Genomic DNA, 60,160 nt, shown 5'->3' with positions numbered 1-60,160 from the left:
TTTTCTCTAAAATTGCTTTTTAGGAGTGCGTAGGACTTAGGCCTAGTAAAAATGTTCTGTTCTGGTAAACCAAAGCGCTAAGTGCAAAGTAATGAGTCACAGTCAGCCTCAATAAAATTGCCTACTCAAAATACTAATAAGAAATTCTAAACTTCTGATTCAGCCTGAAATATCAAACTGGCAAACGGTGCAAGATTTTAGATTTTAGCTCATCATGTGCTCTAAAAAAGACAAAAATAAGTAAATGGGCTATATGATACCTCAAAATAAACACTTTTTAATTTACTTTTTAAAGACTTATTTACACCAAAAACTACAAAGGACTACAAAACACATGACACAGACAGGAAGTTACAGAAAAGTTCACAACCACAGGGAAACACAGACTGGGATTTTGACAATATGACTCCTTCTGTGAAATGTAAAAGAAGAGATTTTGAGAAATTTCTCGGTTGTTTTATTTCCATACAATGCATTGAAGTCAATTGGGGCCAATGATATTTGGTCATCAACATACCTCAACATGTCATCTAAAAGAAACAAATTCATACAGGTTTGAAATGAAAAGTTTTTTATCATATCTGCTTAAAAATGTGGAAGGTATGGAAGAAGTTCTTCTGGTCATAATCATTCAGACGTTGAATTGGTTGGTGTTCCTTAAGATGCTGTGTGACCACTTCTCAAAACCACACTATTTGTTCTTGACCACACTCTGAATCCAATTTGTTTTTAATTGCATTGTAATGATGCATAGTAATGATGCTAGCATGATATCAATGTAGTTGTTTAAATGCCTGCGTTCCCAGGATAGAAGTTAAGGCGGAGCTTCTAGTCCATAAATCCACCTCCGGACTAGCCCAAACATCATTAAGCATCTAAGCTCCTCCCTAACGTCTGCGCTGAGACTGCTGTGACGATTGCATATACACTTCATCAAGTTTATGGGCTGCCAGAAGTGTGCTATACAAGCCAGTTTCACAAGTAAGTGCATGTTGCTCTACTAAACGGCAAATAAACATTCCGTCTGTTTTGTTCTTAAAGCCTTTTGCACCTTTTATGTTGTCTAGATTGCCTTTTTAGTTGCTTTATTATGAGCCCTTCAACGACAGTAAGCTCAGATATTACACAAGCCCTTTCTGGACTAATGCCGTCAACCCCTGGTCCAGTTCTTCACCTTCTATCAGTATGCCATCAGGATTCTCTGATTTACACATTAAAGAGTTCCTTACCCCGGGTAGGTAGCAATATTCGGTTTTATGAGCACCACCCCATGTCGGCACTCATAAGCACACTTCAAAGTATCTACTTATGTGCCGGCGAGGAGCCAACAGACCACAGCATCGACTATATCATTATTATTAATAACAACTCAGAAAGTCAATGAGAGCAGAATAATGACAAGCAGATCTTAACTTGTTAGGGCACCACATCAATATTTGTATTTCAATTCGCATCCTACGAGTCTGTATCAGTTACACTTCATTATCTTTGTTTATCCTGAGGAACGCATCTACAGTATGCGTCTATGAAAACAAAATCAGATCAATGAACATCCAGCTGATCATTTATTTGTAACAACAGGCTGCAGAGCAGCCGCTGAGCCGAAATGACGATTTTATGGGATTGGTGAGGAGGGGGTTCGAAGCCTCTCCCAGAGTTCCTTCTTTAATTTGGAAAGGGCCTCCGGCAATCGCAATAACTGCAGATTAGCAACAGGGGAATTTCTCTAGGGAGGAGAGCTATACACAGAGACACCCTTCCATCACATGCCTCCGTTAATGTTTTCCTTTCTATATGCCAGATTTCAACTGCTGCCTTTTCCCGTGTTGTCTAACGCGCACACCAACCGACTGCCTCTCTCTTCCTCCCTCTCTCTCTCACCCACCTTCACTGTTTATCTCTCTTTTTTACAGCTCTTTTGAGAGATCATTTGCACGCTCTAGCTGGGAGTTTTATTTGTTGGTACTTGGTGGAGGCAAGAGAAGAACATCAAATGAAAAACATTAATCACACGGGTGTCAGACAGAAAGGGGGATAAGCAGAAGAAAGGAGAACAGTTTTTTTGCTATTCTAAAGAAAGAGGTGAAGTATATAACAGGGAGAGGGAAAACATTATAAATTAAATTGTTGTGGTGTTTTATTGAGGAGCTGTATAACACCCATCACTCAGGTTTCTACCCGACCCGTTGTCAGTGCTGACCACGGATTTGCACATCACAATGGCCCAGGGCCCAGAATCTAGACTCTGAGACCGTATCAGATGGCCGTGCATCTCCTTCAGCTTGCGTGTTATCCACTTCAGCCAGATCACCTGCTCAGACACAGACAAGAGTTCAGAGGCATCTAACTGGTGCTTTGGATTTCTGTAACATTTTGGGCTTTTGTGATAACAGCATCAAATCATGACCGGAAAGAAACACTCTTTTAATGTGTTTTTAAGTGTGCCCGCTGTCCTTCCCAAAGGAAAACTTTATTGCTCCGGGTTTGCTCTTTCATAACTTTGGAAATGTTCTAATTTGTGTTTCGTTTAACTTTTGACTTATGTCTTGAAAAAAATTAGATACAACTGATACTTTTGTCATCATTCTGCACTTCAAGAGTTCATATGTAGCAGATCTTAAAAGTTTGACTTCATTGCAAGTGATATCTTGACATATCTGAGTGCAACTCTCGTTGAGACACAAGACATCATTGGTCAATTTCTGATGAGAACACTCTGTAAAGCCTTCATTGGTGTGCCATTTATTCTCATTGATGTCTATTTTATGTCCTGGTTGTATTTAATAAGGATTGGGGGGAGAATTGTCACAGGTGGGAGAAGCAGCTGTTGATAGCATTAGCATTTTGAATTACACGATTTATGACATGATCCTTCCTAGCAATATAATGGATGTTGAACATGTTTTTATAATTACATTACTGTTCTCATCAAGACTTTATGAAGTCTTAATGTATGGCTCATTTGTGCTTCAACTCAAATAATAGGAAGGGCAGGAGTTAAATTGTGCTGAAACAATCGAGCGTTCTATCACCTTTTATTTAAAAAATAAAAGGCATAGACAGTTTGTCCATTCTATTTTCTATAATCTCTATTCTTTGAAACCTTAAAGATCATTAAACTATACAGTATTCATGACTTGTATTTTATAGAGACATATTAAAGGCTTAAGGAATATAATTGTTCTTGGTTTAATTTGAGCTTTATTCATTTTTTTAGCTTTTTATTTTAAGCAAATATATAACATTCATTGACAGAAGTGTTCAACTTTGGAAAATGTACATCCAAGCTCTGTTCACATTATATGATTTAATGTAAATTAAAGGGATACTTCAACCAAAATGAAAGTTCTGTCATCATTTACTGACATCATTCTGCCGAACACAAAGGAAGATATCTGGAAGACTGTCAAATCTCTCCCCCATCGACTCCCATAGTATTTATTTGCACATTATTTACTATGGCAGTAAATGGTGGGTGAGATCTGGCATTCTTCCAAACTTCTTCCTGTGTGTTCAGCAAAACAAAGACATTTATACAGGTTTGGAACAATCTAAGGGTGAGTAAATAGAATAAACAATGACACACAACAAATGCATAAAGCTTACTGATTCGGGGTCCGTGCGGAGTATTAGAAAGGAAATATCAAATGTTTTATGAAATTCTTGTTTTTCTTTGCATTTTTGTTTATTCGATTAAAACCCATATAGTATTTTTTTCACACAAATATTTTTAAGTTAACAGTTAAGTGTTTTGTCCATCATATACCACGCACCTCATATTGTGATTTAATTTTGTACGGGGGCATTCAAAAGCATATATTATACAAATTTGCCCTCCGTACAACAATTTTGTCCACTATTGTATATATGCTACTATCACAAAGGGCTGTCAGCAAGATAATTCTTTTGTGGTCATGTCTTACTGGGACCAGAATTACCAGCAGAATCTATAAAATCCAAGTGTAACTCCATTCGTGTCTGTGCACTGGATTGTTACGGCTGAATGTCACAGCATGTAATAGGGATCAATCTCGCAATAAGAGTCTTGCACACTCCTGACTCGATAATGCCAGATCACAGATCATTAATCCCAGAAGTCGTGTCTCTTTCTGAGTCAGTGTGCAACCTAATTTCGCTTTATATTGTTTCTTTTGAAAGAGTAAAGGATTAAATCAGAGAGATGGAAAAAGTTTGAAATAAAATAGAATAAAAGTAAAGAGAGGAATAAAAACAAACAAAAAAAGACAGTCTGGTTTATTGCACTCATTTGAAATGTGTGGGTTGTGTGTGAGATCCAGGCAGAAGCTTTGAGTAATGTGTGTGATAGCACTGGATACAAATGCCGGATATAAATGCCAAAATCCAGCTTTTCACCCAGGCAAACATCAAACCCAATAGAGCTCAATTCAGGGCAGAAAAAGCATCACTGTTACTCTCTACCAATAAAACATTCCTCTTGTGACATTCTCACCTCCGCTTATTCGGTCAAAGCCTCTGCAAACTTCAGATATTAAAACCTGTTTGAATGGTACACAAAAGTGGGTACAAACACAATATATTTTACCTTTTTGTATTTGGCAGATGCTGATATCCTAAGTGACATATAGTGCTTTTAAAGTTCTACGGTATACATTTAATCATTTCTGGTGTTCCCTGGGATACCCACAATCTTGGCATTACTAGCCCCAGCGCCCGTCCAGGTACAGACCTAGTTTTATCTTTTTATATTATACATATACTGTACTTGTAAAATTAGATTAGAAATGGAATCCACCAAAACAAGTTTAATAAGGCTCCAGAGTGAAATTTAATTATAGTGGAAGAGTGGCAGTTTTATGGTGCAGGATAATATATACTAGAGAGCCGTTTCTTGTGAGGGTGCGTTGGCCCAATCACATCATCGAGATGACCAATATGACTATGAATGATACTGTAAGCTCCATCGATCTCTCTCACTCTTTTTTTCTTTTATCTCATTCTCTATTAATTTATTTTGAGGGACTTGTGTGTATGCAATGGTTGATCAAAGTTAAAGGGGTAATACACCAAAGAATGAAAACTCTGTACACCATCTTGACATTTTAAACCTGTATGACTTTCTTTCTTCTGCAGAATACAAAATAAGATGTTTTGAAGAATGTTGGTAACCGAACAATGGCGGTACCCATTGACTTGCATTGGTTTTGTATCGATACAATAGAAGTAAATGGGTACCGCCATTGTTCGGATACCAGTATTCTTCAAAATATCTTCTTTTGTAGTCTGTAGAAGAAAGTAAGTCATTGAGGTTTGAAATGACAAGAGGATGAGTAAATCATGACAGAATGATCATTGTGGGGTATTTTTTAGGCCTGTCCTATTGATTCTAAGACAACGATTTTATGATCTAGACCATATTACGTACTTGTTAATGTTCATTTTACACAAATATCACATCATTCCTGAACTCATCTCCCCTTTAAAAATAAATTTGACCTTTAAAAACATTGCACTTTTGACTTGTTAAACCATTATCATCACACTTCAGTCTTGTGTAAGATCAGAGGCAATGTCTGAGATCAGGTGTTATGTTTAAATTGCTCTGAGACCACAAGCATAAAGCAAAACTCCAGTTGGTGTGCCAATTTCCAAGCCCCTTCGGTAATTTCATAGTGCAGTGAGCTGTGCCGCACAGATTGGCCCTCATTAGGAAGTTGTGTTAATTGCAGATATACAGCTCCTGTGTAAATCTATACTGTAATCTGCAGTTCTTCATCCGCTGCACTTTCTCAGCGCACGGATGTATCGATACCAACACCGGCCTCCCACAACACAATGCTAACGTTCCTCTAATGCTCCTCTAATGCTCTCTTCCTATAGATCAATAGAGCTTGTCAGTGTTATTGCAGGCAGTATTCAGCTTGATTGACCCTTTTGAGAAATTGAGTTTTTCCATCTGAGCCGCCGCTAGCTGAGAGTCTAATCACACCCGCACTTGCTTCGCTTAATGGCTCAAAATGGCCTTAATGTAGCTCTGGTACTTGACTTCCAGGGTTCATATATTAAAGGTTTTATGGGGATTTATTTTGCAACCTTTAATTTAGCAATTGCTGAGGATGTGATCAACATGTCATTCAGTTTGAGTTCTTTATTTATAATCTTAATAATTCTAGTTTAATATGACTTATTAGGTCCTGTGTGTAATTTTTTGGAGGATCTTCTGACAGAAAAGCTTTAATACACATAACTATGTTGTCAGAGGTGTTTAAAGACCTTACATAATGAAGTGTTATGTTTTTATTATCTTTGAATGAGCTATTTCTATCTATATACCCAGCGGCTCACCTTAAATGGAATTCACCATGATGTTTCTACAGTAGCCATAAACAGATAAACTGCTAAACATATAAAAAATATGTTATCTTCCTGTGTCAGCCACCAAGGTGCTTCTAAATGGAGGGGAGGGTGAGCCATTGGTTGAAATTCGCAACCTCCCCGCTAGATGTCGCTAAATTTCATACATCATTACACTTAGAGAGAATTAATATTTCCTCTCTTTACTGCTATATTGAGTTATCAGTGCACATATATTAATACGTATCTTTTCATAAACATTCATTCAAACATTCAGACGATGTAACCGGTGCTGAAACAACATTAACTCATGATATCGTTGCCATCCATCCAATAGCAATCCAATAAATTCCAACCAAGTGTCAACCTGTAGTATATTCCATTAAATATTAAAACATCAAATTACATAAGTCAAATTAATTTTTAAATTGAACTCCGTAGAGACGCACATGCCGCACAAGTCAGTGATGCATAAAGTTCACGTTTGTTGATGGATGTCCATAGCTGGACCCACACAATGGCCGTAGGTGATTCACTAAAGACCACCCTGACAGGCCGGTACAGAGAGTTTGATTTAATGTCCAATTAGCAGAAGAGCGCATGACCTGAAAGATACTATCTCAGCTGAATACGCATACACACACAAACATACACACACCGCTTCAGCTCATCAGTGTTATGTGTGTGGGACCTTTTCTAAAGCACTGAAAACCCTTTCCTATAATTGACGTCAGTAAAATACTATATTAAAACCACAAACAATTCATGTTGTGACGAACCTCTAGGGTCACAACACTAACATCACAACTGAGATTGTCTGTTAACTATTCTTTCAGGTCACAGTTGATTGGATTGGATTTGGTTAGCATTTCAGTATAGACTAAATAACTGTGGGGGTGTGGCGTGTTATTATGCTCATAAACCTGACTGATGAATATTAATTAGCTGATATAATATTTGCCCAGTAGTTGTACTATATTAGAATCAACTTCTTCAGGTTAGGTTAGGGGTTTTAATTTACTCTGCTGTGAGATTCTACACATGTTCTGGTATTGTACTTGTCCTAAGGAGCAAACAGCTTTTTTTAAATGCATGGAGATTGAATTCTGATAGATACGGATATAATACAGAGACATTCCTGTCAGAGGCTACAAGATTTCTTTGCTTAGGAAAAGCCATACGGTAATTATACAGTATTCAAAACGCAAACACTCTCAAGGAATTCTTCAAAAACGGGATTGAATCATTTGTTTATGAATTGGACAGATCCCCGTTCTTGAGTTCAAGTCAGTGACTCAATGATCCGGCCCCAATGGTTAACAGCTCATTGGAGGGGAAGATTATTTGAGACTTCTTTAAGGACTTCAGTTTTGAAATAGGACATCAGTCTAGTGGCTTGGACTATTTCGATAATTCAATTCCATTTGCATGGAAGAACTGACCAATTCACTTGGCCGGAGATGAACAATATAAGGATGAGTTAACAGAAAAGTTTACAGAATATTTATTTTTGGGTGATCTCTTCCTTTAGGAGTTGGGTTTTTATAGACGAGCAGAGATTCAGTTATTTATTTACTTTCTGGCATCAAATCATTTCTTTTTTAAGATTCATGAACTCAATTCTGCCATAGGGGACTCAGTTTCTCGCAACATTTTCTTTGTGCTCTGTCTTCTCATGATTATCAAGTCAAAGAGCTGGATGTTCTTGTGTCTGCCACTTGTGTGCGTGTACCTGAGTACCCGTCGAGAGATTCGACTGATTCTCTGGGAAGTCTGACACAGCGCAGGCTCTTCGGAAAGGAGTTGAAACGAGGCGCGATATCGCAGTTTGGCTGTTAAACTTCTCACCACGGCAAATTTGATTTGCCAACCATGTTGAAAAAATTAAATTACAAAATGTGAAAGCAATGATGACGTGAATGGAATTCAACATGCACGCAAAAAATGAACTGTCGCTGTTTTACTAAACCAATCTTTGTTCACAGTACATAAGCAATGCAAGTAACTACTTAAATTAACTATGTTATTTATACTAAAAATGCAGAACTGTCGGCTTTACTTAACAAGTGTTTGACTGGTCAACTTAACATTGTTGAGTAAAACACAAAATCCTATAATATTGGACCTATTGTTGAGTTTACTTAATAAAAACCAGTTACTTCAACACGACTGGTTGAGGGGGATTTTCAGTTCCCAGCATGCCTTGCATAATTTCGAAGTATTGTGTTATTTTAAGTGATTCTCAGTAAAGATAAAGACTTGTTTGTGTATAATGTTCATCTATCTTTAAGGTATGAAAGAGTTTCTTGTATTTTCATTGTTTTTTAGTTTTAGGGTTACCATTGTTTAAAGGCTGTGAGGTTAAAGCGCGCCCATGATCTCTATTGCATCGTTCAGTGAGCATTAACTGTGCTAATGCCAGTACTGCCATGCCTGTCATCTTATTTGCTCATTGTGTTTTGACTTACATTAAATGCAGTAAGTCTGTATATAATTTATGTATGACAACATAAAGTACCATTGAAACAGAGAAATATTGAGTTTAATTACACAAAATTGCTGAGACAATCTGAATGGTTTGGATTTACTCCAAAAAAAATTGTCAACTGTACTTAATTTCTTTTGTTCATGCAACTAGATTGTGTATTATGGAAAATCCTCAACATATTTGTGTGGAACCAGTTGACCATTTTTTTTAGTGTGGGCAACAGAACACTCTGGTTATAAATGAAAACTGTATATAGTAACCAAAGCTAATAAGTCATTTCCATGGACAGCCCTTTGGGCAACCTGATTCCCTTCATGATAAAAACAATAAATCACACATTGAAAGCCAAATACAGTGTGTTGTTAAAATAGGACTAAGATTGTTTTTTGCCTGTAAAACCTCACAGATATTAAAAAAATGTTTACTTCTAACAATCACTGTGGTTTCTTATTGTACATCTGCCCATACTAAGCTGTCAAAAATATTTATGTACCTCGGGACTACTAGCTGACAAACTTTTATTACCACCAGTATTATTTATTTACAGTTAAATAAGCATGTCATGTTTTCCTCCCTAGACTTGAACTTCAATCTCATTTAAAACACACATGCCAGCATTTATTATTTAGATTTCCTCCCATGATCTGTCATATCAGTGTGCGGCAGTCACTCCCTGAGCTTATCGGCACACACCCCCATTTATTGATTTGGACGGTATTTTCCCTTCCATCCATCATAGTGAGGCGATAAATTATTTGATAGGGATCAGACAGAGTCAGGGTTGGGCTGGAGGTGTTTTAATGGAGGCCTTCCTTCATCTCCCCACCCCCTGACCCTCCAGGGCTCGAGAATAAGCGCTCCACGCAGCCTCTCCCAGAGGAAGTGCAAGGTAGATGCGTGATGATCGACTGCTGCATTTTGAAGGCTGTGTAATCGCTGTTATAATCCCTATTGATCAAAACACAATCCTTCTCGTCGGTCTTTTCCTTTTTGCTCAGTCTGGTATTGAATGGTATGTTTTCTTGTTCCATTGATTCGTGGTTTTAGAATTGGTGAGTTCATGAACAACTCATTGAGGGGAGCTTCTCTGTCCCATGGAGAGCATGTGAAATATTAATGAAGTGAAGGGTGAAGGATTCTTTTGTTTTCTTTACAATTTTGTTTACTAAACATGAAAATACTGGACAGCAGTCACCCTTTATTTAGGTTTGGTTTTACAGCATAAAATGACTTTTCACAGCATAAAATATCAAAGCTTGTCAGACTGCATGTATAGTTCTATGCTTTGTATGCAGGTTTTGCATGCAAGGCCATAAAACCTAAAATCAACTTCATTGTAGGGACCAGTCAACTGTCCCCATGAGGAGAATGGTTTAATAAACACAGTAGATCATGAATTGATATAAAACAGCTTCTGTGAGGGAGACTGTCTGTGGTTGTGCATGAGGTGTAGAATTAGGGGAAAATGTTGCTCCAGCTTGTGTTATTTTATGTATGCATGTATATTTATTGTGCTAGTTTGAAAAGAAAGATAGAAAGTAAGAAGGTGTTAGGTCTACTTACTGTATATGGGGCAGGGTTGGCCTTTGAGCGCAAAGCATGCTGGGAAATAAACATGATAAAGTTCTGTCTCTATCCCTGCAGGCCAGGCAAACACAGTAGTGTCTGAGCAGTAGGTGTGTTTTAAACACCAGGCTCAGATACAGCCTCTAGTCCCACAAAACATTTTAATAGGTCATCTGACAAATGACTGTCATATTTTTGCATATTTTTGTCATATTATACTATATGTTTTATGCTGCTGGAGTATGAAAAGAGTTGTTGTCTAATGTTCCAGCCTTCATCATGTTAGTCATATGTTTACCTTTATCCAAATATGTTTCTTGTTCCAATGAGTTTTTTATTTATATTGTAATATACAACCACGAAAAGTATTGAGAGAGGTCATCCAACAGCAGTGTGAAAGACTTGACAACATGATAAGACACATGAAAAAATGTTTTTGAACTTTTCCTAAATACATGTACAAATACTATTGTATTCCTTAAAAGTGAAAATGAATTTGTATGAACTTTGCAGTATTTGAGGTCTGAAAATATGCAGAGCATCCAATTTTGACCTGTTTTTTCTCAGTTTGAATTTTCTGCAGATAAATGCAAATAAAAATAGAATTGGGGAGAAATATTAATCGTAGTCCACAGAGTGAAACAAAACAGATAATTTTACCTGAACAGTGAATTAATTAAGAAGATAATTTTGTAATGGTCTCTTTTTCAACGGCTGAATATTATAGAATTATTATAGAGACCTTTGCTTTAGTTCTGCTGCTCACATTTCATTCAGAGAGAAAAATTGCAGATCTCCTCTAAAATTTTATCGAGATCTTGATGTCTTTCTCAGAATTGCAAAACATCATATTTGCTATCAAAAGTTGAAAAAGTTCCTTATTTTTATTTCATGGAGGAATCTTACACCATGTCTACACAGGACGCTACGCATTCGGACGCTACAAAAGACATTAGAACGCATTAGTAGAACCTATTATAAAAGTACATTAAGTCCACACTGGATGCCACACGCCTTAGACACAGTGTTAGATGATACATCTGAGACAAAGTTTAATGAAACATAACTGTGATGAAAGAGCAACCTTGGGTGCTGGACAGCACTGGCTAAACCAGTGTCAACCTCCCTACAGCTAAAGGTTCTCATAGGAAATAAAAGAACAATAGAGACTTTAAACATGTTTGAACTGAAGTGTTTTTGAGGGGGTGTCTGATGTTCACTGTAAAGCACTTATGCTGAATCCTTTCACAGATAAATGGCAATATGCTATTACATAGATGTCAAGCAGAAAACAGTGCTTTCAAAATGAGGTCACGTACGTGTGGGGAAACTGTTGCGAAATGTATACTTTTAAAATGTCTCTGTCACAACAAATGCGTGTAAATGGGTTCAAACATATAAGTCTCAATATAAGGAAATGGTAAACATGTTGTGTACATTAAGGGCGCAATATGGGGGTCTTAGCGACATCTAGGGGTGGAGGTTGCGAATTGCAACCAATGGCTCACTCCACCCATCCCTTTCGAAGCACTACTGCGGCTCTCACAGGACAAATATGTTGTCGCATTTTTGCTTCTTTGCCGAAGGAGATAACGTATTAACAAAACACGCTCTGTAGAAGAACATGGCACATTCCATGCAAGGGGACCTGCGGTGTATGTAGATTGTGTAAATTATATTGCATTTCTGTCAATAGATCCTCCCAAAAATTATAAAATGCACCTTTAACAGTGATGGTTAGAGAATTTTTACTTTTGGATGTAAGTTTCAGTGATAAAATGAAGTTAAATGCTACTACGTGTGAACCAGTGTCATGGTTAGACCTTTCTATGGACCAAAAAATGTAGAAAAATGGTATTTTCACCAACAGCAAGGGGATACTGACACCGTAATGAATCCATTAATAAACTCCCTGTGTGAGTAGTCCTGCAATTTTTATGGAGGCGGCTTCTCATTAAATTGATATTATTAAACATAGGAGAGAGCTTGTGTCACCACCATCATGTTTTGTTACACATATTTTCATTCTTCTCATATTGTGCTCGCCTGGCATCCTCACAATCACCAGAAATAAGTCACGACAAAACAAAACGTGGACTTCATATTTTTACGTTTTAATTTAAAGAGATAGTTCAATCATATATTAATATTCTGTCGTCATTTATAATATCACAGTCATTTAATAATTGATTACGGTACTCACCCTAATGTCACTCCCAGCCAGCATTACTTTTTTCCTATTAAAGATGAACAGTAAGATGTTAAAGAATGTAACTGGTTCTTCTGTTCCATCCATTTGCTGTACAGTGAAGGGGACTGGAGCTAAGAAAGCAACATGACAAAGGTATAATAAAAGTAGCTCGTAAGACTTTTATGTATAACTAAGTTCATCATACTAAATCATAGTTTTTTATCACAGTATGCTATTGCTGTATTTAGAGTTGACATGTTAAAATCACATTCATCATAGAATCTTATGAAGCCTTATTTTCAAATATTTATTTATTACTTTCATTATTGTTATAATAGTCCCTTGCGTTGAATTTCCTCATCGCTATGAATGTATTCCAAATGAATATGAAGATGTTTCTGCCAATTAATTCTCATTAGGATTGAACTCGTCTGTCTGTTGTGGTTGGGCTGCTCCGCGTACACAAGGGCTTCATCGTGAGCAGTAAACATGTTCTTGCAGATATATTCAAATCTAAATATGCTCATTAACAGCATTCACAAAGCACTAATCATTCTTACCAGAGCAAGAGAGCGAGAGACAGAGTATCATATTATGAGTTATAACTTTAGTGTAGGAGGAGAGAGGGGAGTTCGACTATCGACTGAGGGTTGTAATCTCTTTTCCATCGATGTTTAGTCACTAATATAATAACTACCATTTATGTTTATCTGCCCGCAATAATGACATCCTAAACGTGTAAACTATAAACGGGGACAAATTGTTTTGGTCGCCCGGCCCATTCGTTGCTGGTATTAAGGATAATAAAGCTGCAAAAGAGAACCTCTAAAGTCAATGAGGCGCACGCGCACAGTGTGATAGAGGAAATGGTGTCGACTCTTTAAGCATCTGCCTTCTGTTTACGTTCATTCGGCTTCCAATAGACCACAGCAACGTCTGCATACTCAGAACAGGGGAGAATTAAAAGAGACAGAACTCTCCTACCTTTATACAATCGATATAACAGAGACATTACATGAGACATGTATTTAAATGATGAAAGCTATATGTATACACACTGAATATATGTTGTGTGTTTGTTTTATGGAGAGTGTGAGACTGCAATATATTTCATCATTACTTAATGAGTCCCTCAGTGCTGTTGTTCAACATTTCAGCCTACACCAACAGCTATAAACACAGACTAATTTAGCATCTCTATCCTCCATAGCCACTTTAATTGCAGACAGACAGTCAGAACTACTATACTGGCTGGCTTTACTGAAGACATTCTGTGTTGAGAGGAAGGGGGAGGGATTCAGTCAGTGGCCCAAACGGTCCCTCTGGAGCACTTAAGTGTAATATGAAGTACAGATATTTGGAACAGGAGAACAAAAGACAATTAAGCGGGAAATGAAGACAGTCTGCCTTTCAAACAAATCTTCTCCTGTCAGCATCACAAAAAGAATTGGGCCATTTATCGGGTGGGGTGGGGGCGCTGGGTTTTAAAGAAATGGGCCACCAACCACAATTCTGCCTCTCACAATTTGGTTTAGGACCAAATGCTGGTGGCCACAAAAATTATGCTATTGTCATGTGGTAGCACCATGTGCATGTTAGGTCCAAAACAGCCATCAGTTATTCAAAACCCTTTTTGTTTTCTTGTGGTTTTTCAGAAACGGCTGTTAGAAAAAATTAAAACAAATCACAAATTGTGAGGTTTATGCTTAAATGTGTCTTTAAACATCAGATGTTGAATATTCATGAAACTATTTGACTTCCCACATACAGTGTAAAGATGATTTCGTGTTGAATCAAGGTTGTGAATAACCAAAATCGATGTCTTTCCGAGTTTGGAGATGTCCAAATTTAGCTGTTTTTCAAGAAAGAAAAAAACATTTAAATAATTAAATACTTTGTTTTCAAAGTTGACAAGCATTCTTTACTACTTTTTACTGGTTATATATTTATTATTACAAGCTTTCCTGTAGCTCAGTGGTATTAGCATTGCGTTAACAACGCAAGGTTGTGGGTTCGACCCCAGGGTATTGCAAATACCTATGTAAAATGTATAAGATAAAGCAATGTAAATCGCTTTGGGTAAAAGCATCTGCCAAATGCATAAATGTTAATGTAAATAGATTTGCATAACCCAGTGACAACACAAAGGGTGACTAATAATAAGGATTTTTGGCTAGCAAATAAAAATTTAATATGGAAATAAGCAGTTTCAGAAGGACAAAAGCGATATAAGTTTCACATTTTTCCAGTTCGTAACAGTTTTATAATGAATATGCTCAAAGCTCCTATACTCTGAAGACAGACTAGACCATCCTCTGAAGGGCCATCAGTGCAAACAACACCTGACATGATTTTAAGAATTCCCCTGCCCCTGGATGCTGCTTTCAAACTATGCCACCTAAATTAATAGCAGTATAAAACTTTATTGAGGACAGAGCAGTGGCACATTCGTTTTAGGCCACGGTACAAATATAGTTGACAGTTGAAATGAATGATGAAATCTGTATGCAAAACCTTATTACTTAAATCATCCAAACTTAATGCAGGTATACGGTCTCACCTGATTTAATACCCAGTCTCTTACAAGGAGGATTTAGCCCATGCTAGCCTCACAGTTTGCTAGAACAGATAGAGAGATCTGTAGCCGTCCTGTAGTTTACTGTGACGACAACAAGAGAAAAGTTTTTACTTAATGAAAACTTAATAGAACTAGATCTGTGTCTCTGGAACGTTCCCGATTAAATTGTGCCATTGTCTTCATTGACACAGTCTTGGCGATGATAGCTTTTGCCCAGAGACAATTTGCAGTTTCACAAATTAATTCTTTGTACTCGAGCTGTCACGATTTAATTGAACTGAAATACTCTATCAGAGCAAAACCTGAGAGCACCTTTAAAATACATTTGTCCTCATTTATTTCCTCCATTAACTTGAAAGGCTCTGAGGGTCTAATAAAGGTGCTGGGCTGTTAAACTAGACCTTATCTATATAAAAAATGAAGATCATTGGTTGTAAGAGCAGATATTTGAAGACGAGTTCATAAAATACATGTTAAGTACTTTATACAAATAGTATTTTCTTTTAAAAATTGACTTTATCTGACCCCTGACGTAAAAACGATATTTTCATTCAGCTTGAATAACTTTTCTGGTTTGCTTCACTGGTTAGTGCTGATATACGTGGTGATCATGACACTTGTTAACCAAGGAAGGCTATCAGTTTCTTAACATGTTCCAAATGTTGTATTTCTATAAAAGCAACAAATATCTATTTGCAGCTTTTGCTGTTCTGTAGTAATACATTTTCCATCCGTCTCTCACCAAAGCTGATCTGTCTGCAGAACTAAAGTCTCTCTGTGTGCAGATGACAAGTCTTTCTCTTCCTGCTGTCACATCACTCACACATGTAGGATAACCTCCACAGTCTCTGGCTAAAACAAAAAATACTTTATCTGTCTTACAAAGAAACGAAAAATCACCTATGAAAAACCCAGCATTTTAATGCGTATGTACGAAAATCTGGCAGCTCCAAGCATAGAAAAAGAGAGAACTCCCACACACGCCCACATATACACCGCAGAGAGTGAATGTACACGCACCAGCCTGTAAGGTCTCTCTCTCTCTTGCACAAACACATCATGTACGCTGTAAGGAAACTCAGGGACAGGGCAACAGTTGGAAATACAAAGATATAATACAGCCCACTAACATGATCGTGCATTTATTATATCGGCTTGTGCTTTCTATAGCAGCACTGTCTTGTGAATGCTAATGACCTTCCCGAAGCAGAAATTTCACCTTTGCATTTATTTGTCTCTGTTTATGCAGCCTGTGGTTTTGTTATGGTGATGCTGAATCCTTGTTAATAGCTGGAAGTCAAACTGATGCTACTGAACTCTGATCAAGAGAGATGTGAGATACAGTCAAAAGCTATTTTTATACCATTGAGAATCTGAAATCTCAATTTCAAGACTCTGCTCTTGGCCTACAAGGCCACCACTGGTTTGGCACCCCCTTATCTTCACTCGATACTGCAGACGTGTGTACCCGCCAAATCCCTAAACCATACAAACAAACAATGTCTTGTGGTGCCTTCACATAAAGGTAAAAAATCTCTCTCACGTACCCTCTCTGGATCGGTTCCACTTTCGTGGAATTATATGCCTGCTGCTAAAGATCTGCAGATTCTGTAGCCATCTTTAAGAATCATCTCTTCCGTCAACACCTGACCGATCAGTTCTGACTTCTATTTCTTTTCTACTCTTTAAAAAATAAAAAAAATCTAACTTACTGTGGTAGGCTAAATGAGACCGATCTTTTTAATGCACTTATGCTGTCCCAATTGCTTTCAATGTTTACTCCATCTGTAAGTCACTTTGGATAAAAGCGTCTGCTAAATGAATAAATGTAAATGGTCTTTTTCACAAAAAGATTTTCATGTACAATTGATGTATACTACATTTAAATGCCAATGCAATTTTTTAAATGATTAACAACTACGGTTATAGATATGTCTACTGTATATTTCCATATAACTGTTTTAAATGAGCTGTTTAAGAGGGTCATTTATAAGATTTTAAAGAGCCACTATAAATAAAAAACCAATAAACATGTTATTCATCAAAAAAAAAATCTGCCCTCAAAACACATGGGCATGCAAGAGGCAGTGAGACAGAAGCTGTTCTAATAAGAACATAATAAATAAAAAATCAGGCTGAATATCTCCTGAACATTTCACTGTTTGTTTTAAAGAGTAATTTCAAGATTTTAAAAATGATCTCGTTCTTGTGCCCGAAAGTCTGCTTTGGATTTCACAATGATTTCACAGGGTCAGTGAAGATACAGTAGGGCAATTCCAGCGTTATGGATGTGACATTTTGCATTACGGATGTTACATAAAAATGCTCAGAGAATGAAATTGTTACGATTATTTTGAATCATCTGTTTATATTTTACTGAATCCTAGTTGATAGAGTCTTAACAATAAAAAATGCTGGACTATGAAAAAAGTCTATTAAAAAAAGGGAAATAAACATTCAACAAAAATGGACGTGTTTTTGGGAGACCATAAACTTTGTTGTATTTTTGTGAAATGAAATGCCCAATCCTTAAGCAATAATACCCAATGAATGTAGAAGTGATGCCTCTATCTAGCGGAATTAGTTACTAAATACATTTTCATGTGTCCATTTATGAGGAATATGTAGCGTTATGGATGTGACAATCCTGAAAATGGCACTTAACTGACTAGGAAAAATCATGCACTAAAAATAAAACAAATGCTTTACAAATTTGAAGAGAGAACTCACATTGGTATTTGAACCGCCAAATGTTAATATCTGTGCTGTTACCATAAAAAAAAACTGGTAAAATCTAATTTTGTTCATGGTAAGGTGACATTCTCACGGAATTGCCCAATACTCAAATAAAAACATAGATTAAAACCCAGGGGGAAAGATCCAAACCACCTGGAGTTACAGAGGAAAGATGGACTCTAGGAAATAAAACTACCTTTTTAGTTTACGCTATATTCCCTGTGTCTGCCTCATAAAAACACAGCTGAAGGGTCCCATCTGACATTTATGAGACTGGCTTAATGGTCCCACTACACACATACCGCTTTGCTCGATGTGTTAGTGATGACTTTAATTCTCTGTCCTGAAACTCGAAAGTACTAAAGAAAATTCTTCAAAACCTTCAAAACAAATGACTAAAACAGTCTATAACAGTATGCAAGTGCAGCTGTGTCTCAATTTAAATATACTGTTTAAAAAGATAAGTGGCCTTTAAAATAATGTTTTACTTTTTTGTGTTGTGATTGGGGCGTCTTACGTCAGTAGTCTAATTCTGTAGATTCCCTTATGGAGGTGTTTGTCTGATAATGTTGACAGACTAAATAGACCGTCATGTGTAATTTATGCCGCATGCATCCGTTTGCTTGCGAAAACTCACTTTATTCATCTGAGATGAGGGAGGAGGGTTGAATAATTTCATAATCCGTGCCCTGAATCTACCAGAACATCACACGCTCTTTGTGTTAAGAGGTTTGGTATTGCACTCTTGCGTCTTGGTTTCACATTCAGCTTTTGCTTTGTTTTCCGTTGGTCTCGGTTACATCTTCTTTCCAACAACTTCATTAAAAGTGAATTATCTATGTTCATTTTTAAGGTTTGTTAGGATAGAAGAAGAAATGTCAAACCGATGTTTCTTTTTCTGCCTCCATTAAAAGTTATTCTATAGAGTATGAATGATCTATTTTTACTGTAATATACTGTAATATGCAGTATACACTATTTTTAAGTTTATTTCACATGTACTGCTATATATAGGGTATTTCTAGTTCCCTTTACTGATGATCCACTCTTGTAAACTTCATTTGTGTATGGAAATAAAAAAGGATACTCATAATATCTGATTGGTGTAAATAGCAGAGGTTCTTTTATATGTTTTAGGTGGAGTGATCCATTTTAAGGGGCTTGTTTTCATTTTTTAAGGGGCTTCTTGTTTTTTCCTTCCTGTGGCAAAACACTTTGTTCACCTCAATCATTGTGTTTTGCTGAGATAAAAAGATCTCTATTATTCTTAAAGGACAACAGTCACTATGAATTAAAAGAGATTTGAGGAGACTGTAATGACAGAGCTTGACAAAAAATCTGACTTAAAAAGAGAAGTACAGAAGCCAGAGCACTCTGGGGAAGAACTGAGTTTTTCATCCTAAAAACAAGTACAAATGTTTGTCATCTCTGTTGTCATGGTCTTCAACCAGTCTAGAAATTCACCAGGAGATGAGGATAATTGAACGAAGTTCTGAAAGTTTGAGTGAGGAAGTTCACTCCTCATCGAATGACCTTATCATCTTTGCACCTTTGAACTACACTAAGTGAAGGCACTGGAAAAGATAAATAGAGCAAAGGTGTATGTGAATGAGAGCGAGAGCGAGAGAAAGTGAGAGAGAGGTGGGCTGGGGTGGTGGTGGTGAGGTGGTAAGGAGAGAGAGAGAGCGAATGGAGTGGGTGGGCAAGAATTACCATGAAATAAATAACAGGGCTGCCAGCAGATAACAGACCAATTCAATCTCTCTTTCTCACCCGCCAGCGAAAAGCAAAACAGAACATGGGATGCTTTCCAGCGTCACCTCGGTAAATGCTCTCAGTTTCCTCTCTCTGCCTCTCGTTGACAAGCCTCATCTTTTCACATTGGCTTTACATATTAACAAAGTCGTCTTTGTGAGAGTGTCATGATTTCCCATTTACATACATAGACGCTCGCCTGGCTGCGATTCCTCAACAGTTGGGCAGCATTTCAGAAACCTCAACAAAAGCATCTAAAAAACTGTTACAAATTCCCAGATTTTGACTGTTCACTTACACATACACAGAGAAACATCCTGAGATACTGCATAAATACATCTTTTTCCTTCACTCTGTTGCCTAAAAATATATAATACAGCTTCAAATTTCAGTTTATTTCATTTATTCAATAAAGTTTATAACATCCTGGAATTGATATCACATGGTTAATAGGTTGATGGAGCAGATGCAGCATGTAAGGTGCATTGTGGGAAAAGACAGCACTCAAGTAAAAAGCTATTTATCCTTTTTACCAATCCACCCCATAATTTATGACTGCTGCATATGAAACCTGTGCAGTTCAAGTGGCCACTGTTTTTTCTGAGTGCATGCACTAAAGCACCTGGTAAATCAACATGACTGCGAACAGAGGACACTGTGTACAATTGAGAATAAGTTCACGTCGCCTTATTCCCCTTCAGGGAATCTTAGCAGAACAAAATGTCATAAAAATCAGCTAGCTGTATGTACATTTTGGGAAACACTGGTGGTTTATAGTCCTTTAAATAACATGCACCTGAATGTATGAATTATGGTATAAATGGTTCTGATGTAACAGCCTAAATGATGTCTTTAAATCCATGTCCGATGACAGGCTCCTTTTTTAATGACTGCAGATGCATTGTGATTGACTGTGATTGACTGTGATAATGAGAAGGTGTGTCGGTCTAAGTGTCATCGTGAGAAAGAATAATGCAGATCGTGAGACAGGAGCGAAGCGGAAATGAGACCTTTACCGTGAATGGGCAAGGTCCGCGCAAATAGAAAGATACATCCAACTCAAGAAGCCTGTCTCATTCCGCCTGAGAGCTTTTGACTCACCGGCCCATGTCGAATGAGAGGTGCGATCAGCAACACGTGTGCTTCTCATGTCGGTTTTTCACACCTCACCCTTTCTTTCTTGTGTTTTCTTGAGCCTTCTATGTGTTTTTTTAGTCTGTGAACTGTGATGAGGGGCATCTCCAAGCTTACTGACCCTCGGCACACAAGACCTGAAGAATTACGAGAAAAGAAGTTTCAAGCTTTCCACTTCATGACCAATCTCCTGCCGTGAGTCCACTGGGGGAAGTGCTGGAGCGACCGCACTTTAAAGACCGAAGCAAGAAGAGACTGCTGACCCGTGTTCTTTCAGGTCTCTGAAAATGCTAGAGTCACAATGGGATTTATATTTAACTAAAAGCTTAATAACATGTTAGGGCTTGTTTAGATGACTGATGTACTGTCAGAAACATTTTTTCTTATTCTTTTTCTTATTTGTACTTATTCTTTATTATTACCGTCCAAATAAAAGACTAGATTAAGTTATATCTTCTGAAGAACACAAATGGAGATTTGTGCAGTGACCACAAATCACATGTAGTTTTCATTACACTCAATGTATTGCATTAAAGCTTCAAAGTATGTTGTTGGCTGCTTTTCCCTCACTAACTAGTCCAACTAATCCATTTAAAACTTTTATTCATTTTGTAAAAACACTTGATGTTTTTACAAAAATTGCTTGAAAAAACAAACTTTAGTCATTTAATCAAACACCTTAAAATCATAAGGATTTATTATAATTTAGGACATACATTTATTGTGTCCAAACATTTGACTGGTAGTGGAAGTGACTGGTATCTTCATTATGTTTTATGACACTATGACCACGAAATAAGTCATTTTAATAAGATTCTATCAATACATATTTTGGGATCTCTTTTCTATATGGATCTTTTATCTCACCTGCTTTTGCTTTTAGTTAGTTTGTTATTTTCTCATTTATAGCATACAAACACTTTACTGCAACTTCACTTCCTGTCTATTACCTGCTTTATTTATTGTTGCTTTACTGAACTGTCACTATACTGCACTCACACAGTCAGTGTCTGTTGTCTATATTGAAGACGTTGCATCTTGAACCTCATAAGCATTTATATTCCCAGAAAAACTTGTGTATACTATGCATACGATATAACAACTTTAGTTTGTCTCACATTTTCTCTCTAACACACTTTCCCTCAATTCACCTAGTTTATAACACGCATGCTTTTTAATGAGTGGAGCGGAGAATACCGCCAAAAATTCAATCAGATTAGAAATTATTCAAACCTTTCAGCAAAACTGTATGTTTTCAGCATACAGACATTCTTGAATTACTCTTTCTTCATATAAAAAAACACGTCTAATTAGCCAAATAGGAATCTATAGGCCTTCAATTGTAGCAGTTTGTGTATTGTTTTGTTCATGATCCGATACTGTAGATGTCCGACCAGTAAGTACACATTAAGTGCACTTACCCCCTAAAGATGCTGAAAGTTACAGAATCAAGACACTTTTCTTTGGTGAACCTGTTCCCAAATTTTATTTTTCAAAACACTGGAGGCGGTGATGAAAACTTTAGTAACCCAGATAATGATGAGTAATATTATCAGGGGTTGTAAAGCCCTGCATGTGTGGAAATAGCCTCAGGTTGTTACCAGATTGCAGTCGAAAAGTTCAAGATGTAATTGATCATACAACAAATTTTGTATATCAGACAATGTTGGTGCACTGTGGATGTTGTGAGAGATTTCACAATGTTGAACTGAATTGAAATTAAAAAATTTTACAGTGGAAGCACATGCTATTCACGCAAATATGGATTGAAAATATCATGTTTTATGTATTTAAATTCACTCAAGAAAGCAACTATCGATGCCTGAGAGATGATGCTGCCACTCTGTGGAGGTATTTAGGTTTTTTTAATGCTTCTCATGCAGTGACCCATTAGCACTATACACGGTTTCAAAGCAACAAAACACACATGCACACTTTTGTGAACCAAACATAATTTCCAGCACACATCCGCAAAGGAATAGTAGATTAATAGTAGAAATCCCTGTAGATTATTTCTGAAAACAAGCAAAAGTAATAACAAGTAAATTACATTATTAATTATAATATTATAATTATGAATTAATTAGCTAGCGAGTTTAATGTATGTCCAGGATTATTTTGGGTTACCAGTAGACGAACCGTTACTTGGCTAAACTTAAATCTTTTTAAATGACACAATCCAGTCAACAAATTGATTATTTAATTAAATTAAACATTTTTGTTATTTATTACAATTGTCATACAAAATATGAATATAAATTAAATTATTTTTATTATTATATTATTAACCATGAGGTCGACAGATAAACAAACACAGACCGAAACTTCGGGCCAGGTGGGTGTGTCAGATGATCTATACCGGTTATTTTATTTATTTATTAATAAACCATGAATCATCTCAAATTTTGCAGCACCATTTTCTAAGATGCAAACTCACTCAGTACATTTGGAACAAAGCAGATGATATATTAAACTTTGAGACTTTAGATTTACAGCTGAAAGTAAACTTGATTCTGCAAGACACAAGCAGATATAGCTCTATCTGCGGCCTGCCAAATGAAGGGTGTATTCAATTTGACTGTGTTGTGTGTCTCTTGTTGACAATCACGACTATATTCTTCATTTGAAATGGCACTAAGCTTCCTCTCCATTCTGCTTCTTGCAAATGCTAGTTGCCTAGCAATGAAATCGCTGGTTTTATGGTCCGTGAAGTTCGCAAGAGCCACAGAGACAGAGAGAGATAGTATGAGATAGGAAGAGAGAGAAAAGGGAGAAAGAAAGACCCACAAAACGGGGGTGTGGAGACCTTTAAATAATACTAGAAATTCATTACAATGTATTTGACTTCAAATCTAATCCTGTCAAGTTTAGAGAATGCCGGATGATGAAAAAAACATGAAATGTGTGTAGTATATTGTGTTTATCTTGATTCAGCATGTCAGGAAAAGTTTCTGCACTGGAGCTCTTCAGGTAGTTTACAGTGGATGATGATGTCTAGGATGCACAGCTGAGCACACGTTACTTCCCATGGTGTAAAAATACAGAATTGTAACTGTTAGAGACGGTCAGGACTAGATTCTGATCTCCCAAGTCTCGCCTTCACGTGGAAGTTCTATTTAACCACCCTGCCGTTTTACTCTCTTATCATTTGAACCTCCCTGTAGCTCCTCACAGATGAGCCAGGTTCAAAGCTTTATTCAAAAGCTGCCGCTGGATAAGAAGGATCTGTCGGGGTGAGCGAGAAGCAGGAAATCTAATTAGTGCAGACGACAAAGAAATTAAAATAACCTGAGCCGTATTCATGGCACAGAGGTTATGGCCATTGCCAGGCTGCAGGCTGAATATTAAAATGGGCCTGTACTGTATCTGACAGAAGTACTTAGACAGGAGAAGAAAGCAAGGCCAGTGATTTCTTGGAACGGGCAGTCTATTGCCGCTTTTCCATTGCATAGTACTGCACGGTACAGCTCACTTTTGGTAGGTTTTCCACTGGGTAGAGTACCTATTACCAGATAAATTTTTTAGAACCACCTCAGTTGAGGTTTCAAGCGTACTGTACCAAAACCAAAATGTGACGTGTTTACACAGAGATCACTGATTGGTCAGAGAGAATCATTACCAGCGTCATTGGATTTGCAACACATTAATACGCATTTTAACACGTAATATTGACTTTTCGTTATATGCTTCGTGACAGTAGAGATTGAGAACCTTAACCCCAATGCTAAATGCTACATTAGCTTACCCTTATGCACCGTCGAGCAAACCAAATGATCGTTGTCTGTTCTTTGCTGGAAGATTTCCCAAACTCTCTGGTATTTTAGCAGTGATTTGTTTTGCTGCCATCGATATGTTGTTGTACTTGTGTTTTTCACATAGACGATGATGCTATGGCCGTAGAGGCGGCGCATCCATGACGATAAATGTTTAATCCCCACCCACTTTGAAGCGATACTAAACTGCTGTGGAAAAGCAAACTGAGCAGAAGTGAAATAAGCTATACTGAGCTGAGTCGGACCAAGCCTGACGGTACCATGCAGTGGAAAAGCGTCATAAGCGTCTCAGCACCTTTATTGTTGTTAAAAGCAGGGCTGTCAACTTTGGCTTTAACAAAGATTGGAATGCAAATCGCAGAAATAAATAATAAAATTTTCATTTATAGACCACATTTAAAATTTTATGAATCTAATTAGGTAAAGAGGGATTACACATTTTTGGAAATATCCACTGTCGGATATTAGCCCAACATGGTAGAAATCTTGGCTTCAAATGCAGTTTGTAGATTTTGGACTATGAGCTGTTTCTTACAGAGACGCAAGAACAGTTGATAGTTTTTGTGTGAAAGTATTGTCTGCAAACAAATGATCAGCTCTAGACTCAAAGCAAACACTCCGTGCCAACTCTTTGAAACATAAATGTAAGTCTGATGAATATAATGTTGTTTTCAGTGCTGGTTTTGTAACTTTCTTGTAAGTGAATTATTGGCATTTTCTTTCTGACAGCCTACAATTTTCAGTCAACACTCAGAGAGCCTGTGAAAACCAAGCAAAGACTAAAAGAGACACTCTAGCAAGGATCTCCTCAAATAAACAGCATCCGAAAAATGACTTTATTTGTCTTTAATTACATTTTTGATAACAAAAAGCCTCAGCAAGCATCATGCAAAGGTGAGGAGAGTTTGGAGCAGAGGTGGCTGGAAGTGTTCAATCTGCATCTGGTTAAGCCTCATTCTTTACTGCAATCATACAGGAGCTAACAATGTTGCTGCATTGACTTTATATGCCTGTATATATTGATGCACTACACTGAAACTATACTATATGTTGTTTATAACTTATGCAGAGCAACGTATCTCTCAATCCGTAAATAAGGACATGTGAATAATATAGTCAAGCTTCTCTATGCATTGACATGTGTTTGATCTTTTTTAACATCATACAGAGTGATTCCTGTCTTGTAAGAAACAATAAACCTGACATTCATGAATCCTTTTTAAAAATAAAACATTTTTGTGAGACGTGTCACTGTATTTGAAACAAAAATCGAAGACATATCTAGGAGTATGCAGTATTCAGAGTTATTTTTAATTTAGAAAAGCATTCATTGACAGTAAGGATGAAGGAGTATTTTAAACAGTCCTGAAAAACAAGCTTTCTGTCAGATGTAAAAAAAAACATTTTACACAATACAGCATTTAATAGCAGAAAGATTTAGAATACTCCAAATTTTCCTAAGGATTTGCAAAGCACAATAATTCTGTAATGAATTTGTGAGCAGCTTGCCTGTAACCCCAGCTAAGAGGATGTGGAACATGAATGTTTTATCGTTGTGAGCTTGAAGTCACATCACATGCCAACTGTGCGTGCCGCCACTTTGGAGAATTACATAAATGCGGTGAAAAAAACAATCTCCATCCTAGCAAGGCAGGAAAAGGCAAAAAAAATCCTCCACTGCTCTATGATGTTCTCTGTAAAACAGATTGTGTTCTGTCTGAATGGTCACTATATATTTAAAATGAGAAATTTGAACACATGGAGTTTATCTGCATCGATTTTTACATTTGAACAGAGATTCTCTCCCTCCATTTTAGTCTTTTTGGTTAGGGCTGTAAAATTCTAATCTAACTAACTAGAACATATTAAGACGACCTGCAGATTAGTTAAGCATCCCGGCATGTATAGTTTAGCAATTATGGATCACAAGAATGTTTGTCATGGATATTAAAGGGAACGAAGTAATGTTCTACCAGCAAGGGAGTTTATTGCATCGATTAGAACCTGGGCCAATCGAACCATCACTTAAATAACTTTATCAGGTGCAAACCCTGCTGAGCAACAGCATCTGATGGTACTTTTATTGCCAGCTCTTGATCCAGTCATGTGTTTTTCTATACACTGATCCTGTGCTTTGATCACAAACACCTGGAAGTCAATGTTATTCAGCTGTTACACCGGTGACACATTCTGTATGGTTCAAATAGACCTGTTGTAACACAAAAGTTGGAGTGATGTAATTAGCCCTCGATCGCATCAGCTGTTGCCATGGCAATAATGCACCTGCATGTTGCGGGTGAATCTAGAAGAAATAGTGCAGGCCTTTACATGTCATTTTGCATTAGTGGAACATGTACTTTATTGGTGGAAAGAAGCTTACACCTGACCTTAAATAGTCTCTTGGACTATTGTGGGAATTATGATGTTGCTGGGATAACAAGAATGCTGGTCATCAACAGATGTTACAACATCGGTAAAGAGAGAGGGAAAAAAGAATGGACTGGTCTGTATGAGTCCCACATGTGTCACCTCTGACATTTAAATCCATCTTTATTATAATTCCTAGAACAGAGGTCACGCTTTTTAGATTGTGCTTTAGTGTTAAACAGTGTCAAATTTATTCGAACAAAATCTTAAATATCTTCGAAGGATAAGAAATCCATAAGAAATCAATGTTGTTTGGGTACCAACATTGTTCAAAAATTACTGTATTCATCTGTTTCTTTGTGTGTGTGTGTGTCTATGTGATGAGGAAAGAATTTTTCATGTTTGGGTGAGCTATCCCTTTAAATTTGCATTATTGCTGTGTGCATTTTTACCGATCATGGCAGTAGAAGTTCATCAGTCAATGATCAATTAAAGGGACAGTTTTCTTGTCATTTCAAATCTGTATGACCTTCTATCTTCCGCAGAACACAAAAGTAGATATTTTGAAGAAAGTTGGTAACCAAAAAGAGGCAGCACCCATTATTGTATTGAAAAAAAGCAATGCAAGTTAATGGGTGCCAGTTAAAAACATTCTTCAAAATATCTTTTGTGTGTGCTGCAGAAGAAAGAAAGTCATACTGGTTTTAAATGACAAGAAGGTGAGTATATGATGACAGAATTTTCATTTTGGAATGAACTATCACTTTAAAGCCAAGTAGTATTTTAATCACATGTATATCCACTTTGTAGCTCAATGGAACATAGAGCCTCTTTCTTATATTGAAAATGTGATTAGGAGATCCTCCCGTTTACATTGCTTTTTGCCATCTAATGTTTTTCTCCTTTAACCAACAACCTGAAAAATCAAGGCCAAATGGAAGATCGATTGGAATGGAAGATGCTTTATGTAGTTTCACCTGAGCAGCACATCCCACAGAGCAGGAAATACTTTTAGTAATTAGAGTTAAACTCATAATGGCTCTGATTTTGGCCTGAGAAAAGAAAGAGTAAACTTTGTGTAATTGTTTAGTGATGCAACACTTAATTAGATGAGTTAACACACAGGCATTATTCTACAGGCGCTAAAACATCTGAAACCGTCTTTAACTATATTCATAATCCCCAAGGCTGTAGTGGCGATTGTTCATGACAGATGATGCTGGAATCCAATACGATCCAACGTCCTGAATCAGAGGAGAATTAAACAGCTTTCAGAGCCGATGGAGGTCTGATAAGGAACAACAGTCAGTGACCCTAGATGAACTGAACTCAGACTTGTATGATATCCTATCAAAATACTTGCCAGTCTAGGATGCTATCATTCCATCTAAGTATTTTAGGGTAAAATGCTTTATCTGTGTGAAAAAGATCAAAGCTGTTTATCATAATCTCAATATGTACAGGATAAGAAGTCATGTTTTTGTTTATTTATGAAATGTGCAAAGATTAAACTAGTTGGGATGGGTGATATTAATTTAACTTCTCTCTCAGATGTCAACAGATACGTTTTCATAAATGCATTGTTTTTGTGTCGGTACTGATTTTGTGGATAAATGTTTGAAATCAGTATTAAGGTCGATATGGCCATGCACTTAACTTTGAATTGTGTGTAAATTGTGTTTCCAGCGAACCCAATAAACCAATTAGGAGATTTCATGGTAAAGCACGTGTGTCAATAAGCAATTAATGAAGATAAAGAGGTAGACAGAAACAAAGTATCAGGCACCATGTATACAATTAACGATTCTTCAGGGCTTTTGAAAGAAGTGTGCTTTATTGTCCCCAGAAGTACTTTTTTAATCCGCCATCTTATGGGTAATAAGGAGTTTTTGAGAGCCATTTAATTGGGCCATAAATGCCATGCGACTTATCATTACGAAGTTGCATGAAAATTACATCATGGCAACGTCGCCTGATGGGACTAAAATAAGATTTTTACAGTCCCAAGATCCTCACTGTACTATGCTGCGATGTGTTGTAAAAAGTAAACAGGGAGAAATTACAACTCTTACAACTCTTTTACAAGCCCTATATTGACCATTGACAAAACATCTAACTACATACGGCATAAACACGCAAGATTTATACGTTGCCTTAAATGGATCTTGCATGTTTTAAATAAATATAAAACATTTTGGTGTCACTTTATTTTACAGTGCCCTTATTATACATGTTACATGTATCTAATACATTTGTTATACATTATGCTTAATTGCATGTAGCTACCCCAAACCACACACTGATCCTAAACCTATAGTAAGTACATGTAGTGATTTATTATTACTCAGTACTTAAATGTTTAGTTACACTGTAACACGGGCACTAAAATAAAGTGTAACCAAATTTTTTTAGTCATATGTTGTAGTATAGCTTACCGTCAGTTGAACTAAAGCGGTTCAGATTTGGCAATTTGTAAAATACTTTGTTTTTAAAGCATCTCCTCTCAGAACTCAATTAACACGGGAACAGTTCGTGTTCAATGTTACGAGTCAGATCACTGAAATTGGTACCAATGCAATTAGCTCTGTGTTTCCATTTCCAATCAAAGGTCATAGGTTAATATTGATGGTGACTAATGCTGTTGTTGTTCATATGTACAAATGATCTTAGTTTCAGCTCCCTGTATCTAGCATTTCATTTTTGTATTTTTTTAATTTTTAATTTTTGGCTTGGCAGACAATATTTATATATGTATTTAACTTCCAGACAGGTTGTATAACCAGGTTAGGATAGTATTTTTTTCTGTTGGAGTAAAGAGGAAACTAATGGAAAGAGGTTATTCGGATACACTGCTGAATGAATTTAAAGAACTGCTTGAGAACTTGCCTTGTCACAGATATGAGGTCAGGCTTTCTTTCAGTATTCAACAGCCAACACTGGTCCCTGATGAAAAGTGCTGTAGAATAATCCATAAAAATATTTGGACACAAAATCAAAGAAGCAAAACTGTTGTTTTCTATGTCTGTGTAATTATCAAGATTATCTTGAAAGGCCCTTATTAAACCATCAACAAAAGTCTTTACTCTTAGTCTTTCACTGTGTTATAGTCTTTTCACAAATTGCTGTGTCAATAAAAAGACTGAGCCTGGAAAGAGTCTGTGTTATACTTATTAAAAATGCATATAAGTGATCAGAATTGTTTGCTTTTTTGTTATAGTCGGTTTTTGTCATGCATGTCATCTTAAGCTGTCACGATAATGTGTGTAACATTATGAGAGTAGCCATATCTTTAAAGGAGCAATGTGGCGATTTGTGGTGTCATCTAGTGGTGAGGTTGTGAATTACAACCAACGGCTCACTCTTACCATTCGAAGTGTTATGGCACCTAACACTGGACAAACATGTCATCACGTTTTCTCTTTTTTGCCGAAGCAGAAACACATTTACGAAACGAGATCAGTTGAGCAGTTTGTCCACTTAGGGCTACTGTAGTAATATCATGGTTAATTCCATGTAAGGGGACCCATGATTTATAGGGTGACCACACGTCCCTCTATGCGTTGAACCACACAGCCTTTTCAAGATCCCATAGATCCCCCCAAAAAGTACACAATTGACCTTTATTGGTCCACAACTGCTTATTAATGCAACCTGGACCATTAATAGTTGGTTAGGACTGGGAGCGCTTTGAGACGGAATAAATTTCATGTAATAAGAGTGTCTTTATCTTAATGATGTTCTTGAGTATTTGACATACAGTGTTTTACCAGGATGAGTCCTCATTGCAGTTAAACATACCTGAATAGACAAATTAGACGGTATCATAACATGTCTTCCATTCAGGGAGGTCCTTCATTACCACATTTAAATGAAGCTGCTGTCAGAATAATAAAAAAAACATTAGAAACTGCGAAGGTCTGAATGAATTATGGAGAGATAAAGCCATCAAAATGAAGAAGCAATAACACCGTATTCTTCTTGGGTGTTTAAATGCATAAATCACAGTTAATTGACAATAATCACCGTCTACACACTCCTTGTCTTTTTGTTCTGTTATATAATGCTATAATACTGCTGCTCCATTAAAATGATATCCAAGTCCAGTTTCTTAGTTTGGGGATAGTAAAGATGACAGCATATTAAGTGTAGGAAATTATTCCTACTTTATTCTGTTTGACCTGCGCCGTATAAACCCCTCTGTTCCGATGCTTTCTCCTCATCGGCAGATTTACAAATCTGTGGGTTTGATATAATACCAGAAAAGACACTTACAAAGGGACTAATAAACCGGACTGCCATCTCCTATCGCCTCGGTGACGGGAAAGTACATTTTGATGAGCTGGGACTGATTTATAATGAAGAGATAATGATTGTATGTCAGTCAACAGCAAAAGAGATGTTTTAAAAAGCAATATTTTTCACTTTCAATTACCGGCCTGTGAAGGGGAGGCAGGCAAGGGTTTGCGGAAATGAGGCGTGCAACTGTGGTCCACTGCAGAGCTGTCTTGGTGAGTAAACGAGGTACTTAGCCACAATGAGTATCTCATTCTCATTACTGGCTCATTTTCAGCATTATTTTATGTTGATGAATGATGACCTAATAAATATTTGACTTCATTCATAAATATTCATATCCATTGTACAAAAGTGTAAGTAGGAACACGCAGAAATGGCATGCATTCAATACATTTCTGTTTAAATGGTTAAATACATTTGCATTTACGTCAGATGTCAAGATCTGGGGATTTCATAATTATGAAAAATGATGCATGATGATCAGTTGCCATGCAAAATCTGAATGTGACTTTAGAAGCATACGTAATGTGGTTTCAGAGTTGTGTCGGGACTTTTAAATAAATGTGCCATTATTGCTGTAATAATGCAGTTTTTAGGACTAGTTTTGCCAAAGACCGAGCTCAATGCTGTGGTCTGGAAAGATTGCCGGTGTGACATCACATCCTTTCTGTGTGGGCCCTTATTAGGCATATTGATATGGCTGTCGTCCATTTTTATAAACCTTCTATTTTTTGTATTATCCCCCTCATGTTTTGAGTTTGCATAATGGCATTATGTGGGACACTGGCCGCCAGAAGCAATATCTCTCCTTGCAACACTTGCGAGGGATCTATTCTAGTAACTGGGTTAATGGTTGAAGGAAGTGGATTCATTTTTTTGAATAAACAGCATTGTGTGTTAGTGTTGATAACATGGCAGAAATCACGTGCGGAATGTGTTGAAATAAGAACCACACTTACATCACAGGTGCAAATGGAAAAATCTGAATTATGAGTTGGATATCTGTCTGAATGTGACGGAAATGAGGCTGGGGGTCTTGGTTTTCATTTATTTATTAGCGGAAAAAGTATTTATTTAGCAAAAGCTCTTTTCACAGCGGGACCAGCTAGTGGAGCGAATGCCAGCACATTTAATCGCAATCTTGTGCCCCTGATACAAATGTCATCCCTATTTTCATGGCTGAAAATCCAATTATGAAACCAGCTGAAGTTATCTTTCAAAGTTCATCCCGGCAACACAACAGCTTCGCTGGGTCACAGGGAGAATGGGTTTTTTTTTAACATGCCGCTCATAATTGAATTGGTGCCTGTGATTGTCGGCTCAGGGGAACTCACTGAAGTTAAGTTAGAATTTCGAGAAAGCAAGTGACGATTAGTGCGTTTGAATTGGTTTCAGAAAGAATACTGTAAATGTCTTAGTCTAAGCTCAGATAAATGGATGCTATCCGCAATTATTTGAAGGTTGTTTTTAGCTGGCATTTGTTTTATAGAGATGTAGATGTTCCCATCATGCACATTAGAGATCTTAACTGGATAAAATCAATCAAACCATGAAGGAATGTGTATGCTCTAAGAAGGAAGATCTGTAATCCAAATCCCTGAATTAAACATGGTCGATATGAGCAAATATTGTTTGGTTCTAATTTCAAAATTTGTTGTGATTTTTCGGGAAAATCTTTGCCTTTTTTTTTAACTTTCAAGTCAAAGGAAAGACATTTTTGACAACATCATTTTTGAGCTTTAAATATATTTTTGAAAATGACTGAAATGTCACTGGCGGAGATAAAAGCAAATGAACATTGACTTTGAAGTGGTAGTTTAGGGTGGAGGAGCTATCTGATTTTGCTTTTTGGTACTGTAGGTCACGGTTCTGTATGATTTATATTACACCATTAATATAATGAAAATGCAATTTAGAAGCCGTCTGTCAGACTCACTAATAGAAAGAGATGAGATGGAGAGGGAGGTCTCCTCAGAAACAACTCAATATTCTCCAGCTCTCCTAATACAGACAGGGTTGAATTTTGAAGTTTGTTCAATGAGACTTCAGTGTTTCGGAAAATATTTGCTTTTTGTTGTATGACTTGCATGTGCGTCTATGTTGTGTCCGCTGGCTATAGTATCTCAGTAACATGGTATTTGAAGACTGAGTTTAAAGATTATCTTTACAATTTTATGCAGTTGTTTTAGGACTTTCAGCCAAACACATTTCACAGGGACAAAGATCTAACAGGACACACTGTTAAATAGTTTACTTTCCATTATGACTCTTTAATGCTACGGGATTTTGTTGAAGTGTCTTTTAAAGTTCCTGTGCATCTAGTGGTGAGGTTGCGAATTGCAACTAACGGTTCACTCCACCCCTCCCCTCCCCTCTGAAGCACACAGTCCCACATTTCATTTCTTGAAGTGTATCATCCGGATACCCAGTGTGCACATTTGTTATTTTCTTAATGAACCTGCACTATTTATACTAGAAAATGAATAGCAAAGAAGTGATAAGAATTGGCACGCACCTTTTATTTCTTGTGCTAGCCAATAAATGCCTGCCAATTCATTCACACTCTTAACAGTCAGCCATGATTAATTTATGTCATGATCAAAAGTGATAAAATAAGGGGATTACTGGAATTAAATAACTGACATTTTGCTAGTCATGTGTTCTCACCATGAGTAGGACGAAAATCCACTTCAGCTTTATTATTGCTAATGATATCATTTAAGTTTTCATCTCAAGCCAGTGTCCATCACCATAAACATATCTTCAAAAAGTACTATTCATTTCTTTGCATACATTTTTATAATGCGGGAAAAAATGATTGAAAACAATACAATGCTCTCAAAACATCCAAACCTTGCTACTATAGTCAGCTATATCAATAGGCTAATTCTTTGTGCGATCTTATAACTTGTATATTATGCAACCTAATAACTTTGTACAGTTTTGTGTGTATATGTATTTGCACACGTAAGGAGTTTCTATGAACACACTGCAAGTAGTTTTGAGAGCTCAAATCCAGGCATGCCACAGATACTTCCTCTCATTTCTTAGCCGTGATGCTTTGAAACTCATATTATCACACACATCTTCCTGTTTGCCCGTAAGGATATCTGAACTCTGTGCATGAGTTGGTATGTGTCAGAGACAGAACACACATGTACTCTATATCTCTCCGTCTGCACTCCTTCCTTAAGAAAACTCAGAATACTGCTTACAGATAGCTTCATCCCCGACCAGACACTCCTGTAAAGGCTCCGGTAAGCCTTTCCTGTGCTCAGTCTGAGAGTGACTGACTGACTGTGTCTAGAGGCAAAGTGCAGGCAGCAGATAACACTTTCTCATTCGGTTTAGGAGCTGCACATACTCTGCAGCTCTTGAGAAAAGGGAATTAAGCTGTTTTCTAACTGCATTCTCGGCGTGACAGAGCGAGCCACAATCACGACTTGAGCTTCAAAGATCTGCCCGTTTAATTAAACTAATGAATCACTTTTAAACGGCCTATGATAAATTTCTCATTTAATTTGTTTAAAAAGGCACAGATCTCCCAACGTCTAAGCTACGTGTGAAGCGCGGTGGGTCTTGTTTCACGAAAACACGTTTAGTGTGTACAAGTCATTGTTACGTACTGCCAGCTCTCTATGTGATGGACATAGTGGATGAACAATGATATGAAATATTTCAGAGGATATTACGTAACACTGTGCCACTTCAGCTCAAATTAAAACACTCTCTGCCCTCTTTCGCCTGTAAATAAGCCAAGCGTAGAGCAGCCAACAAGTAAATGTGTCAAGCTTGTTTTCCAGACTCACCCTGCTGAACAGAACAGCTTAAGCCAGCCTTAGGTCTTCAGCTGGTCCTCGGTCTGGCCGAGCTGGTCTTCAGCGGGTCTACCCATGGTTCAGTTGGTGTGTCTATTTGAACAACTAGTCTCTCAGCATGAGCACCTTCAGACTGTTTATGTTGTTGTTTGTCGAGCAGCACTAGATTTCTACGTGATCCATGCCTTGTATAACAGTGATGTAAATTCTTTGGGCTTATGAAAGTGGCTTCGGCATGCTCTTACTGTATGTTTCTTGAGTAATTCATGTGAAAAAATTCATGAAGCTGTCCACCCACGAGCCTGCCCTCTGCTCCAAAATTATAGACCTTAGACACTGGCTTGAGCTGTGGAAATTTGTGCAAAGACGGTGGGAGTTGGGGGAAATGCTTTGTTCTGAAGTGTAGATGTATTTCGTGTTAATGTTCTGCATGCCACGCTTGAATAATATCTTTACAGTGACATCTATTTGCAGAGACCAAGCGACTGGAGGTCATTTACTTTTTAATGAGTGTTATTGATTTACGGTGACATCACGGCGGTGAGCCTTAGAAATGTGATGTGGGTGTGTCAAAAGTTAAGCAAGCATCATTTAAAAGTCCATTTATTTTCATTGCTGGCCAGGAGAAACACTTGAGAAATTGAGAAATTATAAAGATCAAAGACTGAGATTCTCTGTCGTACTTATTTCTGCACCCGGATGCTTTGGATTTCCTGTCCCACAATTGCTCCCTGGCTTTTTCTGAGTGAGTCTTGTTGTCTATAAAATCCCAGATTTGAATGCCTTTTTAAAACATTCAAAATATTTTATCTTTTTTTTCATCACGGTAGGAGCGGGTGAGCGCAGTGCGGTGGGTGAGCAGCAGAGGGGGCGGACACGGAGAGTTAATGCCATCATATGTGAATCATCTGAAATAAAGCCCGAGGGAAAGTGATGGACAGCTCGTGATGTACGAGGCTGAAATTATGCAAAATACTTGTGTGACGTTTCAGATCAAGTTCTGGAAGAAAATTATGTCTTGACATAAAGTTGAATGGTATTCGTTTACAAGAGACGCAAATGCATTTTATAAAAGTTTCACAAATTTGTTTTTACTGTCGGATTACTTTCAAATATAAATGTATAGCTGTCGCTATGTGCTTCCAGTCACTAGCATGCTGCTTCAATCATTTATACATGTGCCATAAACCGTTCAAGTTAAGTGCTGTTATTTAATATCTTGCTAAAAATGGCTGACAGTAACAAGACATGATCAAATCCCTCGTAGTGATCTGTGCATTTTAAATCTAGGCTGATGAATGCCAATGATGGTTTCAATGAATAGAAACCCTATGGGCTTGCACTACAGTACTTCACAGCGAACTTGCAGTAATGGAGAGGATCTGACTCTTCAAAAATGCTTACAAACTCAGACGGACAGAAAAGCATTTCATGAGCTTGACAAACCCTGACGTGACATTCAACCTATGCAAGAAACTAAGAAAATTGATATAAATTAGAAAATTGATAAACAAACTGATGCTAATTAGAAAATAAAAAGTGTCATATATTTTTTTCTTTCCTCTTCAATTTCTTCCATTCTTCTTGCTGTCTATCTAGGGCAGGTCGTTGTTTAACCAGTTGATCAGGTGACTTGCTGTCTCCTCCCACGAGTTCAAATCTCATTAAAGCGTGTACTTCATCTCTCTCTCCTCCAATAATCTGCTTTTCCACTCTCCTTTCTTTATCTTTTCTTTCTGCCGCTCACTCCTTCTCTCTCTTTCCCTCTTTCTCCACCCTCGCTGCATCCACCACATTATTCAGAGAGCACTCGATTTTGGGCAGAGGACTTTGAAAGGGAGAATGTGCGCACTGGGGAGTCCAGATGTGTTAAAGGCCAGGAGAAAAAAAACATGCAGGACAGTTTCATTATGTTATGTTGCTCTCAGGGGACTTTAATTGTTTCGGCTTTATTTTAATGGAGAGCTGAGAGTAAAGAGAGATAGAGAAAGAAAGAGAGAGTGAGAGACGGACTCTATCTGTATTCTCTGATTCTTTTGTCAAAGCCTCTGTCAGCCATCACGGGAATGAAAGATTTTGTGACAGAACAGCCCTGATGACAGAGCTGCCTTTGAATGTGTGTCCCTTTCTCTCTTTCTTTCTTTGTGTCTGTCAAGCATTATTTCTTCTTCTTTTAGTTCGTCCTGTTATCTCATAGCGTGTCAAAACAAACAACAACTGAGACAGCATGATATGTGTTTTATTCTCAGTGATATCCTAATTGCTGTTTTACAATAGATCACAAACGTAAACGCGGGTCACGCTTCGTGCATTTGAACATATAATTGACAGGGACTGCGTATTCAGATCGCGCTGAATTTGTCAGCATGCTATTTTGGTTTTCATGAAAGTACATCAACCAAACATGTCACAGTCAAAAAGAAAAAAGAGCTCTGAGCACGAAGACACCAGAGGGCACGAGGGAATGATGGAGTGAACTTATTTGTTCTTTATTGATGATGTTACAGGTAAAAACTGTGTGTAGAGACAGTATGTCAATGTAAAGTCAAGGCTTCATATTAACTAACATGAATGTCTTAATTTCATGACAGACTTGGTTCTCACAATGAGTTTGTTTTCACTGCCATCTGCTGGTCACTAGAGCTACAACAACCCCTACTGATTTTTTGATCTATTATTGTCTATTCCTGACAGCTGGCTTCTACATCCTGTCCATCAATCCATTCTGACTGGCTGTGAGATGGGTCACATGACTGGTTTCCACCCTCAGGTCTGTTCTCGAAGTGCACGACACAAATCCTGTAGACCTCTAAAAGTACAACAAGTATATTCTTGCATGTGAAAAAGATCATCAGCTGGTTCAGAACGTTCTCACGTATCATGAGGTACAGGCGGTAAATAAGAAACGGTCCATCCTGCAGACCGACCGTTAGCAAGAGGCTCCAAACTTCACTAGAGCAACAGGATATATTCCAACCAGATAACCCAGCCTGGGGGGACTCTGACTGGGATCCGTCCTGGAGAGTGGGCCGGCTGGTTTGGGTTAGAACGAGTGGAAACTGCATCAAAGCCCAAGAAAACAAACTTAACCCCACAAGGATCACTGCCTGCTTGGTCTTCACTTGCGGCTCCTTAAAAGTGTCAAAGATGTCCAGGATATCAGCTCCCAGCCCCACGTACACCATGAGGAGTTGAGATAGCTGGTCTCGTGACATGTCGCCCTTTGGCATCAGCCAGCGACCCAGAACCAAAACAATCAGCATGGTCTGCTCCAAAGCCTCCACCCAGTTCTCTGGATCAAGTTTCTCCAACCCCTGTCTCACACACACACACACACAGATCACAGCTAATCACCATGGTAACAGACCAGACAGTGAGAGCACACAGCAGGAGTGAACATTTGAATGGATGGATAAAAAATGTTGTTCTGTGTTATTGTATTACCAGATTATAAAGGTTTCTTTAAACGGTTTATTAAAAAAAATGATTGCTTTGACTCATTGGAGTGTCTGAACAAAAGATCCATGGGAGGATTAAATTAATGAAAAAGGACACCCGAAATGATATGGTTCTTCATAAAGCTATTCAGTAAAGTCGCTGATAAGTGTTTGAAGCGTATTCTTGCGAAACATCCCGCGAGTTTTCCATCCAGAGTGGTCACAACAAAAATGATCAAAGTCTGAAATATCAAAGAATTTCCAAAGTAATGAAATACACGTCTATCATGTATGCAGGCAATTCAGTCTTAGCTTTAAAGTACCTCAAACATCTCTGCTTTATACATTTCTGTCTGTTGATCACAAAAGAAGATATTTTGAAGAATGTAGGACAGCCAACAGTTCTGGGGCACGTCTGATTACCATTGTAATATTTCCTACTATATTTGTATTTTTGGGTGAACTGTCCCTTTAAAAATTTAGAGCACATAAAACTTTGTCCAAGAGCAAGGAAACCTATAGGAGGTCTGGACATGCTCCAGTCGATGCCTGTGTCCGTAATATTTGAAGAGTAATATTTTGATATGAAATGCTTTGGCAAATCTGTCTATAAATCTTTTCCCCTCGGCCCTGAACACTCCGAACCTGTAGACACGAGTCAGTGTTAAAAGCAATCACTGTGCTTAGATCCTTGGTGTTGTGCAATGTGAATAATGTCAGGATTTTGGCTTTTTGTAGAGGGCACAGAGGTCAAAAGTAAAACGGAGTTCTCTCGCAGTCTTAATCTATTTATCTTCTGCATGAGATTTTCCCCTGAACAAAACTAGACATTTACACAATTCAACATGTGGCTGAATGATCTTTTGTGATGAATAAAAAATCCATCAACTTTCATTTGTTTATATCTTTCCCAAAAATACAGTACAAGCTCGACAGTAAATGATTTTGAGATTGAAAAAGAGAGAGAGAGGGATAAAGCTTGCGAGTGGCTTTCCTCAAAGCTAAACTTATTTTTATTGGTCATCTGTGAATATCTGAGCTTTGTTGTTAACGATTTTGTTCCACCCACCATTGTCAAAGGGATCTGGGAGAACAGTTGTGGGTCCGAGTCGGTTGTGTTGATAGGCAGGTTGGACTGTAGGAGGTTCAGCTCCAGGAACCAGATAGAAGGAATCACACTACTCAGATAAAGAAAGACCATAGGAGAGAACCTGCAGGACAGCAGAAAACGGTCCTTTAATTGATGGATGAGTTGGTTCATTTATTCATTTAATTTACTGTCTACATAGTAAAGTCACAGAATAGCTATGTGTGTCAGATGCTTCTGAAGGGATGGTAATGCTGGGTCACACACCAAAGTCCAACGCTACAGGCACACCAGCCCAATGTAGATTGCAAATTACTCCTATTAGCTATGCAAATCCCCACAGACACAGGCCAGGCTCGCTTAAGAGCACAGAGACTTCAAAGTGTAATGTGTGGGAGAGAGAGGTATTATGCATTGAAAAGTGTCACGGCAGTGGGAGAGTGCGGAAGAAAACAAGAGATAGAGGAGTAGATTTTGGAAGAGTGACGGCGATGATGAATAAGCGGGGAAAGTTCTTTATCCAAATCAGCATGAGGGGAGGTTCTCTCACCTGGCAGCTTTTTAGGCTAAATGTGAACGTGTGCTGTTCTGCATAAAGGTAAAGTTATTTTTGCATAGTTGTGAAGGGGTTATTTTTATCAGTCGTCCCTGCATGAAAGACAAAACAAAACGAGCTGAACTTGTAAAGGCAGGTGTAATTTCCATGTAAATCATTGTCGTGGCGTGCCGCTCCGGAGCTGAATAGAGCTTTTATATCTGCACATCTGGAGTAATTGTGTTAAGTTGTTATAAAAAGAGTCAAATGAAATTAGATTTCTTTCAGAGAGACAATCGGCAAGGTTATTTTTATCGACGCAACATGTGCCACACACACAGTGAAACAGAACTTAAAGGGATAATTCACCCCAAAATTGGTTCACCTCGCGTTTCTGGTCAAACCTTGTATGATTATCATTCTTTTGTGCAGCTCAACAAACATTGTGAAACATAAGCTTTTTGACATGTTATGAAAATGAATGGAGACTGGTGCTATCGTGCTTCCATAAAGAACTGCAAAAAATGTAACAGTAGTGACGCAATTTCATGTAAATCTTTATTCATTCAAAATCTAGCCTATGCTATTGCTTTCAAAATTCATACAAATTCATGTGAGACTCAGTTTCGTTTCTTCCTTCTGCCTCTATGATGTTGCATGTGCTGCACCTCCAGCTGGTTTAATTCCCGGGAAACACACAAAATGATAAAAAATGATTATCTTTTTTTGTGCACTATCCCTTTTAATCCAAAAGCAATATTTCTGCTGCAGGGTACTATCAAATACCCACCCTGAGGGGGAGACTAAAGCTCTGTTCAAAAGTGAGCATGAAGAGTTATTTTTAAAACAGCAATGGAACGTTACAACCAAATTCATTCACTTATTTCTACACCCTGAAAGATTGTTAGACAAGGCAACTGTTTCAATGTCGTTTTTCCTCTTAGAAGTACATCTATGCTGCTATGGTTCCACTATAATAGTATCACTGAAATAATAATCACCATTTCCATTCTGCGTTTCGCGTGTATTTTATTGTGATTGTCATCTCGACCCCCAGGAGTGCCACGCCCAACAACAGCAGCCAATAGGAGGAGTCGCCTGTCACCTCTACCACTCGCCACACCGTCAGCACACCGTGCACGGCAAACAGGAAGCGACTCAGAAGAGCCAGTAAAATGTTCAGAACCCGGCACATTGTCGAATCAATGCAGTCCAGTCCAAGCAGAAGAAACTGAAGGGCAGACAAGATACTTTACATACTTTCTGTTTAATCTCACATACAACATAAACAATGGCAATTATAAGCGTAATACCTTATCATATCCCACACAAGTTAAATTTGTGGCGGGGTGCCTGTTTGTCCTATCAGTTGGAAGACAATATTCACACAGATTCATGTCTTAAGTTATACTTCAGTAACAAGAATATTATTGTGACAACACAGCTGTATACAATCAAACTTGCCTTAAGTGTCTTCAAGGATCCAGATTCCAAATCCTACAACAATCTTCACAAAGTATCTTCCACAGATCAGCGAACCAAAAGCTTCCAACATATCCACAGTCAAAACAGACCCTCAAACCATCCTCAGTCTACCCGTGAGTTTAAGACAGCCCTTTTAAATGACATACACAACTTATACCCCCTGACGCTTTTGGGTATCCTGTGTGTGCATGTGTCTCTCTTGTGTCTATTCACAACAGCTGATAAAAGCAGTTTTTAGGAATGATTAGGACTGTGAATGTGCACCTAAAAGTTTGTTTTTGTGATTGAACTTGTGACAGATAACATTTCCTGCGGCTTTCTGATCATCTATTATGATGTCATGTTTAAGGGCCCCAACAACAAAGTTATCTTCAAAGAGGAGCCAGTCTGTAAGGCGGCATTACACCAACACCACACATACACACCCTGGAAACACCCAGAACAGAACCATGGCCTGTGATAAGACACCCCCGCAGGAACCTATAACACAAGCTTTACCACCTTTGCAAGTTTTAGGATTGGATGTTTGGAGACTCATGGTTCTTTATACTTCATTTACTTACACACAGAACAGCATTTTAATTTTAAAATACTGTACAGCTGTGGAAATATTAATAGACCATTCCAAAATTATTTTCAGTTTTTCATAATTTTCTATTTATAGGTAAGTGTTTAGGTAAATTTATCGTTTTTGTTTTATTTTGGGAACTACTAACTATATTTCTATACCATTTTAAATAAAAATATTGTTTCTATTTGCATTTCATGTATATGCAGCAAATTGAGAAACAGGTCGAAATAACATATTCATATTCACTTTAAAGCAACACAAAAGTAAGTGTACATGTATTCTGGAAAAGTAAAAACAAATATTTGTGTGAGATAATCTTGATAATCTTTTCATATTAGTGCCCATCTGTGTGTTTTGTTGTGCTCCTTACACGTAAGAATAGTCTATGACAGCACAGACACCTTCACATCATCACGTAATACATCACAGCGCACTACATCAGAGCCGAACATTTGTCCCGGAGGGACAGGTTGTCAGTGAAAAATTCAGATTAAGACAAACTGTGTTTGTTGATGGATTGAGTGGCCTTTTTTTGGTCATTTAGGACGCATCCCTACTCCATGCCAGGTCCATCAACCTCACTATCCACTTCTATCAACGGACCCATTCAAGAGTACCTCTGTCACTCTCCTTCACAAAATCATCAGCATTTTCATGAGAGTACAAGATGGGAAAATGGCTTCACTCTCAGGGCTTTCTCATGGGAGCGACAATATCTGTGAATGATAGAATAGCTTTTGATAAAACTGTCCATCATTCTGGCCTATATAGTGTCCTCAGCGACAGCTGTATGTTATGTAAGAAGCTGTCAGTTTGGATGTACATGCATAATATATGCATTAATATACATTATTTTATTGTATACAGTACGGATAAAGTGGTCGAGGAGTATATTTGGATATCCTTAACTTTGTGCTATAAAGGTTTATGATTATTTGTTTTCTGAATGTTTTATTTCTAATGCAATTAAATGAATATGCATAATTACCACATAATCCACCATGTTAAGGTTGCACTAAACTTAAATGTTTTGTATTTACTTTACTTAGATTGTATTTATCGCAACAACAAAAAAATGCCACTTATGATCTAGGCTACTTAACGCAATATACATGTGGCCGAATGGGTTGTATTCCAGGGTGGAACTGAACCTTCAAATGAAATCCAAAATGATATTTTAATACCAACCACTTTTTGTCCACAGGGAAGCAGTCCGAATTTAAGGAGTGAGACAGTTTATGAAGATCAGCATTGCATGTACTGTTTAATTTACCATGAACAAAAGATTGAAATCTCTTCCAATAATTGAACTGATTTCCCTCTCTTGATCCTGTAATGGGCTGGATTGATGCCAGTCGTGTGAATAAAACTTACGCCAGCTGGAACAGATCCACCCACTGCATATAATGATTCACGGTAATGAGGAAGAGGAGGATTGTTTCAAATGTTACAAAGCTCACTGGAATTTTGCTCATGATCTGATTGTAGTGTCAGAGAAAAAGTCAACAAATATAGATAATACAAATTGGGCACTTCAAAATGTGTTACACGATCTTATCTACGTGTGTAATGATTATTTAACGATCATTTTCATGAGCCTTCCTTTATTGAAAACTGTTTGTTACGTTGTCCCTCATCTGCTTTTCCTCTGTATCCCCAACAAGCAAACACAATTGTGTCACAGTAACAGGATAAACACGCTCCTTATGGCCGTCTCCACAACACTCAGTGAATTTAATTAACGTAATATATCACACTTTACTCAGCATCTCCATCCTGATGTCAGATGGCTCTGTAAATTACGAGCAGATGTGAGGAACAAAAAGACAATCCACGCTCAGAAGGAACTATATGAAGACAACAACTTGGAAAAGATTTCAAGTATGGATGAGTTTAATCTGCGGCTCTGTTATTAAACACCTGATTTTTGTAGTCAGTTTTGATGACGGGGGTCTTGTAAATGACACAAAGATTTGTTAATTGACGTCATTGATACAACGTCCGACATATACAATGAAAGAGATAGTATACCATCAGGTTCTGTTGTGGAAGCATCAGACCATTCAAAAGCCAGAGATATTGCAACACTCAACCAAGGTGTCTATAATTCCCGGAGAAAGCTGCTGTAACTGTGTTCCATTTATCTCAGTTGTAGTTGTTCAGTCGCTGGACACGTTAATTTTTAACCTGAGCTGTAAATGTCACGTGACTAGCTGCTTTGGAGCCACAGAAAAATAATAGCCTGTCATTGATTGGCTGATGGCACTGTGTGAATCAAAGCCCTTCAGTGGTGACTATCCTGAGGTGTACAGAAAAGATTTAATTTCACACTTTCTAGTGCACTCATTTTTTAGGCTATATAAGCATAACACATTAATAAACCACAAAAAATAATACTAAATTGTCACCTATGACGTTTTTAACCTTAGTGTGTTTATGTTCGGCTGTCTATTTAAACTTGATAATATTTTATGATAAATCATTAAATACAGTGCATACTATAACAATATGTCTTTTCAATGTTGTGGATATCTCTTTGGCAAAAAAAAATATTCTTCAAAAACCCAGACCTGTTCTCTCAAGTGTAATTCAATTTGTGGTTGTATAATCATACAATAGGTGTCCGTATCAGTTGGCCTCAGTGAGCAGGTGTAGTAAGGAACCATCTGGGACCTGTAGAGGACCGGCTAAATCAGAGACCATCGAACAAGTCTGATGCTCTTTCAACAGCTCTTGCTTCGGGGTCTCCACTGCACTTCCTCTATTTTTAATCCGCCACTTTGAGGACTGTTTCTTTAACGCTGGGGTCTGTGTGCACATGCAAAGGTCAAGCAAGTCTATTAAAATTTGGAGAAAATTATCAGTTAACATTCACATGTGTGATTACTCTCGATTAGCAGTTAAGTGATGTCATGACATTGCTAATTGGCTGGAAGCCTCTCCTGAGCCATGATGTCATATTCAGCAGAATGGGTCAAATAGTGTAGGTAATTTTAGAACTATCAAACATTATGCTAAAATAAAATATGTGACTCTGTCTGTGAAAAATCAAAGTCTCATAATCTAATAATGAGATAATGAGCATCAAAGTTTGATTTTAGTCATTCATTTCACTATGATTTCAATCTTCTGACATGGTGTTGCTCAGTCAATATTAAAGGGATACATTCTCACAAAAATAAAAAAATTCTGTCATGAATTACTCCTCCCCCGAGTTGTTCCAAGCAAGTATAAATGTCTTTGTTCTGTTGAACATAAAGAATTATATTCGGGAAATTGTTGGCAACAAACATTTCTTGGACATTATTGACTACCATAGTAGGAACAAATTTAAATGGTAGTCAAAGGTGCCCTAGAACAGTTTGCTTTCCTTAATTCTTAAAAATATCTAATTTTGTGTTCAATAGAAAAAAAAAGATTTCACTATGGTGGTCAATGATGTCCCAGAAATATCAGTAGCTAACATTTTTCCAAATATTTTTCTTTGCGTGCAACAGAACAAAAAAATTTACACATCTTGAGGGTGAGTAAATGGTGACAGTATTTTCCTTTTTGGGTGGAGTATCCCTTTAAAGATATAAACATTATATTTTCACAGAATGTTCTTTACATTATGTAGGAAGATTTTATGTAGAAAACTGTAAATCCCAGCTGGGGTTTCACAGACATTGGATCAATTTAGCCATATAAATGATAAGTATTGAATAGTCATCAATGCTCATTTTGTTGGTGCAGTCAAAAAATCTATTAAATTGCAGTGTGTATCAGAGTAAAACTCCAGGCAGTGTAGCCCATGGCAGTCAGCATGGGTTCGGACTGCACATATGTTCTGAAGATCAAACAGTACACACTGATTTAAATCACCTTTATGTAGCTTTCATTCGGTATACAATTGTGATGGCCCACTCTGACAGTCCTTCTGTTTGATCTCTCCAAGTCCAAACCCTTTAAAGATATTACTTGTATTAGAGACAGCATAAATATATATCTCAGAATCAGATGAGCACCTGTCTGTCTGTAAGTGATACCTGGTTATTTCTGATGGCAACACTGTGCTTCTGCTGGTTTCTCTGCAGCTGGTCCATATAGTCCTGGAGTGTCTGTCGAAGCTGCTCAGACTCTTGTCTTTGGGTTTCCAGCTCTACCTTCATACTCGCAAGCTCAGCTTGCATCTGATGTCCCAAGATCAGGCTCTCTCTGAGATGATACAGACTTAGTGAATAAAACTTTTACACTAGATGAAGACTCTAATGAGCGATATAAAGTTGAATTTTGAATTTGGCTTGCTTTGCATTTTCACTGTCATATTCTTCCAAAGCACTGGTACATTTATAATGCATTTATGCTATACATTTCATTATCAGTTCTTGTTATACATGAGAATCAAATCCTGGCCCTTAACCAGTAAAACAACAGTTATACACAGTAACACACATAGAAAGAGAGTATCAGTATGTGTACCTGAGTGTGTTTATCTCTCTCTGGTTCTCTTCCAGCAGAAGGTCTTGCTGTTGACTCTGAGTGTTCTGTAGATCAAGGCGGCTTCTTAGAAACTCCAGGTCTGTTTGTCTCTGAGAGTATATGTGCAGTCTCTCATCAGGGGGCAGGTGCTTTAAACTAGCAGAGCCTGACAGCTCACCCTCGCTTAGCTCCAGAGCCTCACACAGCACCCGTGCTAGCTCCAAGTACTAAACCAAATGAAATCCACAAATTTTTAACCAAAAGTGGGCCGCAATCCCAGTGTCACAAATGTTGTATGATTGTGCATGTACACACACGTGCCCTACACTCACTGTCTTTTCACTCAGCTCCAGAGCATCGGACATGTCTAGTCTGGCTGTACGTTCTCGTGCTGCTTCGGTCAGAGCTTCGGGGAACGCAAAACCGATCTACATGATTCAAAATGAGCACAATACCACAATAATGTACAGATGTCTCTTTGTGAGATTTTAGTTTTCTTAAAGGAATAATTTCCACAAAAATGGTTCCCATTGACTTGAGCAGAGTAATTTCCATTCCTACTATGGAAAACCAACGGAGACCATTTTTTGGGTTCACTATTTCTTTAATTTTACAAAAAAACATAACAAATTATATGAATTAGTATAAAAACAGCATACAATTTTAGATTTAGATACACTTTTATCTGTTGTAAATTGTAGTTGCTGAGGTACCAAGATAAGGAGCCGTATGTGAGAGTGATATTTGTACTCGATACAAAGAGACTGTCTGGTGATGCTAATACCACAGAACTGTTTGATCCTTTTCGGGTTTCAGATCTTTGAAGCTTCTGAGTCTTCATTTCACCCCGCCTCTCTGGCACCCCCTGCTGACGTGCTGTACACCACACAGAAGAAAACAAACATACTGTATTACAACACGGTCAGTTAAGGACTTTAGGATATCCTGATGTTTTAATATTTAGGATTAAATGTTAAAATTGTTTGCCATATACTACTAGCTGTACTATACTGTGAATTCTACCACGACCAATCGGCAAGTTAGCCTCCCAGCTAACACAAACGATCCCAGAACTTTAACTTTAAAATTTAAACTTAATAAAATTTATTAATTGAAACTTTTTAATTCTCTCAAACTTAGAAAAAAATGCAGTAACACAGTAATGTTAAAAGAGCATTTTTTCCATACTGTGTCATGTTAAAATGATTACTAAAATTATAAAATGATGGTATAAAAATTATATTGTTAGTGGAACTTTAAAACAAATCAGATATAATCTTGTATCTGTAACTCAATGTGAGTGTTAGTAAAACGTTACTAATACATATTTCTGTTAGCTGGGCCAGAACTATTCGTTTTAAAATATGGCTCATAAGACTCACTGCTGGGCCACTTCTTTTGTAGGGCGCTTATTCGTTCCTTCACATCACGCAAACCTTCCTGCTGCTGAAGTATCATTTCCTCACAGCGATAACCTTTGTGTTTTGAACCCAGATTGATGACATCATTAGGAGCTGTCATGAGTGCCACATCCTGAGAAAACAGCATAACAGTCAGCATGGTGTCCATGTGTGATCTAAGAAAGTGTTTTGTGTTGTTGCCCATTTGTCCGATCGCGCATCAATTGAAATGTGAAGATAAGACTTTCAGCTTCCAGACTGTACAGGTGGCAGTGAGATTTAGCCATCATTTATTTTGTTTAAAGAACTAAATTCATTTTCTTTTGGCATTCAACACCTAACAGTTGTCTTGTTTTTACTCTAAAACATGGCAAATCTTAGTTTTGTTTGTACAGTTTGCTTACTCTAGTAGTCCTTGTTGTTTGAAGGCTCGAGCTCTCTAGCTCTGTGCTTGCTGCTGTTCTTCTCAGATCCTCCTCTGTTTGTCTACCAAAGCAAAAAAGGAAAATCATTTCTCAGAAACAGATTCCCATATTTGTTATTCATTCAGCACCGTTGTGGCACAAAGTTCAGTCCTGGCTTTAGTGCGTCAGAAATATCAGTGAGGTTCATTGTGCATAACTGTCTTACTTCAGTTTTTCTGCCAGCTTTTTTTTCTCTTCATCTTTCTGTTCCACCAGCTGTGACATTGCGGTGAGCTTGTGTGTGAGCGTGCTCAGCTGAATCCTCTGCTCCAACACTAAAGCTCTGTGAGTCTCCAACTCTATCTTCTGTTGTTCACTCAGCTCGCCTGCGTAGAGAGATACACACTCCAAAAAATAAAGACAACCTGGGACACACAGAATCCAGCAGTGATCTTGCAGTGTGTTTATTGTGGGTCACCTGACATGTCAGAGTGGCGAGCATGGGCCTGGGCCAGATCACGACTTAAAGCATTAATGATCTCACTCTGACCAGCCACTTCCTGTTGGGACGCAACCAAAGATGACCTGCAGGAAATATAGAAACATGCATTTAGAAACTGTCTGAATTAGAAAAAGTGAATTTCAGTTTGCAAGCCCATTTATTTATCACACAATGTGAAATCATTGGTCTTGTACATGTTTTGAACTTGAAAAAAATTCAAAATTGTCATAATTTTAAGAAACCACTGTTGTCTTTGTCAATACAAGCAATTCCATTTATGTGATATTTGAAACTATTTGCTACAGTGCCTCTTCTATGAGAAGATTTTAAGAAAAACACATGAACTGTGTAATTGGTTATTAAGCTTGAATTTCATAAATAATAAATACACGATGAACATCATGCATTATGCATAAAAGGAGCACATTCTGCTGTGAGTTGACAGGACCATAAGGAAGTCATTTGAAACATAATAACTGCTGACATAAAAGATCAGTGACCCTAAATCAACAGTATTATTTAAGTTAACAATTTTTCATTTTCAATCAAACCATATAATGTGGCCATTACATACAGTATATTACAATATGTAGAAGCTGTTATGTACAGAGCAGGCCTAATAGCTAAAAATATAAACATAATGGTAAAATGTAATAAGTTTTGATGGATTGTGAGTAATGTAGTGCAGTGATATTCATGCTAGCTAAATTGTACCTAAGGGATGTTATGGTCCGTTCTAATTTCTGTTCTTTTTCCGAAATGTATGACGTGTTGTTGCTTTCAAAGTCCTCAACTTTTTTAAGTGTCTCTGTGGAACAAGTGAAACAACCTTTATTAAAAATTTGGATTCTGTCATCATTTCCTCACTCGCTTGTCATTTCAAACATACATGACTTTCTTTTTTTCTGCAGGAAACAAAATATATTTTGAAGAATGTTGGTAACTGAACTACCGCGGCACCCATTCACTTGCATTGGTCTTAAGCCCATACAATAGAAGTGCATGGGAACCGCCATTGTACGGTTACCAACATTCTACAAAATATCTTCTTTTGTTTTCTGCAGAAGAAAGACATTCATAATTATTTCATTGTTGAAATTATATTAATATTAGATCAGATTAAAGATTTATGTTAGTGATCATTTCAAAACTTAATGTACATAAAAATACAACAATTAATATATTGTATCTGTATGTGAAGTAAAAGTTCTCACCTTTAAGCTGCTCCTCAAGTGAGTCTCTTTGCTTCTCCATTTCTCTCCATCTATCCTCACTCTGCTGGACTTTATTTATTTGTTTCTCCATGGCAACAATGGTGTACGCGTGCTGTCGCACCTGTTCTCTGTACTCCTCCACCTCAACCCTGTGTATCTCTCTCTCCTCTTCAGCTCCTCTCTGAAGAGCCCTCATCTCTCTCTCCTCACACTGTTTCATTCTCTCGTTCTTCTCCTCCTCTCTGAGCTGCAAGTCACAAATCTTTTCTTTCAGCTCCGTCTCTCGTACCTTGGCTTCTTCCATCTTGGATAGCCACTCGGCCTTGCATGTCTCAATCTCCCTGCGCAAGGCATCCTGGGAATTCAACAGAATCATTTCAGTCCAGCAATTTTAAAAGAATGATTTTATTTAATGATTGGAATGAACTCACTTCAGTTTTTCTGACTGAATGGAGATCAGCTTTCACCTCTTCCAGATGATGTGTCGTTGTGTTTTTAATTTCTTTCTGTCTCTCGGCTGCCTTTAGCATAGACAGGTGAAAGGTATAAAGAATATTTTTCTAAATTCAGCAATTTCAGATATCCATTTAGTTCATCTATGCAGTATATAGACCTATATACAGTATACAGATGAATTTGTGCTGGGATGAATGTAAAATATAATTTGAACAGTGTGTAAATTGACTCTGTTGTGTTTCTAGAAAGAAAAAAGGACCTGTAGTTTGTCCGTCTCAGACTGCTTCTGCATGAAGTCCAGTTTATTCTGAAGATCTCTGTTTTGCATCTCTCTGTCCTGAAGCTTTTGTATCTCTGCCTTTAAAACAGAAATAGAGTGAAAACACACACATAACCTTTCTCATGTAGATTTACATGAACAAGACAACACATGCGGATATGTTTCTTGATTCATTTTTGTGCATATGATGTATTTTTGATTTGATTTGTGACATTTGTGAAATATTTGTTGCTATACCTTTACATTCCTGAGTTCAGACTGGTTGTCTTTGTGCTCCTGGGACAAAATCTGTAAGGCACCTAAAACTCCTAGATAAAAAGCATACTAAACTTAAAGCTAGCATACTAGCATACCGTTTTAGATTCCACAAATGCACTGAAATTCATTCTTACATTTTTAAATGACAGTGAACTCTACACTGTAAAACTTTGCTGTAGTTTTGCAGCAGCTTTGGCAGCAACTTACTTTAGATTTGAATACTATTTAATATTTTCCTATGAGTACTGTTTTCAATGTTGGTTCAACTTTCAAGTTCAACATCAAAATTAAAACACTTTGACTTTCGAGATTCAAAAAGAGCAAGAAGAGAATGGTCTTAATACTGGCAATAAACTGCAACACAAATTACAATCTTCGTAAGCATTTTTTGTCTTGTTTTCTAGTAAAAATATAAAAACCTTTTCCAATTACGATACTTTTATATAACATGAAAAGCGACTTATAGATATATAGTCTTATTTTATGAAAGAAAATATAAGAACTAGGTAAGTTTATGTTTAAAAGAAAATTGTGACATAAATCTACAGTAAGTTACTGGCAAACCTGCTGCAAAACTACAGCAACGTTTTACAGTGTACATAACCACTACCATTTTAGTCCTGCTGAACCCCCCTGGACTTTCTCTCTGTGTCTTACCTCCAGTCTTCACTGACACATCTATGCCTGCTGTCTGTAGCCTCTGAGCGGCTTTATGCAGCAGTGCATGCAGGAGGTTAAGTACAGAGAGCGAATGTGCCTGAACCCAGCTGAGTGCAGGACTCAAATTCATGTCCTCCAGGGCAGATATTTCCATATGCACCGTATCTGCCATGCATGTGTCTTGTACCCGGGTCTACATCAAAGAAATATGCACATGCAAAAAAATAAATATTCTAGCAGGAGAAAACACGGACAACATGTTATCTATTGTTGTAACCCAAACATAACGCATAACAGATAACAAATTCATTTTCCATTATCAGTTCAATGTTCAAATGTTTCATCGTAGAAGTATTAACACCTGACATTCCTCCAGTTTTGCTCTAAACATCTGGGTCTCATCCAACATTTTTCGTTGTGCACGAGTTTCCTCTTCGAGTTTAGTATCACAGTCGTGCAGCTTGGATTTATACGTTTCCATCTGTTCCATTAATTTTGAAAAACAGACCAACACCTCCAAAACAAAAAAGCAGAATAATATAATCAAGATTGTTTATTTAAACAACACCTAATTAACCGAAGGTTTATATTGAATGATGTTTTACCTCTTGGTCTGATACCTTGTCAGAGTTGAGGTGCGCAGCCTTGACAATCTGCTTGTGAAAACTGTCAAGCTTTAAAGAGATTCGGAATCGTCAGAGTAATAGATACAACAGCTGTAAGTTTTTCAGTTATTTCTGTTTTGTGCTCTCTCACCCTTGACTCTTTATGTTTGAGCTCTGCTTGGATTCTCTGTTCTCTCTGCTGTGTTTGTTGATGAAGGTGCTTCAGTCTGTCCATCTCCGTCAGCAGAGAAGCTTGTTCCTACACATGACACACAAAACAAACACATGATATCAGATTTTAAAGATTGCTGTTTTGTGGCCTAGTGGTTAGCGCATCAGCCTCGGGAATTGTGGGGTCAAGTCCCATGGGTTCGCAGTGTAAGCAGATCTGTTTACAGTATATAAGGGAGAACATACCTTCTTGAAGGATTCTATGATGTTCTGCTTGGACAGAAGTTCATGTTGATGTTTCTGAGCTTCTTTCAACTTTAGAACAATTCCAAAATGAGGAAAATTTTTGTTTGTGAGTATAAAACAGAACTGGATAATAAATATAATGTACTGTAAGCTTTGATCTATGTGGAAGAAGGATGAGAGATAATGTAAACCTTGTCAATCGTGTTTGTGAGCTTGGCATCTTTGTGTTTCACATTCTCTCTGAGTTTATCCACCTCAGCTGCTAGATTGAGAGCTTGTTTCTCACGAGCAGTCAGATCTTTCTGTAAACTGCTAACCATTGCTGGTAAAAAATATGAAAACATAAATTAAATTATAAATGAATTAACTTTAACAGTATGGTTTCTGTAAACAACAAATATTATTGCTAATTTAATGAAAACAAATGAAAGTCAGTATTACATAAATCGTAGTCATACCTTTAGAGGATTTATTTTCACTCTTTAGTTTATCCAGCTGTACTGACAGATTGCTGATCTTCTGGTCTCTTTCTATCAAAGCCTGTCCCAACATCTCTCCAGAACACGCCTGGAGCTCCAGCATCTACAAAATGTTAGACATTTTTCACAGCAGGTAAAAAATCATTAGCTCATGGAATAACTTTGCTCCTTTTTAACTCGTTCCCTCAGGTTGGACTTGAACCCAGAGGAAGATTTTTTACAGGTTACAGGGCCAGAACATAACACTCAAAATCAATTGATGACGGTCAAACACACATCAAGCCTATATTTCCAAAAACACCTGTTCCTTTAACTGTTGTATCTGTTCTTTCTTTTCTCTAATGTCACTCTCCAGGCAGCACAGTCGGTGTGTGACCTCTGGATCAGTCTGCTTCTGAGACAGCTGGAGCTTAAGAGCCGACACTTCTTTCTTCAGGCAGGCTATCACATCATCCTTTTTTGGGGACTCGTCTTCAAGACACACAGACGCGGCACCACATCCCTCTAACGGACGGTGTGACCTTTCCACCTGAGACAGAATAAAGATTGGAAGATTAACCGCAGATTAATCAGAAGATTAATCCATTTTAAGGATTGGCCTTTGCCAATTGTGGCCTTGGAGGGAGACAGTCCATCAGAGGGATTTTAAACAGGAGATTGCTCTCACCTCCACTGGCAAGATGTAAATGTTTGGAGTGTGGTGAGGTGAATTCTTGTTTCTGAGGTAACAACTTCTTTCTGTGTTAGCACTCCAACTCCCTATGAAAAGGCAACAAAAAGCAGTGCGCATGTTTTTTTCATTTTTAAGCAAAACTGTCAATTCAAAGTCATGAGATTTCCATGATTTTTAAACGATGGATTTCGGGAACGAATAAAAAACAAGTAACATTAATAATAAAATCCTTTTTTAATCACTATTTCACTATTTCAAGTCAAATGTTCTACGTGGTGATCATCATTTTTAACATTTACACTGATCCAATTTCAAAACAATAAAATGTTGAATGTAAAAGAGAAAGTGTACCCGGTCTTTTAGAATAGGTCTTGCGATCAGGTGTAAATGTAACCTGTTTGGACCCCGCACTCATTGGGCGAGTTCTGGTGGGAGGGTGGGGTTTAATTGAGGATGTCTGAGTTTGTACCCAGGCTTGGGGAGTGACGGATCGGGCAGACAGGAATGGAAACTGGAAGTAAAAAAGCACAATTAAAGACCAAGTTTTTTTTCTTCCAAGTAAATGCAACCTATTTAAAGTTGTTTAAATAATCGAATTTATTTTAGTTGTTGACAAGTATCAAGTATACAGATAACCGGTTTCTTGCTGTCGATGATGAGCTCATAGGTTGATCCTCCATATCCAAAGTGAAGCTGGTCTCCTGGAGAGAGACGCACAGTGGCATTGTGTATGCGGCAGTCATTGACATAGGTGCCATGGACAGAGTTCAGGTCACTAATGTAGTAGCAGCTCTCTTCTTCACACCAGTCAATGATGGCATGACACTCATCCACCCCACCATTCTGTGCAGAAAGACATTAAATACTGTACATTTAATCCCTATAGTGACGGCAACTATTAAAAGTAAATGCTCAGACGTCAGGTTAAGAAATATGGTTTTATACCTGTAGACAGAGATCAGAGTCTTTGTGTTTTCCTATAGTTGTTCTCTTAGTCTTAAATTTAAAAACCCAGTTTAAAGTTTTGAGGTAACCCCTCATTTCAGCCTGCTGACAAAAAAACGCATATATTGAATAGATTAGAAACAGAACGGTTAGGCTACTAACACGTTTACATGTCCGTAAATTAACTGTTGACTTATTATATAAACTTTTTATCAACAGAACCCGCAAATGTTCATCTTTCATTTGTATAATCTCACCGATCAATTTCTGCGTCCTGCTAACTCACCGGTATAAATGTTCACATTTGTCCAAACCGTGTGTACTCAGTGGACTCGTGTTATTTGCCGTCAAGGTTGTGTATGAGTGTCATGGTAACAGGAATGCACGTGGAGCTCCGCCTTCAACCCCACGTCCAGAGCTGTCCGTCATGGTGAGCGGACGTCAATCTTCCGCTGGGGAAAAAGTTGCATTTTTCCCTTATTAGCGAACGTTAACTGGATAAATAAATATCTAAATGAATAATTGTTTTATTTTAATTGTTTTATACTGTATATATTTAAAATGTATTTAAAAAGTTCAAGTCTTTTTTTCGTCTACTTGACTTTTTTGTCAATGCAAATGGACCGACGTGGACCATCTAAAACCTGACAGTCAATTTAGCCTCACATTTCTTATTATATAACTTTAAATAGACTATTATATATGTCTACATTTTATTTTATTTATTTTTATATTACTGCACTTACATATTATTTATATGTAAATAAATTCTTATTTTCAGGTCTAAGAAAAAAACCATGTTAATCTACAATCCATTGCATTCTTCAATTTTTAAATGTCTTTAGATTTTTAGATTCAACTTTATTGTCATTACACATATACAAGTACAGTGTAACGAAATGTAGTTTAGGTCTAACCGGAAGTGCAATTAGCAAGTGCAGGATATACAGTGTGAATAAATAAATACTATACAATGGACATGTACTATGCGCAAACCGATATCCAAAAGCTCATGCCGGGTGTACGATGTGAATGCACAACTGTTCTGAACGAACAGGCCCGAGATGAGCAAGAAAAACACTATATAATTGCTAAAACTGGAGAGACGCTGAGCCTCGCGATGTTCACGCGCCGCCATCCTACGCCATCCTTAATATTTATATTATGCTTCTGATAATAAGAACAGACAAACAAGATGGGAAAAGAATGCTTTATTATTGGTTGATTTGTTGATTTACACAGTTATCCATGATGATGATGATTTTGAAGTAACCAGGCTTTCAACAACTTAGTTAGTGGTCATCACCTGCAAAAGGGACACGATTTAAATCTTCATATCTATGTCCAGGTCAAATATATCAAATCATATCATATCAATAGGATATCTAAAACAAAATGGTTTAGAGTAATAGGTTGTGAAGTTCACTCCAACTTACATTGTTGATCCAAGAAATGTAGCCAGAAACACGGGTGAAGACAGAGGGCTTCTTGGGATAGTTGCAGCCTAAGCTGGAGCCAAAGCTTACAATACCCTGAACATCCCAAGTGCCGTCAGGTCTCTGGCAGTTCAGAGGGCCACCGGAATCACCCTGCACCGGTGAATAAAACCACACTCAGTTACTAAACATTTAACAAAGCTCAATTTTTTAAATAAAAACCTTGACAGTCTATGTATATTACTGATACATTTGTGCTGTATTAAAACATATTTAGAATGTAAAACAGTCACGAAAATAACAAACGTGTCTTGAACCCACATTGCAACTTGACACAACGCCATCTCCACCAGCGCACACCATGAGGTTGGTCACCAGGTTGCCCCACCAGTCAGACCTGCTGCAGGTAGCAAAGTCCACAACAGGGAGAGGAGCCTGCTGCAGAGTATCAGCGATAGGGCCGTTGGCTGGAGGCAAAGACAACAGTGTCTTTATGAGCAATTTGCTCACGAACAGAAAGTTTATAAACTTCAGGATTAAATGTTTCGAAAATCCAAAAAGCTCTTACTCCAGAGACGTCCCCAGCCAGTGACATAGCAGGAGAAGTTGTTGGGCAGGATATCGCCAGACACAGGCAGACAGGCAGGTGAAATGGAGTCTGAGAGCTGAACTGGAGACTGCAGCTTGATCAGGGCGATGTCATTTCTGGGAGCACACACAAATACGTCAATCTCAGATTACACTTAAATTCATCTACGCTTGGGGTGGATATAGAAAAAATAAGATGAATGCCAACCGGATGTTGTAGGAGTCCCAGTTCTCATGCACAATAATCTTAGCAGGAGAAATGGCAATGGAGCCCGCCTCGTTGTTGGCTGCCAGGTTTTGCTTTCCCAGGAATACTCTGTAAGTACGGCTTCTGCTCGGAAAAAGCACAACAGACTTGCTTTTAGTCTATCAGTTTTAACTTGTACTGTATGTATCAATTATGGCCATACTTTTGTTCTGACAGTTAAACAAATAAAGCACTAATTGTGTCAGCAAGAGAACCACATATGTACCCAATGCAGTGAGCAGCGGTCAGGACCCAATCTTTGGCGATCAGGGTACCACCACAGGTGTGATAGAAGCTAGAGCCACTCAGGTACTGGAGAGATACCTAATGGAGGTAAACAAAAAATGATTAATTTATACCAGTTAATTACATGAATGCTAACGAACTTGTTAAATGATAACAGAGCATTTTTATATGATATTAATAAACTGTTGCATTCACAGTACCTGCCATGGCCAGCTGTGTGGTTTAGCATCAGTTCCCCCCACGACCCTTGAGAGGATAGGGTCATAGGTGGGCTGCCCACATCCGTAGGCTGTTTCAGGAAGTAACGTAAGCACGGATAAATACTTGTATATTTGTTAATTGTTGCGCATAAAGGCTTTATGAAATACATATTTTAAATGTGAATTTAAAAAGCATATTATAAAAAAAATATTATAGGGGTTTTCAATACATTTCAAGTACAAAATAATTGTATTATTTCACTTTCACATGTCGAAACAAATCATCTTACCTCCAGCAATGAGCAAAGCCAAGATCACAAATTTCATGATGTCTGATACCCACAACAGGCAAACACTTTATGTTTATATACTGTAAGTGACTGGTTCCAGCAAATTCAGCAATGCATCTGCAGCAGTCCCAGTATCAGTTAACCTTGCAGATAAACGTCCCAAAATATCTGCTATCTTAAATTATAAGGTGTGTGAAATGCACAGATGACATCCTGATATGATAGTGCTGTACATGCACATGTGGACATGTACAGTATTATGTGTGTGTGACAGAAGTTTTAAAAACAAGTTTACAGTGTCTTTTGGATTTGGGCTTTTTCTTTCTTTTTTTTTTACTTTTTTGGGGGGGGGTTTGCCAAACATTCACATCTTCAATTTCAAACCCTTAACACGTAAAGATAAACAATATATATAATGTATATATAATGGGAAAAAAGAGAACCTAATATTATACAATCCAATATGGTTTCTCACAGTTAATTTGAATGAAAATTAAGTAAATTAAATACAAGCATACTGTATCTCTCTGTCAATAATATAGTTTCCTTACAGAGGAAACATTAATTCAACAGATAATAACCCTGAAGAGATAAAAAAGACAAAAAATCGTGTTACATAGATTAATGTTTCATTAGTTTGTTATAGTCTCTCTAACCTCTCTATGTATCCAAGTATATTATGATGTTTTTTAAATCTTTACAAAAAAAATATCCATCTTCATTTACAATTACATTTAGTCATTTCACAGAGGCTTTATCCAAAGCGACTTAGAAAGAGTTCAGGGAGCAATAAGCGATATGTCAAAACTGGAGCAATAATACAATAGCTAGACCTCTACCTCTTGAGAGAAAGAGTGGTTAATGGTTTTATTTAATTTTTTTCATTTGTCTGTCAAGTATTCAAAGAAGGGTGGGTTTTAGTTTTTTTGAATTTTTGAGACATGTGGTTCACTGGACCGAGTTAAGAAGAATGTTCCACAAGTAAGGTGAAAAATGTGAGAAAGCGATTTACTGCTTTTATGAGAAGGGAATTCAAGACCCCGCTCATTTGATGATGAGTTGTTGATGGGGTATAGGATTTGCAAGCCAGCCAACATATAAACTTTTTTAGTCTCTGAGTCCAATGAACCACACTTTCAGATTCTACTTTTTTCCAATGCACTGTTATCATTTTTTTAGCTATCAATAACAATATCACTAGTATATAACACTGTTTTTCACAGTACATGTGTTGAGGCTGTGCTCCCAACAGACACACTACTGGATCTAAAAGTATCTCCACTGTCTTGTCTATTTCTTTCTTAACACTCTTCCACTCCAAAAAATGTGTAAATTATCTCTTATATTACCATATTTTCTCCAACACAATGCTGCAGATGGTTCTTCGGCGAAGAGATCACATTAGGTGTATTGAAATACCTAATTTTTACTTTCCATTCAACTTCTCTCCATAACTGACTATTTATTCCTTTATGAAAACACCCACATAGTTCTTCCCATGTTTCCTCTTCCATCATAGTATTTAATTCCGATTCCAATTTTCTTTTAATATGTCTGTGTTTTGTGTAAGACTAGTTACCAACCTTCTATATAAATGTGAAACATGTTTTTTAGTTGGGAAATTCTTTTCTATAATATTCATAAAGTATTCTTCCATTTAGTTTGGTTCTTTCTGGACCTGATCCTTTTCTTTATGGCTTGTAGTATTGTCTCATCTGGAAATACTTTAATTATTTTCCTTTAAATAACTGGTTTATTATTCTGATACCTTTGTCCACCCAGGTTCTAAAGCCACTGTACAACATAAATGGAGGAAACTCAGGATTACCTATGGGCATGAAATAGAAATAGATTTTTGGGTTTTATCCATTCATTATCAATTTTAATTTTGGAACTCGGTTTAATATTTATAAAAGGTAGAATGGACAAAGTTGTGCTTTTGATTGCACTTTGTTCAATTTTATCCTGATTCACTTTCGTTTCTAATCCATGACACGGCTGCAGTTAAATGAGCAGCCCAATAATAGTGTTTTAAGCTGTAGTGTTGTAAGCCTAGGCCTCCATTCTCCTTTAATGGAAGTATGGTTTTAACTCTTATCCTTAGTTTCTTTTCTACCATATAAATTTGCTAATTAGTATATCTAACATATTTTAAACAAACATGGGCACAGTTATCGGTGGAGATTGTAACAAAAAAGGAATCTTGGTAGCAAGTTCATTCTAATCACCTCAATTCTGCCAAATAATGA

At 37.4% G+C, this 60,160-nt stretch overlaps 3 protein-coding genes across 5 annotated transcripts; all 3 read right to left on the bottom strand.

Annotated features, from left to right (window-relative positions):
* Positions 1–37,692: 37,692 nt before the first annotated feature.
* On the bottom strand, positions 37,693–42,060 carry LOC130439853 (transmembrane protein 26). The gene is made up of 3 exons (XM_056772464.1): positions 41,096–42,060; positions 39,542–39,683; positions 37,693–38,349 (listed from the first exon to the last, which is right to left on the bottom strand). The coding sequence occupies exons 1-3, from the start codon at positions 41,287–41,289 to the stop codon at positions 37,717–37,719; spliced, it is 969 nt and encodes a 322-aa protein (XP_056628442.1). The 5' UTR covers positions 41,290–42,060; the 3' UTR covers positions 37,693–37,716.
* Positions 42,061–44,721: 2,661 nt separating this feature from the next.
* Positions 44,722–55,268, bottom strand: fhad1 (forkhead-associated (FHA) phosphopeptide binding domain 1). Of its 3 annotated transcripts, none has more exons than XM_056772460.1 (28): positions 55,191–55,268; positions 54,905–55,006; positions 54,596–54,802; positions 54,311–54,470; positions 53,954–54,045; positions 53,588–53,815; positions 53,266–53,389; positions 52,999–53,129; positions 52,808–52,876; positions 52,542–52,649; positions 52,391–52,459; positions 52,147–52,299; positions 51,783–51,978; positions 51,105–51,175; positions 50,847–50,945; positions 50,563–50,652; positions 50,132–50,486; positions 49,632–49,725; positions 48,894–49,000; positions 48,642–48,801; positions 48,416–48,497; positions 47,994–48,144; positions 47,396–47,487; positions 46,944–47,039; positions 46,612–46,838; positions 46,179–46,347; positions 46,015–46,095; positions 44,722–44,958 (listed from the first exon to the last, which is right to left on the bottom strand). In XM_056772460.1, the coding sequence occupies exons 2-28, from the start codon at positions 54,998–55,000 to the stop codon at positions 44,779–44,781; spliced, it is 3,687 nt and encodes a 1,228-aa protein (XP_056628438.1). In that variant the 5' UTR covers positions 55,001–55,006; positions 55,191–55,268; the 3' UTR covers positions 44,722–44,778. The 3 variants fall into 3 exon arrangements, with proteins under 3 accessions (XP_056628438.1, XP_056628437.1, XP_056628439.1); XM_056772459.1 differs by having other exon boundaries at positions 54,905–55,009; positions 55,191–55,255; XM_056772461.1 differs by lacking the exons at positions 44,722–44,958; positions 46,015–46,095; positions 46,179–46,347 and having other exon boundaries at positions 46,699–46,838; positions 47,404–47,487; positions 54,905–55,009; positions 55,191–55,255.
* An 832-nt stretch (positions 55,269–56,100) lies between these two features.
* On the bottom strand, positions 56,101–57,964 carry ela2 (elastase 2). The gene is made up of 8 exons (XM_056772466.1): positions 57,912–57,964; positions 57,622–57,710; positions 57,402–57,499; positions 57,137–57,259; positions 56,909–57,045; positions 56,662–56,807; positions 56,341–56,493; positions 56,101–56,210 (listed from the first exon to the last, which is right to left on the bottom strand). The coding sequence occupies exons 1-8, from the start codon at positions 57,946–57,948 to the stop codon at positions 56,193–56,195; spliced, it is 801 nt and encodes a 266-aa protein (XP_056628444.1). The 5' UTR covers positions 57,949–57,964; the 3' UTR covers positions 56,101–56,192.
* Between the last annotated feature and the right edge of the window lie 2,196 nt (positions 57,965–60,160).

This window comes from Triplophysa dalaica, chromosome 18 (genome assembly GCF_015846415.1).
Source record: "Triplophysa dalaica isolate WHDGS20190420 chromosome 18, ASM1584641v1, whole genome shotgun sequence".
In the NCBI taxonomy this organism is placed as follows: domain Eukaryota; kingdom Metazoa; phylum Chordata; class Actinopteri; order Cypriniformes; family Nemacheilidae; genus Triplophysa; species Triplophysa dalaica.
Note: the sequence above shows the minus strand (reverse complement) of the source record. Positions and strands in the feature narration are given on the sequence as shown.

Bases quoted from the DNA above. Each gene is read 5' to 3' on its own strand.
- fhad1 (XM_056772460.1), bottom strand. From the start codon at position 55,000: ATGAGGGGTTACCTCAAAACTTTAAACTGGGTTTTTAAATTTAAGACT. The intron at 51,979-52,146 runs GTGTTAATACTT...TCTTTGATGTAG, and splicing joins CAAAACTGGAGGAATGTCAG to ACCCGGGTACAAGACACATG. The intron at 49,726-50,131 runs GTGAGAACTTTT...CTTGTTCCACAG, and splicing joins ACTTGAGGAGCAGCTTAAAG to AGACACTTAAAAAAGTTGAG.
- ela2 (XM_056772466.1), bottom strand. From the start codon at position 57,948: ATGAAATTTGTGATCTTGGCTTTGCTCATTGCTGGAG. The intron at 57,046-57,136 runs GTTGGCATTCAT...GTGTGCTCCCAG, and splicing joins TGGGACTCCTACAACATCCG to AAATGACATCGCCCTGATCA. The intron at 56,808-56,908 runs GTAAGAGCTTTT...CTTTGCCTCCAG, and splicing joins TGGCTGGGGACGTCTCTGGA to CCAACGGCCCTATCGCTGAT.
- LOC130439853 (XM_056772464.1), bottom strand. From the start codon at position 41,289: ATGTGCCGGGTTCTGAACATTTTACTGGCTCTTCTGAGTCGCTTCCTG. The intron at 39,684-41,095 runs GTGATTATTATT...GCTGTCCTGCAG, and splicing joins CGAAACGCAGAATGGAAATG to GTTCTCTCCTATGGTCTTTC. The intron at 38,350-39,541 runs GTGGGTGGAACA...TGTGTGAGACAG, and splicing joins CCCAGATCCCTTTGACAATG to GGGTTGGAGAAACTTGATCC.